Source organism: Urocampus carinirostris, chromosome 1 (genome assembly GCF_059441175.1).
Source record: "Urocampus carinirostris isolate Australia breed hairy pipefish chromosome 1, RoL_Ucar_1.0, whole genome shotgun sequence".
Lineage (NCBI taxonomy): Eukaryota > Metazoa > Chordata > Actinopteri > Syngnathiformes > Syngnathidae > Urocampus > Urocampus carinirostris.
Genome location: NC_142349.1, coordinates 41997010 through 42058122, shown reverse-complemented (window position 1 = coordinate 42058122; position 61113 = coordinate 41997010). Strand labels below are relative to the sequence as shown.

Sequence of the window (61113 nt, the reverse complement as noted above, 5' to 3'; positions counted from 1 at the left end):
ATGTAGATGAATAACAGTAAAATATTATACCAAAATCTTTACTGAAATGGGACAAAAATTGTTGAGGAAAATAGAATCTATTTGTAAATGGACATAATGGAAAATCCATCCATCTATTCGCTGCACCGCTTATCCTCAATAGGGACACGGGGGTGCTGGAGCCCATCCCAGCTATCCAATCACAGGGCATACAGAGACAGAGAACTCACTTGCTCATTCAGACTTTAGGGTTCGGGTTTGGACCAGCTAATTAACCTGACATGCATGTTTTGGAATGTGTGAGGAAACCGGAGTGCTTGGAGGAAACCTACGCGAGCACGGGGAGAATATGCAAACTCCACATAGGACAGTTTTATCCCACGACCTCAGAACTGTGCCAGACACGCACTAACCACTGCGCTGCTGTTTTTCCCTATGGAAAACTATAAATTTTTCAAGTATTGCATATTATAACAGCACTATAAATCAAAACAAAAGCAAACATATAAATTGAAACAAAATTAAATGAAAAATTAAGAAATGCAGTATAAAACATCAACACAAGAAGCAAATAAAACTACTAGTAGAATTCCAAAAATAATAATAATCAAATATATGAAATATGCCACCAAGTAATACATAACACTACACAAATGTAAGGCTACAAAAATGCCCCAAAAAGAAATGAAAATAAATCGCAAAACAACAACATACAGTCAACTGAAAAAAAAACTCGGTTAAAAAATATTAATTAAGAATTCTAAGGAAATACAAATACAAATGTGGTATTCGCTTTCTTTCGGATTTTGTTCTGTGTCTGTCGTGTCCAGCATGGTCACCGTGGTGACCGGCTGGCCCCGCCCCCTGGGCACGGTTGCAGTATATCAGCTAATTTGCGTATGTGCTACTTAATGGTGGGTTGTGGGTTTTGCGGGTGCTGGCTCATTGCATTTTCTGTTTTGCATTTTCTGTCTGCATCTCCCGTTCTGTTTTGCTCTGTCCTGTTTTGTTTGAGTCGGAAGAAACCTGTGTTTGCACGTTTTTAGTTAAAGCCTGTTTGTTCTGTCTTGTCCCTGAGTTTTGGACGACTTTTATTTTACTAAATAAAAGTTTTGATCGTCAACACAATTTAGTTCTCCCTTCCTGCCTCCTGCCTCCGTTCTGGTCCGGTCCCTCGTGACAGTGTCACTATGTTTTTATGGTCTTCCTTTTGTCTTCTTTTTGGTTTAGTTTGGAGCAAATGTGCAGAATGCTAGGCATACACAGACACAAGTTGAAAGAAGCCAGGGACGTCAGCGGGCTGCATGATACATATATTTTATTTCCAGATGCAGTGCTTCACTCTTTCTGGACTGAAACAATCGCTCCCAGGCTTTATTAAATGAAGAACCAAACAAAACAAAACTACCAAACATACTCGTGAATAAACCCATTTTATTTAAAAAAAGAATCCCAGCTGATTAGTATTGTATGCAGCTTAATTCCAACACAGAGAGGAAACACACATTTGCCCCAGGAATCATCACCGTCGTCATGGTCATCCATTGTAGGAGTAACAATTTGATTTTTTTCAGTGTTGATTATGTCATTCTGCGTCAAATTGACATCATTTGTGTTAATCAAAAAGCATGCAGACCTCCATCATAACCATTCACAACACAACAAAACAACCAGGGTAGGGTTTTCAAGATAGAGAAACGGCCACAATGAGTCATGAAACAGATGGGCAAGGAAGAGAGTTATGATCAAAACGAGGTGGCAGCACAGTGGGAAAGTCAGTATAAAAAGAGATGACAAAAGGAAATGAGAGGGGGCGTGTCATGGAGCCTTGGGACCTCAACATTCAGTATCTTATATTTTTACTTGGACAAAGCTGATTTGTCATCTACACGACACGCGACACACACACACTCTCACATCCGTGACATTTTCCAGTTGATAATTAAATCCGACTGCAACCTTTGTTGTTGCTGGTTTTTTGCCGTCACAGCACACTAAACAGCAAAGCACGACAGAGTTACACGACACCAGGAAATGCATGAGTGAGAAAGGTTCAACGACGTGGTGAGAAAAGAGCACTTTTAGACGGACTGCAAAATTGGTAAGAGGAGCAGTTTGTTTTTATGGGATTGAGGAAGTAAAATACAAGAAGTATTTTTCTTTCTACCTTAAATGGCAGAAAGAATATTGTAGATTGCAACTGTATGCCTGAAAAGTGGAATGTAGGTGGTCGATGATTTCTAGATGGTCACGATCAGGGAAATATTTGAGTTTTAGCTTACAATTGGAAACTTCTAGGTCCGCATCTTGATTAAGAATTAACTCCTAATACTTGTGCACTAAAAGGTATGCTCCAACAAAGGACTGTTGCTGAAATATACCCCAGCTCTCGCTGCCCATTGTCCCCTTGGAGGGCTCCCTTCCTTCCAACGATTATATGACGGATTGACACTATCATCTCACCAAGTTGCCCCCTTGACATAAAGTCGCTGATAACAAGTGACCTCAATTTAGACATCTTCTCTTTGCCAGAAAGCCCGACAAGTCCTAATTTGATGTGATTTACATTGGAAAATATTATTTGGGGGTTGGGAGTCCATACCCAAACCTAAAAAGCTTTCCCTAGGAAATATAAGTGGACACATCACCAGGTGGTAATTATCATATACAACAAGTGCCTTTCAACCAGCGTGGCGTGGAACACTAGTGTGCCGTGAGACCTTGTTTAGTGGACCACACATGCTAAAAACATTTGGATTACAAATAACCGTTGAATTGAAACCAACACAAAAATTGTGTAATGTTTTACATTTTTGTGCAAAACATATTGTTTTGTTTGCAAAAACAACAACCCTCGCATGGTGTAAATTCTATACTAAATAGTCTGTGTCCTTTTGTTCTGAACAACCCAAACGATCGGGTCGTTTGGCGTAAAATAACAAAGGGAAATGGGTCAAATGTATCTGTTTGGTTCTTATAGGGCAGGCAACATGATTATAATTTGTAATAAATAATAATGCAATTATTTCCTTAAGAGATTCTACTGATTAAATATTTAGGTATCTAGAAATTTTTTTGAAGACAACATTTGATCTCGCACGTCTAAGGCAATTTGGATGAAGTTTTAATTCTTGAAAACATGGAGACATTTTTAAACTTGATGTAGAAAAACAATTCAAACCTTAACCTCGACCCTAGCTCCAGAACCTAGCACTAACTTTAACCCAAAAACAGGTGAATAGTTAAAATAGTTTTCATCTGAACATTGAGTGGACCCACCTTGGTAGAGTTCAACTCTTAACTGCCCAACTTGCCTACTTACTTCACCTAAAGCAAAACAATAGTCCTAAACCAAAAACTACCCAAACTAAATGTCAGTGCAGATCGAGGTTGTATGGTTCTTGTTTTTGGTGAAGATACATTTTAAGTACATGATCACACCATAAGACCTGCCAATGAAAGAAACGTAGGGAAACATTTTTCTGGTGGAGTTGATTCAGTTACGTACTGCCCCAAACTCCAGCTCAGGTAATGACCTAACTTGTGTTTTTGATGATGTTGCAGTCTAAGCAAACGTAATGTTCTGCCGAATGGTAATCACACGACAACATGGCTCCTTGTGACGACATGGTACAGGATAGGAGGTTTGGCAGGCAAAGACAGACCAGAATGAGAATGGGGCGGGGCGGTGAGATTCAATGAGCACAGAACGTTACTTGGACACACAGGCGTACACAGCCACACACAAATAAATACAAAACAAACACACCCACGAATACAGAAACACGCAGTTAAAAGCGACACAGACGCGTGTCATGTGTAACTCAACGAATCCCTTGATGAAAAAAAGTCATTTTTCTTGTATTAGTGGGTTCACTCGCCAAGGAAATGTCACTTTTTTTGAGCGGCGCATCACATTCCTGGTACAAAACATTACAACGCTTCATACTGGGAATGATAAAAGCAGAAGCCGTGAGGACGACAGGACAGGTGAAGGAGACAGACACAAGTTAACATGCTCAGGCTACAGTCAATCCTGTCCTGGCTCCTCTGACATCAGTCAAGACCACGTCGGTCCTCATTCCCTAGGGGATCAGCCATTGTTGCATCAAAGGCTGGCGAGGCCAAGAGAATCCAACAGCTCCCCCGACCTTGCGTGATACAGTAAGTCTTCTTCACATAGTCTGTACAAGAGCTTTGGTCACACTCCAGGTGACCGCATAAAGATGGCTTTGTATTTTATTATTTTTTATTTATGTATTTTTCAAAACAATTGATCACGTCACACACCTCCTAGATCAGACTACATACTGTACCCTCTACGCATAAACAGCAAACTGACAGTGAGTTGGTTTATTTGTCTTTGCTGCTGCGTTTTATTTTCTGTCAACTCATCGAGCTGAAACTCAGAAATGTTGAGCGCATCTGTGACTCCCTTTGATGGGTATAGATGTATCCACAGATGAGAAAAGAGATAAAGGAAAAGTCTGGAAGGTGTATAGACAGCATAGACCTGTGGAAAGAACGGAAATGAAGAATAAGACAATTATAAGGACTAGCGGAAAGAAAATGCTTTGTGCCATTGCACAAGAACTTCATTATGTGCACACATCTGACAGAGAACAAAGTCATCATGTTTTGATTAAAAACGTCTCATCAAAAAAAAAAAAAATGTAACCCCGGTCTAACTTTGCGGAACACAGCATTGTAAACTACCATATTTTCACGACTATAAGGTGCACTGGGTTATCAAGCGCACCCCCCAAAAGAAGTTCTTTGTCCTACATTTTCCATACATAAGCCGCGCTGGACTATAAGGCGCTACAGCGAGAACGTCAACAAAACAGTCAGATAGTTCATTTAAACTTATTTACCCCTTAACATTCTGACAGCTCGCAAAGAAGTAGATACGTGTCTCAGACACGTACGGACACGGTGTCTGTACGATATCACCAATCACTCAAATGCGTCATTCCACATATCATTAGGAAGGTTAAACTCTTGGGATTCAAGAAATGCCAACCATTTCTTAATTTCCATTTTATTTTTCGTGGGCAAATGTGTGGACAGCAAAGTAAGAATTTCATTGTGCAGGGAAACATGGTTCTTTGCTGTGCATATGACAATAAACACTTTGAATTGAATGGAATTGTATTTAATAATTCACTCACCACAGAAACATCAGGACTGAAACAAGATACTGGGAAAATATAAAGCCGGGGTAGCGCACCAATAATAATACGCAACCATGGTCCTCTTACAACCGTACATACTCCAAAACACATAATAATGCCGACAAATAAAACAGAAAAAATCCGCAGGGAAGCATCTCTATATTGACGGACGTTGCTTGTTGCTCGCTGTCTGTTTAGCCCCATAATTCCTGTTTACAAATACAGACCACAGTAGTAAACAATGTTTTCACCAGGCCGTAGAGCAACCAAACATGTGATTCATATCTTTTTCAGCCAATGGCAGGCTTTGTTTTGCCCGCACTTTAGCCTGTGCAAGCCTGTAAATGCTAAAAAGGGCGGCCTCCTTTTCCTTTCGAATAACTTTAGCCAATAGTGACCGATTCAAATGATGATTGACAAATTGGTTAGGAAATGAAATGCCGGTATATTTATCCCATCATACAACGCGGACTACTTCGCCTAAAATAGAAAATCTAGTGGGGATTCAGTGTTGTTGACTTTAAATAAGTTGAGCATAAAACAGGTTTAAATTGCTTTGTATTTTATCTTCATTTGTGTATTTATAAATATTTAAATTGTATTTCCCGTGTTTTTCAGTGTTAATATTTTTATTTATGTATATAGATGGTAAGTTTATTTTTTTATTCTTTCATCTTCTTTTTCCTTTTGCTATGGTATATTTTTTTTTCCCACTTTTGTCTTTTTTCTTTATTTGCCCCCCTTTTTGAGTCATCCCGTGCACAATGCTACATAATAATTGGTAATGTATTTTAAAGGATTTATGTCACAAGCCAGAAACTGAGACAGGACCCAGTAGCGTTCGTTTACTCGGTTCTATTGATGAAGAGGGAGAGCGAGGCTTGCTTCCACGATCCGATGATCGACGGACACGGGTAGCAGGTGGCCGGAAAGCGGAAGTGGCACTTCCGTGTCGAGCGAGGATAATCGTAGACTGCAGGGATACTGGTCAGTAGCCAGGACGGGAGAGCAAGGGCGGTATCAAGTTCAGAAAAGTGGTCAGCAACAGGTATCAGGCAGGAAACAGGGCAAAACAGATCGGTGGTCGGGATGGCAGATCAGGGCAGAAACAGGTCCAGAAACAGGTCGGCAACAGGTATCAGGCAGGAAAATGTCGGACGGAATGAGCTTGCCTAGCTGGGAGCAAAGGTTCGCAAACAGTTCGCCGGTAACAGGGAGCCGGAGGGGTTTAAAGAGTGGGAGGGAGCCAATCAGCGACCAGGGCTGTTGGCGCCAATGCCGAATCAGTAATCATGGCGATTAAAGCAACAAAAAGAACAAGAAGAGATGCAATAATAGTCTGTGGTTTGCAAAAATATATGGTCTGTGCAGCCCTTTGAGACTCTTTGTATTTAAGGGCTATACAAATAAACATGACTTGACTGTTTGGTACCTAAAAGAGCTGAGACACACATTTGAAGTCAGAGGCTTAATAGTTTATAGTTGTGTCAGATCTATCAAGAACATTTTCATCTAAAAAGAAATACCTTTTCAGCATTTATTTTGTTTGACCCAACTTGATTTTCTGCAATCGTGGGAACAAAAATGGCAATAAATTGAATATTTCTCTGTCAGAGATGTACCCAATATTTTTTCTTTAAAACATCATATATCATGAAATATATATTTTTTAATATTGTTTAATCCTTGGTGCACTTTGACGTAACCTGAAGTTTGGCATTGGCTCCCAATTATGAACCAAAGCTAATCAAACCTAAAACCTTATAGGCATAAATGCTTTGATCCAAATCGTAATATTTACAAATCGGGCCGGCAGCACCAACCTACAACTAACAAAAAACATATTGATTGCAAAATACTGTCCAATGACTTCAGATCCAACTGCTTCATCTCACTATTCTAATACGACAAGCCTCTGAACAAAACCAAACCCAAGATCAGAAATTTAAACCCTTAATCTAGCAATATGACAGGATGTTATCTTGTCATTATTCTGCCAATATTCCAAGAGTCCACGCAGTAACACGGGAGCTCGAAATGGATGTAATATTTGTAGATATGCATGCGTCCGCCCGTGAACGGCCAGATGTGACGAGCCCTTCAATGGCACGATCGCTGTCAAGTTTAGATTTTACACACTTGACCCGTTTTTCTGCTCAAATTCAGTTCTGGAGTGCGCAGCCTGAGGAATTGCTGTCATACAGACAACAGTATTGAACAAAAAAAGGATGCTCAAAAAGGAGAATGACGACAATACCTGACCTGCTTAATCTGAGTGAGGACTGTCCACCACGATATGTGGCTTAGAAGTGGGTGATGTTTCGCCCTTCGTCGACACAAATGTCCCGATTGCTTTTTCCTGTCCAGAGGGAAGAAATATTAAAAACTCAGCAATGGGTAAGATGAGGGAGGCAGGGGGGGATTGTTAACACCGAGCTATTAACTTAGACTTTGAGATGCCATTCAACGACCGTTTTAAAAAACATATGCGTGTTACCTCCACTAGTTGATGCCAGTGCTCTATTGGTTTGCGGGGATTGGCCAACATGGCATTCCAGTGTTCCCTCCCTGGACCATCCGCATCGCTTCCGACACGGCACATTCCTATCACTTCGTTATGACCGATGCTAACGGGACAAGAAAAAATATATAGCCATCACTGCAGTTAGTGTTACGCGAGGCTGTCATGTCTGAGAGAAAGCTCACCAGTCGTAGTCCATCACGGCAATAACGATAGACACGCTTTCGATGTTCTCGTTGGGAATATCAAATACCAGAGCCTCGTTGTAGGTTGGATTTAATGTGTTCTTCTTTATGGAGGTCTTCCTCTTCTTCAGTCGGCGACCGTCACAGATCAGCGAGGCCTTTACATATGGGTCTAAGGCCAAAGTGCAGAGACGTTTAGGGAAAATCGTCAAGAATGCCTTGTGACGAAAGGTCACTTTTTGGTAGGCAACGGATGGAAAACAGCAGGTTGCCACTCTTTATTATTCACTCAGCATGCTGCCCTGGGAAACACACAACACTCCCACTCTGCCTTTTTTTTTTCACTGTTTGCCCGAGCGTCTGTCTCTCACTGTTAGGATGGCGCTGGTGGTAACAGCCGCTAAGGCTAACAATACTGTTGCCGTCACCGTCGCATCTCCCCGAGTGACATGCAATTAAGCAGTTTAGTGAATGACGGCAGCTAAAAATGTTACCGTATTTTCCGCACTATAGGGCGCACCGGGTTATAGGGCGCACCCCCAAAAAATAGTTTTTGGTCCTATATCTTCCATAGATAAGGCGCACCGGATTATAAGCCGCTACAATGGGAACGTCGACAAAACAGTCAGATGATTCAGTCAAACTGATTACCCCCTTAACTTTCCCAAAGCTTGCAAAGAAGCAAATACGTGTCGTAGACACGTGCGGATGCGGTGTCCGTACGATGTCACTTAAATGCGTCATTTCAAATATCATTCGGAAGGTTGAAGTCTTGGGATTCAAGAAATGCCAAACATTTCTATGTTTCTATTTTCTTTTTCGCTCACCACTTTACTGTGAATATGACAATGAACACTTGGAATTGAGTTGAATTCACTCAACTCATCACAGCAACATCAAGATCGTTCTAAAACAAGATACCGGGAAAATATAAAGCCGCATAACTCACCTAAGTTCTCACGTTCAATAATGATACGCAATCATGGTCTTCTTACAACCGTTAGTGAAGTTAATCCAGGAGAGTAAATTAGTTGCAAATACAGACTAATAAAACATGTTTCCTTATGGTGTACTTTAGCAAGCTTGCTAAGCTTGCTACGCCATTGCTAAACTCGGCCAATTGCAGGGTTTGTTTTGGCCATCTAGCCAATCTGAGGCTCCGAATAACTTCAGCCAATAGTGATCGATTCAAATGATGATTGACACATTGGTTAGCCAATGAAACGCCGGTATATAAATCCCAGCATACACCGCGGACTACTCCACATTCGCGGTAAAATCGAGTCGGCGGCTGTTGAGTAAGTTGCGAGACTTTGCGACTTAATATTGAGCCTTATATAAGGCGCACTGTGTTATAAGGCGCATGGTCAGCTTTTGAAAAAAATTAAGACTTTTAGGTGCGCCCTATAGTGCGGAAAATACGGTATATTTGCTTGATGAAAGCAAAACAGAGTGTTCCCGCGTCAAGCTGGTTCAAACAACAAAAAATAGATCTGACAATACTATCGTTATCTGCTTTGCTAAAGAAAACCACTCTGGCTTTGACGAGTCCTACAATTTAAGAGAAACCGAACAAGCTAGTGGAAGACCTTTGCCTGAGGAAAACTGGTGAAGCTCTTTGAGGTTGTGACTCCAGAAGACAGTCTTTCCAGAAACTGTAGTCTTTTACCGAAGAAACAAAAGTCGCTCTCGTTGCCTTATGGCAAGTGTGGCTAACCCGGTCCTGGAGAGCCGCACGTCCTGCATGTTTTAGAGGTTTCTCTCTTCCAACACAGGTGACGCCAAATTTCAGCTTGTTAGCAGGCTTTGTGAGTTCTTGATAACGATCGAGGTGATTGGAGTCACCTGTATTGGAGCAGAGAAACCTCCAAAACATGCAGGACATGCGGCTCTTCAGGACTGGGTTAGCCACCCATCCCTTATGGTATTTTCCTTGCCCTCATGTGGACTTAAGACCAGGACACATCGTTAGTATTTTGTGCAGCGCTTTGAGACTATGAAAGTGACTTGACTAAAAAAAGAGGATATGTTGGCTACCAGAGAAAACAGAGTAAATCCTTATGCTCTGATACCAAAAAACCCTCACAAACAATAAGGTACCTAACCCAAGGCACTGATTATATTCATATTTTTCCTTTAACCCCAAAACTAGAGTCCTATTAGGTCTGCATCATTCCCTAATAAAATGACATCCACGATTCCATCGACCAGCCCACCCAAGAAACCCCTCCCCCTTAACCCCCACCCCTCGTCTTCAAAAACAAAGTAGAAAACACACCTGTTCTGTGACACATTTACAATAGCAGATATCAATTTAAACTGTCTTGACAACATGTACCACCCGTTAAACGGCAACCTGACGTAATGATCCACAAAACAGCCATTACTTTAATTGACTGTACTATGTTAAAGGCTGACATTTTGGGGGAAACTCACAAGAGCAGAAGAGGGGGATTATCTTGTCAGAGGTGAAAAATGTAAGACCCATTTGTTTCATATTTTTATATACTCATTTTAATATATCTAGTCTTCAAAATGGGTGCGATGAAAAAAATTGAGATGAATGACTTTTTTTGTCTGTAGAAACAAGATATTGGTTCTTGATCAATCGGGCCATTTAAATGTAACGTATTTCTATTTATTTTACTTTTATAATAGACTATGATAACTTTCCCAAAATCTCCAGAACAATCACAATTAAAAAAAAACATTTCTTTAACCCTACATTGTTTCTTAATTAAAAAACCCCACAAAGGGCCACATTTTTTCTTTTAAAGACTTACTCTTACCTGAGAAACCAGTCAGGTCCATGGCCTTTAGGTTGGTGGCCTTGATGACAGTGGCTGTGAGCCTGCCAGCTGTGGGCAGGTAACACAGCGAGAAGTTGAGTTCCCCGAGATCGGCCTTCTCCTGTGGATGCAAATTAAAAAAAAAAGTCGAAAACGATTGTGCATGGGGAAGGTGTTTAGTAATTTTCAGCCAGTTTGTTTATTTGTCACTAAAAATAAATCAGGCCCCAATCTGTCGCTGCCAACTGGAGGCGACAACTCTTTTGTGTTTTTCACGCTTCGCATCTCTTTAGGATCGATACTTCCTCTGAGAGACCGAAGTTATTTAATATATCTGATGTCCATGAGTGGTCCCCTTGCATTAATATTTCATTTGTAATAGAGTCTGGCTGTCATTTTCTTCATTTGTCAGTTGGCCCTTCAGTGCACGCTGCTCATCAAAAGTTACTTTGAAGGAACACGCTTGGACAGCGCAATGTGGAAGGCTCAACAACTTTATGTAAGCTGATCAATATTCAATCCGTTAACGAGAAATGTGCTTATTTAAAAAAAATAGGAGAGTTAAAGATGAGGTGTAATCAAAAGGATTTTATTGATCGGGCCCTTTGAGTCAGCAGTGCTTGGGCTTAAACTAGTTTGTTGTTATGTTCTCACTCATCAAGTATTGACTTGAAACTTCTGCAGTGGTTGTTTTGCTTATGATGACTGCAGAATAAAATAAGTGAAAGTAATGCAATCTTAAGATATACAATAATCCCTTGCTGTTTCGCGGTTTACTTATTGCGGTTTTGCTACTTCGATTTTCATCGTGCATTGTGTTCTGCATTCTGATTGGCTAAACAGTGGTCCCGCCATTTTTCTTCTTGTGACTGCCTGCGCCTCAATAATGTTGTATGCAGAGATGTACACAAACAAAAACAGCTTGGCGAACCTATATTATGTAATCTTTTTAAACTTCAAGTTAAAGCCATCATGTCAACGAAACCTTCAAGTAACCACCGCTGGATGGGGCAAAAAGGCAAGGGGAAAATGCTTCTCCACCCACTTAACTTGCTCTGGAGCCACATGTGGTTCTTTGGTGCTCTATAATGGCTCTCTGTCGCTTTTTCAGGAATGTTTGAAAATGTAAAGATAAATGGTATCTGTAAAATGGAAATAGCACCGATTCTGAGCATTTTCCAATGAATATAAATAGAAAAAGTATGTGTCTCCTTTCGTATACTGCTTTTATAAGGTTTGGTCTGATAACACGAGGTTTGCCAACCAGAAAGTAAATACAGTTTTCCATAACGTACACATGACGGCGACAAAATACGATGTGAAATAAAATGGATCGTGTTTTTAATCAATACAGATGTGCATTATTGTGGCAAGACTTCTTTTTTTAATTTAATAATAATTGAATGGTACAGACGTTTTTTGTAAAACAACATTTATGAAGTACAGTACTTTTATTTGTAAACAAATACTTGAGCCTGTAAATTGGGTTTGTTCTTTGGTTTCAATTTAATATGAAGCATTTATTAAACAAATAAATAAAGGTGTTTACACACAGGACCTTTTCGAAAACAACCCTGGCGAAAAATGAGGGGTTACTGTAATGCTAATATGAGTCCTTTAAGTGATTTTTATGGCCTTAAAGGGGAATTGTGTATTATTTAGTGCCTCCCAGTGGCAAAAAACGCCTGCAACATTGATTAAAAAAACAAAAAAAAAAAAAATATTGATTTGAAAAATAAGAAAATGTACATGAACTATCACATTAACCTGCAATTTTTAAAAATACTCATTGGTCAAGAAACGTGTATTTATTTTACAAAATAGGTGGCTCTCCTAGAGGGAATTGACATGTGTGTCTGCCATCTTGTAACTGAGGGTAACCCCAATAACAAAAACCTTATGAAATGCTGGGCAAAGAAATGAGAGAGAAAATGGTGCGGTTTTGCCACTTTAAGTCTAGATTTTGTATTATTCCTTGCGTTATGCAGCACTACACAGTACATCCACATCTAGTGATTAAATACTACACAGCATCACTTTAAGTTTCAGGCCCATTTTTTAGACCAGAAAAAACAATCACCTACTTGTATACCTTTTAACGGAGAAACCAGTTTGTTATCCATTTTTAGTTTACAGTAATCGATTAGTCATTTAAGACTGATGTTAGCTTTAACATGAAGTAAGTAGTGGTGAGAGCACCATTACTCTACCACCAGATAAATAGTGGTATGGATGGCATATGAAAAGTCATTGGAGTTTATCCCATCATCACACTATTTTTATTAACAGTGCCAGCAACAATGATTTGCATAGTCTCATCTCATCTCATTAGCTGCACCGCTTATCCTCAGTAGGGTCACGGGGGTGCTGGAGCCCATCCCAGCAATCATCGGGCAGTAGGCAGGGGACACCCTGAACTAGTTGCCAGCCAATCGCAGGGCACACAGGGACAGACAACTCACTCGCTCATTCACACCTAGGGACAATTTGGACCGGCCAGTTCACCTGAAATGCATGTCTTTGGAATGTGGGAGGAAACCAGAGTGCCCGGAGGAAACCCACGCAAGCACGGGGAGAACATACAAACTCCGCACAGTAAGGCCGGTAGCTGGATTTGAACCCAAGCAGGAGGTTCCCACGACCTCAGAACTGAGCCGCACACGCGCTAAACACTGCCCCGCCGTGCTGCCCTGATTTGCATAGTGATTTCTTATAATTTCATTAGTTTCTCCACTTCGGTCAAATATACAGACTTACGAAAAACTGTAGATAGGAACATTTTTTGGGGGATGTCGAAAAATATCTGGACTTTGCTGCAAGTTATATTTTGTATTGTGTGAACCTTTTTCAGAGTACAGGACATAACTGCAGTGCTTCTTTTCGCCGGTACCGGTATGTGGCGCTGTGAGAGCTCACCCAGCATCCACCCCAAAGAAGAAATCTGCTTCCTCTTTCTTGTTCGTGTGTAAACATCCTATACTGTATCTCCAGCGCACTAAGAACTTTGACATTTTTATTGTTGAATATCTCTTGCATCCATTAGATATAGTTGGTGTAAAGTGCAAAGTAAAGGTGAGCAGTTTATTTTGAAATGACTGGAATAAGAAAGCTTGATGCGTTTGAGAAAATGCTTGGATTGCTTTTTTTCAGGCACTTTCTACCACGGAGGACCTCTTGAAGCCCATCTTCCAAAAGTAAGTTTATCTTAACTTGATTTATCTTTATAGAGCATATTATTTTATGGTACAAAAGAATACAGGTTACCTTTACAAGCCTTAAGTACACTTGTATAAACTTTTAACACACATTCCATACAAAATATAGCACTGGAGCAACTTCCGAACAAATTCAACTTACGAACAATCGTCTGGAATCTCGTTCGTAAGAAGGGCAACGTCTGTATATACGTACGTAAAAGAGTGTGTTTAGTATTTTGTTGAAATACTTTGTTTTTTCCATTCTCTAACTATCGTTGGTGAAAAAGTGAAGAGAACATTTAACTCTTCAGAATGCACTAGGCAGATTCGTGTTCCTGGTACTGTAAAAATAGTGTGATAATGATATATATAAGGTGCATCTGGTTATAAAGCGCACTTTCAAATTTCTCGCCAAATTGTGGTTTTTAATGCACCTCATAGTCAAGATAACATGGTATGTTTTCAGGTGAGGCAAAACTTTGATTTGGTAGAATAATACTGAACTTGTAATGATATTTTTTTCAATATTCAACCGGGCGGTGACTCACCGCCGTTCCTTCCACAATGTCCCTCCACACCGGTTTGTCTCCGCTGCCTTCACTGAAGTCCAGCAGATTGTCCACCACCACCTGACCAATCAGGTCGTGGCGGGAAAAGCGGTCAAAGTCATAGACCGAGAAATGGAGTTTGCGGGAGTGGAGTTCATTTAGAGGCACACCAAACTGGAAAGTCTCGTTGAATACAGGGTTGAGCGTCTTTCTGTGCACCTAAAGGGAAAAATGCAAAGCACAAGCCTGTCAAGTTTTTTCGTGTTGCGGCCTTTTCTATTCATCAGGTTCTCCAAACAAGTGACACTATACAGTATATACAAACCATCAGTTCTCTCCGACCTCGCATATTTTCACTATTTTTAGAATAGAATACAACAGAATTGTCTTTATTGTCATTGATTACATCGGCGTGAAACATTGTATGCAACGAGATTAGACATGACACTCCAGGGTAAACATGTACCTGATAATCAAAAAATTAAAGAGAAGAAATAAGTCAAAAATTACAACAAAGTTCTTAGAGACTGGCCCAGGTAATAAAAAGTGCAATGAAAAGTAGTGGAATGATATTTGCAGCAAGAAAAAAATCCCAAATAAGTCGCTATGTTATGGATGTATATATTCACAGTTTCGCATGCTTGTTTAGGTTGGTGATGCCCTGGGGAAGATAGTCTCTCTGAACCTGTTGGTTCCTGTTTTAAAGGACCCATAGTGCTTTCCAGAGGGCAACAGGTCAAAGAGGTAGTGTCAGCGTGAAAAGAGTCCCTCATAATGTTGACGCAGGCAGGCAATGTCGTCCAGACTGAGCAGAGAGCAGTCAATGATTTTCTGGGCTGTGTTGATTACTCTACTGCGGTACTCCAACCATACCACACTGTGACAATGTATGCAGAAATGCTGCTTTTTACGGGACGTCCCATCAATTGGGCCATTTTGTGCTCTTTACAGTAATCTGATCCAATGTATTTATAACATGGATCTTTTTCCTTTAGTTTTACCTTTTTGCCCACTTACATTTTTTGGCCCCTCAACCACTTACTATCATAATTTATTTAGTCTTTTATTGCTTGTTGCACTCTGTTTTATCACTTGGCTCACCAACCAGTTTCCAACAAGTGTTCCGATAGTTGGTTGCATTTACATTTTATGATGCAATTGGATGCAGTTAATCGCAAAATCTTAAACACGATAAAAAACTTGAAATCGTTCCCCAGCCCAGATTATATATCTTGGACGGCAAAACGCCTGGGTGGTTAGTGCGCAGCTCTTAGGTGTGCAGAGGTTTTCTGGTAATGCTGTTGATGGTGTCCCCTGCCCACTGAGCATAAGCACTGCAGATAATGGAAGGATTTATACAGTGAAGAAATTAAGTATGCGTTTTTCCTATTCCTCCCACTTAGAAATCATGGATGGGGATGAAATATTCATCGTACGTGCATGTCCACTGTGAGAGATAAACTTCAAAGAAAAATCCAGAAATCACACTGCATGATTTCTTAACAATTTATTTGTTAATACTGTTGCAAAAAAGTATTTGAACACTTGTGTATCATCTTGAATTCTGACCCTGAAAGACCTGTTAGTTCACCCATTAGAAGTCCACCTGCACTCAATTTATCATTCTGAATCAGATTCTCCTGTTTGAGGTCCTTAGCCACATAAAGACACCCGTCCAACCCATACAATAGGAACACTTTAACTCGTAATATGGTGAAGACAAAAGAGCTGTCCAAAGACATCAGAGACAACATTGTACACCTCCACAAGGCTGGAAAGGGGCTACAAAGCAATTGCCAAGCAGCTTGGTGAAAAAAGGTCCACTGTTGGAGCAATCATTAGAAAATGGAAGAAGCTAAACATGACGGTCTATCTCAATCAGAGTGGAGCCCCATGCAACATATCATGCTGGTTTAAGATCAGGTAATTGTGCAATTGTGTATGTGTAATCCTGTGCAGTCCTTTGAGACATTTTTGTGATTAAAGGCTATATAAATAAATGTGACTTGACTTGACTTGACTCACCTTGTGGAGTCTCAATAATTCCAATAAAGGTGAGAAATCAGCCCTGAACTACAGGACAGGAGTCGGTCTGAGGACCCCCGTTTCCAAGGTTACTGTTGGTAATACACTAAGGTGCCATGGTTTAAAATCATGCATGGCACAAAAGGTTCCCCTGCTTAAACCACCACATGTCAGGGCCAGTCTTAAGTTTACATATGACCATTTGGATGATACAGAGGAGTCATGGAAGGAGGTTTTTTGGTCAGACGCGACCAAAATATAACTTTTTGGTCATAATTCCACTAAGCGTGTTTGGACAAAGAATAATAATAAGTACCATCCGAAGAACACTATTCCTACTGTGAAGAATGTGGGTGGTAACATCATGGTTTCGGGTGTTTTTCTGCACATGGGACAGGACGAGTGCACTGCATTGAATAGAGGATGACTGGGGCCGTTAAAACCAAGGAGTGGCTTCGTAAGAAGCATATCAAGGTTCTAGCATGGCCCAGTCATTCCAGACCTGAACCCAATCAAAAATCTTTGGAGGGAGCTCAAACTCTGTGTTTCTCAGCTACAGCCCAGAAACCTGACTGTTCTAAATAAGATCTGTATGGAGGAGCGGGCCAAGATTACTGCTGCAGTGTGTGCAAACCTGCTAAAAAAACTACAGGAAATGTTTGACCTGTGTAATAGCAAATAAAGGCTATTGTACTAAATATTAACATTCATTTTCTTGGGTGTTCTCTAATATTTTTTCAGCTATATAACACAAATGAATCATCAAAAAAAATCATGCATTGTGAATTCTGGATTTTTCTTTTAGTTTATCTCTCTCACAGTGGACATGCACCTATGATAAAAATTTCAGACCCCTCCATGATTTGTAAGTGGGAGGAATAGCAAAATAGTAGGGTGTTCAAATACTTATTTTCCTTAGTCGTGTTACTGCTTTTTGTATTCTCTTTCCTCCTTGTTTAGCAACCACTTTATCAGGCCAAGTTGTAGAAGCTGTCACTGATGCTGCTGTTTTTATCCGTGGACATTTTGTTCTCTTTTTTCCATGTCTGTTCCTCTTCAAACCTTGTGCCATCTATCCTTGGGCATGAAAAATAGGATAGGCACAAACACTCTCACGCATGCGTGCACACACACGCAATTGCCTAGTTACTACAGAAGCTATTAATTCCCATCACACCTACCCTGATTCTCGCTTCAGATATTGTGGCCTCTCCCACTGCTTATCCTATCATCACCGCTTAACGCCACGCAACGTTTCATTCTCACATTTCCACCTCACAGAACGCCACTTTAAGTAAACGGCCAAAAATAGGGGTCTCACACACGCTAACTATCTGCGCTCCGCTTGAATAGTTGTAAAGTTGTAGCCACTAAAACGTCCTTGAAAAAGACAACTAACCTTTCTGCTCAGCGGTAGTGCACACAATTAAATATCTCCCCTTTTTCAGCAAAGGACAGAGAATGTAATTGACCTTAGCCAAAAACGCCATATTCTTTCTCACAAAGTATGTAACTCTCCATTTGCACAGCAAACATCAAAGAAGCTTAAATGACCACGTTGACTTGGTCCTTATGTGCAGTTTGCTGATTCACTGCAGGAACTGAAGCGTTTGATGAAATGAACAAAGACGACGAAGATGCGTTCGTCTCTGAAGCGCTCAGTCGTTTGAATCCAACCTGAGTGGATCTGTCATTCTTGCTTATTTTTAGCGCCCCATCATCTCCTGTTAGCGGTGTGAGCTAGCAGGAAGCGGCTAGAGCGGACGGCAATGAGGCTTCGAGCTAAATGAGAGTTTCTATTAGACTGGGCTGCTCCAACACATCCAGGAGCAAATACACAAAACCACCTACATTCATAATGACAAATCTGTTCATTTTCAGTGCCCAATAGACCAGCAATTTAGATGAGCTTTTTTTTTTTCTTTCTTTCAATTTTCAGGCAAGGTTAACAGACACCGTTGACAGCAACAATTTAGGCGGAGGGAGATTAAAGACATGTTGACAATATACAAGACAAAACGCATTTCACTAGGGCTGCAACTAACGATTAATTTAATAAGAGATTAATCGGTCGATTATTTTTTGCGATGAATCGGATTTCTATTTTACCTCCTATTTATTCAAATATTGATGTTTTGGACAGATAGACGATAATCAACATAACAAACGATTCTGTGATATAAAACAAAAAAAAATCATGAGTGTTTGTCAAGCAACTTGATCATTTGAAAGAAATGCAGAGAAATGTATGCTTTTCACCTGCAAATATGATACGATGCTCTTTTCCTACCACCATATCCACGGATCATATTAAATTTGGACTTATCATACAAAACAAAAAAGAAAAACCAATAAATTTCAATTTGTGTAGTTTTTTTTTATCCATTAAAAAAAATTAAAACAAACCCACTTTTCAAAATGTTGTCAACAAATTTGTTTTTGGGGGTTAAATATGATAAACATTGCCCATATGAAAATGATATGTGCTCAAGAATTTGCCCCTTGGGTAAAGTTGAAACATGTCATGATTATGTTTCTTTTTACTTTATTTATTTTATACATATTTTCTGATTGTTTTTCTCTGTATTTCTGTCTGTTCCCTTGAAAATGGTTAACTTTGTTTCATGACAAAACAGTCAAACAGTAGAAAGTTAAAAATTCCATGTCAATTTTGTTTGTAAATGATGCAATTTTCAAAATGTAGTATATAAAAAATTTAACATAGCTTTTTAATAAAAACTGTCTTAGCGCTCTCTGCCAGACCAAAGCGGTACTACAATTCCCAGGGTCACAACGAAATGGTGTGCACTCTAATTTGCATTTATTTAACATTCTCGGTGGCTCATAAATCACGTGGTACAAGCAATTAAATATCTAATTGGTTGCCAACGCTTTTATTAAATCGATTTTAATGGATTTTCTCGATTGGTTGTTGCAGCACTACATTTCACGTTACAAATTCACAGTGGCGTACGTATACATTGCAGTAACGGGGAGTGCTCGCCCGAATGGCCATTTCCTTATCAACGTGTAGGTATACTGTATAAACAGTTTTAATATGTATATAATATAAATGCAATTTCACTTCTCTGAACTATTAACTGTTAGGTGTACACTGGTTCCAAAATTTCTGGGTTCCAATAACAATGCTTCCTTAAAAAAAAGAACCGGTAGGTTTCACATGTCATGCCTCCAAACTGATCAAGCTGCTATAATTTAGAGAAGACAGCGAAGTGTAAAGAATTTAACAATTTTTCACACAACGCCGGGAAAAAAAGCTCACCTCTGGGTTATTTTTAATGTTTTTTCTTTGATGGAAACAAAATTATTGGTAAAACTGTACACAGTCTGCACACTGTCATTCTTAAAGACGTGGTACAAGAAAGCTTAACCTAAATTCGGTCCGGTAGAATTCCTACAGCAAAGTCTACTGCACTTGTGTCATACATGTGGCCTGCGGGTAAAATGTGGCCCACCACATCATTTTATTTAGCTCGCAAGACAATGCTGAGAGAAGCACAAAAGAAAAATGAGCTGCATTGTGTCCCTTGTCCACTGGAATCGCTGAAGCAAGGCACCACCGATAAAGCACCCACAAAGCCATGGATGTGCCATTTAAGGCAGTACAAAAAAATACAAAATTCAAAGAAAAAGAGCACCTGATGATATTTGCAGTGGTTTCAATAAACTTAAACTCTCCTCTACATTGTATATGATATCTAACAGCAAAGTTCCCATATTCAACTTAAAAAAACAGTTTTAATGACTTTGAAAAAATTTAAATTGGTGTTTGTATGCTATTTTTGTCACTTTCTCGTCTGCCCGTGTTTCCCAGGGTTAAATACACTGTAGTGGCTTTTTTTTTTTTTACAAATTCACAGTTGATAAACACTACAAGAGAATACATTTTAGTTGAAATAATTATTGAGGAGGAAAAAAAATCCTCAACAATGGTTTTATAATCAAATTTTACATCCCTGAATCATAATCTGATTTTGAGCCGCCGAAAAGACCACAGGCCCTCCAGCTGAGGCACACTTTTTATGCCATTAATTTACTAATCCAGCTCCCTGGAGAATGTTTTTTCTATGATGGCCCCCAGCCAAAATGAGTTTGACAATCGTAGTCTACAGCAGGCTATTCTAATTAGAAGGTCAAAATCAAGCATGCAAAATTGTTTCAAAATGCTAACTAAAAAAACATATCATTGCTCTTGCTAACTAATTCCACAAGACAACATTCCTGTTATGATCATTAACTCCAGCTCATGGAGGCAGCAAACCTCAGTCAGGTCAGTTTACCTTTGTCTGAAACTTTTTTTTGCGGTCGGGCAGCAGGTAGATCTTGACGTAAGGGTCGGAAAATCCGTTAGCGTCCTTAGCGGGCAAATCCAACGCCTTGAGGATCTTCACCACCAGCTGCTCCGTGCTGGTGCACAAAAACATATCCATTCAGGTTACGATGCCAAACATGCTCAGCCTACACCAAACTGGACTGGCTGTGTACACAAATAACATGGTGGTAGGTTGTACTGTATGTCTCTGGAGCAATGGTGGATCAGAATAGCATGACAACCCCAATATATGTGTGTGCGTGCATGTGATTGTCCCTACATGATGTATTTAATTAGCTGGCGGACACTAATCAGACCTTATTACACCTATTGGTTAGCGGGGCGCCTCTTCATTAGCCATTTACCGTGAACTTTTGGCTGCAAATTCAACACGCTAACTTGTCAACAAGGTGATTAAGCAGCCGATGGGCAGAGGGAATCATATTTGTGAAGACATTTACGAGCAATCACATGCAATCACAGATCAGCCTTGATTGATATAAAGCAGATGGTGTCAGTTCAGCATGAGTGTGAAAATCCTGGATTATTATTTTTTCTTTAACTCATTCAATACCAGTTGTTTCACTCAAATGGGAAGGCTCGGTTCCAGCCAATTTTCCAACTCATTTTTGAAGGCCTGCAAAAAATTTCGTTCTTTAACTACTGTATAGGCATAGGACTTATATATAAAGCTTAAACCCTAGCTTTTACCATTGTTTAGAAAATACAATGAACAACGTTTAGTTTCTTAAAAAAAATTCTCGCTTTCAAGAACACTTCTGCGAGAAACGGCTTTTAGTAAAAGGATGCCTTTCAAAGCAGAACTCTGAGTTACAGTACATGGAAGTCCTCTCAGTTTGATGTAGTGCCAATGAGAAAGTGATTGTTTTTATTAAAACTAGCTTGCCTTCCTGATTTGTGTATTTATTTATTTTTTGCTCTGCAGGATAAGTGAAGCCGTTAGCTGGCAGTGGCGGTTGCGACGCCACGCTGAAGCATTGCAATGGCACCATAAACTGCAGATGGTCAGAAAGGTAAAAGGCGGCACATGAATTATAAATGCTGATACACATGAAAGTGCAACAACACACGCAAAAAAGAAAACATGCATGTCGGGAATTAGCTTTGCGATGGTATGCTCGCCTGATGAAAAGCATTCATGTGGCCCATTTAATTGGTTCGGGCGCAAGACGATTTATTTTATGAAGTGCCGCACTCTTGAGGCTCATTACTGGAGCCAAAGCAAAATGTGAAACTGTAGGTGTGCAGTGTGCATGCGTGCATTTGTCAGTGTTAGCATGTTGAGAGTGTGTGATAACGCTGCCGGGCAGTACGACGACAACAGAGTCAATTTTCTTCGTGTTTCTTCCAAGAACAAAGATTCAATCGGCAGGCCCATTAAAAGCTGATACATGGGCGACAGGGGAATAGCCAATAGACTGTCAGTGACTATGACGCCACCTCCTGCCCACTTTGTGGTGATCACATTATTAGTGAAACCTGGTTAAGGCACACTAATAAAATAAGGTTTTATTTGTTTTTCTTTTAAAAAGCCATTTTAGAATTGTCCCTTTTTAAAAGATAATGTGCGTAAAACGTTTAGCCTTGGCAGGTTTGATTCCTAACCACTTCTGGCCCTGAATCAGTCACAAACGTCTCCAGACGATGACCGGCTTGATGAAACCAACAAAACTGATCATCCCCAACTAGCAGGGATTTAATACTGTCGTCATTCAGACCAGAATTTATGAATTTGTTTCATGAAGGTAATGAACAGAATCTGGTCAAATTAAAAGTTATGAACAGATTCACAGACAAATTGCAGACTTATAGGGGTAAGATCGACGCCAAAAACCTCAAAAAACAGTCATACAGCAATCGAGCAGCCTCTAAAAAGGTGTCCGGAGTTCCGTCCGCAAGGTATCTAGAGGTACAAAAGCCATTACCGAGTCTATAAAGCAAATGTAGGCGGGTGACCCAAGCACTGGAAGTAGAAAGCCTGCCACAGAAACCTCAAATTCTGCTTGCTCACAGGAAGCTATATGTGGGTGGAACTGATGTCCTTAAAGTGTTTTCGCTTCACCGAATCACTGCGTCTAGTGTCAAGGTCAGTGGTTCCCTATTTCTACTGTGTTCATAAAGCACGTGTGAATCAGAATTTCTCCAATGCTTTTAAAAATCGTTTTCCATGGCCTTGCCAAACTCCCCCTCGCCACCTCCCGTACGTGGGCAGAGATGTGCTGGAAGCAGGAGCTAATTTTCCTTCTCAAACATTTTACCTATTTTTCTAATAAAAGCACTTTTAGCAATCTTTTCAAGATTAGAACAAAGGATAGCAAGTTCCCAATCCAGGAATCAAGACAGGTGTCGGTAATGTATGACTCGTGAGGAAAGTATGGATCGTTTAATGAGTACATCTGGGTGAGAAATAAAAAAAGATCATTAATAGTCTTTCCTGTGTCATTCCGAGTGAAGTATATGCATACCCAAAGTGACACAATAAGTACCTAGTTGGTTTAAGGCTATATAGGGCAGAGTCCCAGCTAAAGTTTACAGTCACAGTGTTACAACAACCGACGCCGTTTTGGCTGTACATCACTACGGAATCCTCTATTAAAAAAAAGGCTCATTAAACAAGTCCACTGTTGAGACACTTTATGGTGAAAGCCCACGAAACAAACTAAACACCCAAAAGCGCCAGCCAAGCACCCATAGCAATATGATTGGGTGAGTGGTAGAGGTTGGCAGATCTCTACCCGGATAGAGCAACCTCCTTTCTCTCTTGCCCAGCGCCCTCTGTGCTGAAGGTCAACACATCCGTTTCCTTCACTTTGCAGTACTTTGTGACATTATTACGAAAGAACTCTGCGCATACCTTGTTTTGAAACTATTATTTACAACAAAAATGACAGTCAAAATTAGCCTCACTGATCTCGAGTAACTCTTAGAGGGAAACCAATTTTAGGGTGCATATTTGATTATTCGGACAGGCTGTAGCATTAATATAACATCATTTGATTGTATTGAATCATCAAAGGTCACACAGTGAAATAAAATATGCTGAATTATCTTGGTCTGGGGAGTGCGTTTGGTGGTTTTGTTGAATTTCTTCTCTAAGTATATGATGTGGCTCTCCCCCCCCAAAAAAATTCTAAATATTTTGCTTTATTGGTCTTTAAGTCAAAAAGTTTCCCAACCCCTGCACTAGGACATACAGTACATAATTTATAGCTGCCTGCTGTAGGTTATTTGTTAGTTTTTAAATGCCAACTTGTTTGTGTGTGCATGTGTCTTTGTGGGTTTGTGCGTTTCTGTGTGTGTGCGTGTATTTGTTTTTTCTCCACATAATAAACTCTGGGTGACGTCGGAGACATTTTGGGAGAATTTCAGGCTATTCTGAAGGCAGTGGCCAGCGAGCATGCAGTCAAAAAGGCTCAGCACAGACACTGACTCAGCACCTTCCCACCAACTCGACGTGCTTGTGCATGCTCACTTGAAGGCGTAGCGGAGCAGGAAGCTGATCTTTCCGCACGCTTCGCCCTGCTTGCCGTCACCCTGGTCACCTTTGGGCCGATACAGCTCGGGTTTGATCTGGCCGATGCTGGTCACCTGTTCCTTTTCCTCACCGTGGAAATCTGGACTGGACAGCTGGTGAGTCATTGGCTTGGGCCTGAATGTAAGCGCACCCCCCAAGCACAAATAACGGAATATCAAGGAATGTCGCTTCTCTCAAAAGACTTGTTTCTCATTACTCTTCAAGTTTCAATTGGCAAAATTAAATATGGGTATAGGTGTACTCTGTCTATTTAAAGTTAGGTTGTGAATTAGATCATTAAAATGAATAAAAAAAGGTTTTCAGATTTTTTTCTCCGAGAAGAACTTTATATCCTAATCTAGAAATCCTAATGTTTTGATTGCCCAATTTGTTGTGGATGCTGACTGAGTAATTATCTTTACGATGTCATGTCATAATGTATTATAGTCAATGTCATGACTGATTTAATTGATGTTTCTGTGTGAGAGGAGACAAACTGACCGGGCAGTGACCTGCTGCTGCGAGACAGCATTGGGCAAGTCTTTGAGGGGATGCGCGCCCCCTTCCGAGTTGGGTACATCTGGAGATGTCTGGCTCAGCTTCAGTGTACCTGAACCAAGTAAAAAGCAACAATATTCATTGTTTTTTTTCCTTCAGAATTGAATTAGATATATCTTTTTTTTTTTTCAAGACAGAATTAATCTGTGTCTGTCTGACTCCCAACATTACTCAATTTTTTTGCAATATCGGCTGGAGCTGACGGATACTGATCAATTGAGTGGGCACAGAACTTGCCCTAGAACTTTTTGGCCCCAACAGCTCTGAGGTCTTCAATGGTGAAAGGCCATGGATGAAGCATGTTGTTCATGGGAAAAGGTGTCCCTCTTCTCAACGACCACAACCTTGCAACCCAGCAAGGCTAACTCAACGGCTGTCCGCAGACACAAAAGTCCACCTAGTTCCTTGACAAGCTTGACAGCGAAACCGTTAATATAAAGGCTTAGTATAATTGGGGACAGGTGTGGAGTGATTCAGCTCAGGTGTGTCCAGTTCCAAACCCTTGAGTAGCCCATAGACCGGTTCTAAAAATAACTTTTAAGTGCTGGGTCAGTGTAATTTAAAAAAATATATTTTTAGTAGTTGACTGAGTTGGTTTACCCTACTTCCAATAATCAACCTGGTAATACCATGGTAACAGTATAGTAAAAACGTGATAAGATTATCTTAGAAATGGACATGAAATTGGTAGCCCTTTGCACCAATTTGTAACAATTAGTAGATCTCAGCCTCAAAAATGTAAAAATGAATAAAGTTTAAAGTTTTAGTTTTTCAAATTTAGAGTTACAGATATCAAAATTAAGAGAGAGGAATTCAATGACTTTTGAGTCTGCAAGGAGAACAGGAAAGGAATGTATAAAATCTTCAAGATGTTTGAGATGTTACCTGTTGTGGTTTGTAAAATATTGGATATTTTATAACTGAAAATGTAGTCCTTGATGACATTTAATAATCACTGTCACAAACACCAATCACATAAAAAAGACAACTCAAGAACCTAGCACCAATGGCATTTTACACAAGGTTACAAACAGGCAAAGATGCCCTGGTGATACGAAAATGTCCTAAATGCTCATATTTGATTAGGGGGACCAGGCTAAGCTCTTGTGTGGCTCCCTACCCCCACAAAAAAGACGACTGTGCAGAAAGGACTATTAATAGCACATTTTACGTAGCACTGTACTGTATATTCACAGGCCCCTCGTGAGCGAAGCATACGAACAGCTCACTTTTTTTTCTCCTTTTGTTTTATTTGTTTTGAGTGTTTTTTGCTCCATCTAAATGGTGAAAAGAAACAAAATAGAACCTATAAAACAGATCTCCATTAGCAGTACAATTATTTACGATAACATTTTGAAAAAAACGAGTTGTAATTGACTCAAAAAAGGATGAAACTTAATATATTTTTCAAATAGGAGATTACTAAAAAAACGATATCGTTTAGGATGATTTTCTAAGGAAGAGAAATTGTGTTTATTTTTAAATTCGTTTTTTAACTAATGAACAACAACAAAATATTCCTAAGGGGAAAAAAAACCCTTAGTTCTTAGTTGTAAATAATCATAATAACATTTATGTGTATTTTTAAAGAACACAATTTCAGGAAATATACAACTATTCACCTAGGTTAAATGCTTCTTGAATGAATGTTGAAGCCTTATTAGTGAAGCTCTTAAATAACAAAAATGAATAAGGCAAACGCAGGTCTCACCAGCATTATTAGGGTATGAGTCCATATCCAGGTAGGCGTGTTCCTGGGTCTCTTGTGGGCCGCCCACCAGATTGCCACAGCCATCGCCCCTCTCCAGACCCACCAAGTCAGAAAAGTGTGGGTGGTGTTGCCCCTGCTGGCCGAGGGAGGGGTAGAGCGAAGATGACGATTGGCCCTCTTTGCGCTGCAACAACGGCGGCAGGAAAGAAGAACCGGGGGCACCGCCAATCCCGGCGCTCCCCGGAAGCAGTCCCGAAGTCAGGCTCAGGCCACCGCCATCCTTGTCTCGCCACGGCAGCCAGCACAGCTTCCATGACACAAAGAGTGACACTGACAGCAGCACAATGCCACAGAAGGTAACTATCACTGAGAGCAGGCTGACAGAGATCTCTGCGAACACAACACCCACAGACCACACATGTTAGACAAGTTTGATCCCAAAGTTGAAAGACTGAATGGCAGGTGGATTAAAAAGAACCCTGACCACAGATAAACTACTAACTAGGTAACTGAGTACTTGAAGTTTATGTAGTACAAATGCTAACCCAATTGAACAACTGAACTTCAACTGAATAATAAAACAACAAACTACTGGTACTCTATTTTCCCGGCCATGATGCACACCTAAAAATTCCAATTTGGACAGAAATACTGGTGGATGAAATTGGAAATGCAAACAGTATTATTTCATATGCATTAATACATGAAGTTTCATGATATACAGTATTACCGTACTTTTGCAGTGATTGAGCAATCGAAATATACAGCTGATCAAATTCACAAAACATTGTAAAAGTGCATGGAAAATAAATACACAAAGATTCCTGGTGTATGATACAATAATGATTTAAGATCATCTCAGGGGCAGAAGGTGACCTTATCGGGGGTCGGATGTGTCCCGCGGGACTTGACTTTGATATCGGTGGTTTAGAAGATTGTATTATTTTAGTGCTGGGATATTGCAACGATTGGAAACCACTCTCCAGGGTATGAAGAAATAAGTCCAATAAACTGACTAAAAAATCAACTAATTTAATACACAGATGCACTGACCAAGTGCTTGAAAAACAAGCAAGCAAGCAAAATAATCAGGCAGGTAGACGAACTAAAAAAACAAATGATACCCAAATTTAAAACAGAAACAGTCATATTGGATCAAGACAAGCATTCGTTTTGCTCTTTGGCACACAAGTGTTAACGACCGTCACACAAGTCTACCCTTCACTTTGTTTCAAAGTGAAGCTCCTGCTGATGTGCTCTCTTGTAAACAACGAGTCGGCACTGGCTCGTGTGACAAATTGAGTTGTTCTTCTCCTCTTAAAACACAACAACCTTGTCACACCTTTTCTTGGTGAGCGAGAGTAGAAATGTATATCAATGATGTGCAGCGTCATCATGAATTGCCTCTTCCTTGCATGACTTGGAGGACCAAGCACACTTCAGTTGGATTGAGATGAGAAAACTTTAATATACATTGCTTGCGGGCTGCAAATAGACTCTGATTACTTTGAAAAGTATATATGTTTACAACACTGTATGTAACATCCCACATGCCGACATTTCTTGTGTAAATACCATGTAAATTATAACTATAGCCTTATCCCCCTTGTTTTATAACCTTATCTTCTCTGTTCCTTTATCTTCTTGGCTCATACCTCACTGTGAATGTATAAAACTGGAGTGTCATGCCCAATTTCGTTGTCACAATATGTTAACCCATTTTGTAACAATGACAATAAAGGTATATTCTATTCTATTCTATTCTATGTTTAGTTTTGACACTAATCCTATCACATCCGAAGAACATTGCCATCAACATTATACAAGACTCTTCCCACTACGGCCACCACGAAACAATAATCAGGGGTTAACACAAATCAACAATGACAAAATACATATTCACAAACCCAAATAATTGTAAAAAAACAAGAAACATTAAAAATATTCTAATGAAATATCAATTTAAAACAAAAGCCATCACAAAAAGAGGAATCAGTAAGCACTACAGTCTTAAAATGGCTCTGTGCTGTGTTCATATTATTTATAAACTAACGCAAGGCGGCAAATTTATCAATAATTGTTACATTTCTAATAAAAAAATATTGAGATCAGATCAGCACCGATCGATACTGCCCTGTATCTACTTGGATCGTATTGATGCCAAAATTCCCAGTATCACCCCCCCCCCAGTCAATCAACAACTGGCTCCATTCAAAGTGTTTACAACAGCTTCTCTAGAATTGTCATGTTTTCTATTTTTGGGGATTACTAGTAAATGCCAAGAGTCATTGGCGTAACCAGCCCAGTTTGGGGCCTGCTCAAGCTCAAAGTTATAGCATTTTTAAAAATCTCTTTTATTACAGGTCAGGATAAGCTTGAATATGATGAAAATGCTGGATAAAAAATTATAATTATTTTTAAATTATTTTCTAATATTGTGAACAACGCTACTGCTACACTTTGGGTGCCTAGCACCCCCAAGCTCTGAAGCAAAAATCGCCCCTGGTCGCAACATTTGTTTTTAATTGCTTGTATTTGTAATGGTCTTTAATTCCTTCAGTATACGACAGCAGTACCCTTTGAAAAAAGAAATCAAACAAATCTGAAAGCAAGCTTTCCATTTGGACTCAGTTCATCAAACAAATAAGAAAGTGGTCCCTTCTCAAGGTCATCTTCTCTCGGGCCAAGTCTTTCAATCACTCAACGGCTGATTTTTGAAAAGCGTTAGGAAAACGCTGGCTGCTTACTGGCAGTTTTCCCATGATGCCCTCTGCCCGCCTCCAGTGAATTATTCATCAGTCTGTGTATGTCATTAATCAGCACTTGTTCTCAGCAATATGACTGCAAAGACGTGGTGAGGTGGGGTCCGGAGGAGCTTTTTCATATTGCACTTTCCTCGTTTAGCCTGACCAGAGGGACAAAAAAATTAAGCTGGCCCCTGGGGAAAATAATAGACGGGGAGAGACTGCTGATGCCCAGCGTGACTGTTCCTGCATTACATTTGTCCTGTGGAAGTCGATGAAAATGAGCACATGTGAAGGAGATGTGGGAGAAAACAAGCTGGCGGTGATTTAGGGCTGAAGCCAGAGAGGGCCATGAGAAATGTTCATGTATCGATTGGACAGGGAAAAATAGCCGGAGAAAGAGCAAAGCAAAGCAGGTCTTGAAAAAGGCTCAAGATGTACCATACGTTGTGCCTTGAGAGGAAGAAATGATGACAGATAGATAGATAGATAGATAGATAGATAGATAGATAGATAGATAGATAGATAGATAGATAGATAGATAGATAGATAGATAGATAGATAGATAGATAGATAGATAGATAGATAGATAGATAGATAGATAGATAGATAGATAGATAGATAGATAGATAGATAGAAAAGTAAGTAGGTAGGTAGGTTTTTATTTTATTATATTATAAAATTATGAGGACAAAAATAGCCGTCAAAGACTGAATGGAAAACTAAAAGGCAAATACAAATCTAAAACTTTCCAAGACCGAAACCAGCAAAGACAAAATTATTGACAGCTTAACTAAGCATACCTGTCAACCTCCAACGGCTCCATGCCCTTACAAAATGTTGTAAATGTTTTCCCTTACAAAATACAAAATAATCTTACACCATATTTTTTTCAAACGTGTTTATTTATGTAGTTTAACATGTTTGTACATGTGTTTCGTTATATCATATATATTGTTAAGTAACATTTTGTTGTGAGATACTGAGTTGCTCGACATGAATGAGGTTTATTATAAAAAAAGTTCAAATATGAAGTAGCTTGGACGTTCACTGTGGAAGGAAAAAATACATGCAAATATAATAAAGTAGAATAGTACATTTTCTTATTCAAATTATTAATTCATTTTCTGCATTGATTTATTGTTGGTAATATACCGATTAAAGGGATAACCACAAACAATTTTTTAATTTCTCCTTCCATACTTCCTTTTTTTTCTTAACTTCTTTATACAACAATAATGATTCGTAATATAATGCATCAAAGCAAGTGAGCGGTTTGAGAGCCGGCTCTCTTTAATGAGTTGAGCCGAAAAAGCCAGTTCTCTAAAAAGAGACGGACTTCCTTTCACTACATAACCACCACATGAAATCCAAGGTGGCAGATCCATGCGCACAGTAGCATCAAACCGCTCGCTTCGTTTGCAACGAAAAAAAACGATACCAAGATAGAGGCTACCACGGCAAACTCGTTTGACTTGATTGATAGATATAGATAGATAGATAGATAGATACTTTATTCATCCCCAAAGGGAAATTCACATTTCCAGCAGCATCCCTTCGCTGAGAACAATACAATAATAAAGCCAAAAGAATACAATATACAAATACCCAATGTGACGTGCAAATGCCCACTGTAGCGTGTTATATAGAGTAACTAAATAGTGCTACACAGAATACATATTGCAGTAAGATTCGGTAATATCCAATGTAGGTGGTGTGGTTTAATGTGGGCCTTTACTCTGCCGGTTGGAGTTAAAGAGCCTCATGGCATGAGGAAGAAAAGATCTCTTCAGTCTGTCCGTAGTACAAGACAGTGACAGCAGTCTGTCGCTGAAACTGGTCTTCTGTCTGGAGATAATGCTGTGTAGTGGATGCGATGGATTGTCCATGATTGACCTCAGCTTTTTCAGTGCTCGTCTCTCAGCTACTGTTGTTAGGCTGTCCAGCTCTTTGCCCACAACAGAGCTCGCTTTCCTAGCCAGTTTATTGAGACGAGAGGCATCCTTCTTCTTGACGCTGCCTCCCCAACACGCTGCCGCATAGAAGAGGGCGCTTGCCACTACTGTCTCGTAGAATATTTTCAGGAGCTTTTTGCAGATGTTGAAGGAGGCCAGCCTTCTGAGGAAGTAAAGTCGGCTTTGCCCTTTCCTACATAGAGCTTCTGTGTTGGCAGTCCAGTCCAGTTTGTTGTCCAGCTGCACACCCAGGTATTTGTAGGTCTGGACAAAATTGATTTGCCGTTTCGTCATAGTTGGTGTATACCGGATGGTACCCATAATTGGCAAATTTGCGTTTTTCCGTACAGATTTTCTTGTACGTCGTACACGTCTTAAAATGCATAATAAACATACTTTGTACGGCAAAAACATGCAGGTTGACAGGTAAGACTAATACCTATTCAGCGATTCAATTCAACAATTCCACACTCAAAGCACTGTCAAAGCAGTATTTTCCTCCAATCTCCTGTGTGTAAAAATTCCAGCACACTCTCCTAGAGCAACCAACGATTCATATTTGTTCTACTTTACATAGTTTGTGACAATTTAGTAAGTTTGTTGTCATACTCGCAATACAGTGTGACAATTACTATTTATCAAGTGAAGTGTTATTTGATCAACTTAATTGTAAAGAACTACATCCATGTCAAACATATGGACTTCAACTAGAAAGTAAACAAATATTTGGATGGCAAAGAGAGAGTTCAAACTGCATGTGGGGTCTTTGAATACAACCAATGCAAATACAAGTGGTTCTTTGCCTCAGAGATGTGTAGTTTTTCTCAACTAAGCATCTTAGATGATACTCATCCCCACCAAAATTGATTTTGTGAGAAAAAATATCACCATTGCATCAAAGGTTTTCAGCCAACGTGTCACTTGGCATACTGTTGAGTTGGTATGCTTTGTGTGATGGCAGCACGGTGGTGAGTCAAGTGTGGGCTTTGCCTCTTGTTCGACACTTCCTGTCAATCACGCAGTTCTGTGGAAGCGTGCGGGCGTTGAAGCTGGTCGTTGCGCTTACAAAGTTTTTTATTCTCACCAGCTCTTATCTGCCATTCCTGTTCCTCAAGGGCCCTCACGGACTACCAACAAAATCGCCCCGGGTTGCGACGGGATGTTTTCTGTGGAACTCTCTGGACCAACCCGAGCTAATCTGGCAGCACTAATTTGCATGAACGCATAGACTCCGGATGGCAAGTCCATCAAAGCGCTACGCCATTGAGACTCTTTTGGGGCTCATAAAACAAATGAGATGTATTCATGAATATTTCATGCGTCCGCATTTTTATGAATCTTCTTAACTTGATCATAACAAGCATAGGTTCTATGGCAAACATACTCAATGTTAGTCATTGCATTAATGTCCTGACCCAACTAGACTGCAATTGTTGAATCTTTGTCTGATTTGTTGGGATAACAGACACATAATACAGCAGTACATCTTTATGCGAGCACCTCTAAACCTGAGAATTTCGGTATATGAGTTTTTATAACGAAAATCCTACTCGCTGTACCTAGGAAAATCCAGTTCAAGAGCAGTCCCAGAGTCTACCACTAGAGACCGTTCAAGAATACTTACTGCTTACCACAAGCAACAGCTCGTCAATATCGTGCTTGCAAACTACGAAAAAAAAACAATGAAACATTGCGCAGAAAAACTTTTTTGTATGTATGTTCATTCAATGTTACCGTAACCTCAATTTTGAGTGTACAGTAAGTGCTTATGTATCATCATAAGCCTTTCAATCTTATACCTATCAACCTCTGCCAATTGCTTCCCTTATTAATGATTACATCAAGCAATAATAAACCGAAATTGGGGCTGGGTTCGGGTTTGGGTTCGGGCCCTTTTTTTACTCTCCTCCGAGTAGTTTTTGTATAGTGCCATTTTTTTAACGGGCAAAAACTTTCAATATCTTACTGCTGTTTCCTGGTGAAAGTGATAATTTTCACAGATATGTGTATTTTTATGGTATGCTTGAGTCGAAATTGCTAACCTGCATCCAGCTGTCTGTTGCGTCCCCGGAGTAGGTAGCTGAACTCCTGACAGAGTTCACTTTGGCTGTGCCCGCTGGGCGAGTTGAAACAAAGCTCCTCCACAAGCATCAGTGCCTTCTTGCACAGGTCTTCATCCCAGTCGCCCGACATCCTCCAATCTGCATCGCACTCTCGCCCGCACTCGGCCAATCACAGCGCAGAACCACAGCCCGTCGCCCAAGAGAAGATGCTTGGCCCGAGAATGTCGGGCCGGATCACATGGACGGGAATGACGGGCCCATGAAAGACTGACCGACCCCACCAACTCACTTCAACTGGGGAAACAAATCAACAATAGTTCCCTTGAAATTCAAAATTGTATGTTTTTATTTGGACGATCGACTTCAAAACTAGTTTCAACTGAAGTTCTATTGGAATGCTGCATCCCTTGGATCATGATCTTCAGACTTTATGAGAAAGCTATTAAGATCACGACTTAAGAGAAATGCTACTGCAATTAAATAGTCAGACTATTTTATACACTTTATAAGGATATTCTGTGTAACTACAAGCAATGACTCACATTAAATGAAGCAAGATAAGTGGTAGTCATGTTGTGTGCAATCCAGTGTTAATTCCTAGAGTGTGTTTGAGTAACCTTTAACATGTTGTCGCGTTGCTAAAGAGCAAAACAAGCCGTTTGCTTTTTAGTCCTCCCGGCTGTAAGGGATCAGCCAATGAGCACAAACCTTCTAGAAGGACTCTCCAAGAAATATGGCATCACCTGAAAGAACACAAATGAAGAAATGAATCCATGTCTAAAACTGAGGGGGGTAAATGTGTTAAGAAGCATGTTAGTTCTTGGAGAAAGTTGTTTTATCATTTTGCAAGCGAGAGCCAAAAACTGTAACTTTGTCAAAGCAGGAACACCTTCTGGGTTAAGTGACGCTCGAGCACAGTTATTTGTGCTCCTTTTGCAGTTCACACGCACATTCTACAATAGAAACCCTCTCACTGTTAATAAAGATGACTTTTATTCAGAATGTCGCAAATAATTAAAGCATGTTTTTACTATGTACAATAGTTTAGTTTCACATAAAGGCATGATAGATTTTTTTTTTTTGCCTTATAGCTCCCACTTGCACTTGCACTGTGTATGCTTACTTCCATTGAATACTACTCTATCCTAACCCTGCAAAGGTTTTGGAAAAGCCCTTAAACTTAACGGATAGTAACATGTAAACCTTCTTGTATTCCCTATGATCCAACCTTTTTGAAAGTTCCGAGGATCTATCAATTCACTTCAAACCAGAGATGATTGTTTTTTAACTTGTGAAATCTGTTACCACGAGAGCTACAATTGTGTTGAGTCTGAAGACTGCGGCCAGCAATCATTCACCATGATTTTTTTCGACACGAATACAGAACATAGTTCTGGTCTGCTCCAGAAAAAAACAAAATATTTAATGTGAAAAACATTGAAAAAATTACCATTTAGTTGCTTTGTTGTAAAAAAATCACAACAAGATACAAACTACAGTTGACATTCATGCAAGCATTTATTGGATCCACAAAAAGTGGGACCAAACAATAGGGCTGGTAAAATCTGTTGGGACTTGGGACATAAAACTCAAAGCTGGGCCTCTCCCATTCTAGTCACTAAAAACTAACATACTCCATTTTCGCACCATTAAAACAAATAACGCAAAGCTTTGTGCCAATCAAATAGTAAGGTTGTACTGGCGGTACTGTGTGGCAAGGCACGGTAAATGCTTGATTCCAATATTTTAAAAATAAACCTAATATGGTGTCCGATGGTTCAGTGGTAGCCAATTCATCACAATCAAAAAGTAGTTGGAGGTCAGCTTGAGAAGCTAGTTCTTTGAGTGCGTTAAACCGAATCGGAATTATCAATCGATCGGTCACTTGATGTCATTGAGGCAATTTATGTCTTTTTGAGTGGCAGCTGGCAGACAGAGTGCTCCTCAATTCTTCAGTCAATCAATCCCTGACTCAATCCATCAGCCAGTCAGAAGCAGAGGAATTAAAATGGTCTCAGTCTGTCAAGTCACGGTAGTCTGTCATTTTGGAGAAGAAGCACTTAACTCTATTTATCTGGATGTGACACTGTGCTTCAGAATCCAAAATTGGCCAAACAACAAAAGATCCAATATTGCTAACATGGAGCACCGCTCCAGTAAATCTGTCTGAGTGACTTTTAAACAAGGACATCTCACAATGAGCAATATCTGTTTGGCAGAGAAGACGCTGCCTCAAATGACAACCTGAACTGGGTTGGCGGGGTAGAAGGCTGGGCGGGTAAATACCTTGTTTACATGATTACATCCAATGCAGCACGGTCCACATTGTAATTCGATCTCAATAGCACATTTTCATTGGCTATCAGCAATTCAGTCATTAAAATGGCCAATATTCTGATAAGTAAGGTTTAATTTGATACAGGATATTTTAAAGTAATATTAGTTGAAATTTTTTTTAAAAAAATGCTGATTAAGTTACACTCGACACTATGTTTGCCATTTTAATATGAATGTTTTATTGCAAATGTTTTTAAGTCTTCAAAAACATTTCTAAATCATATAGTGTCACACATCGAAACAGTGATTTTATACCGATTAATTAACTCATTTTTGATCACAGTAAAAAAATCCTGTATTTTCCAAACTAACAAATGTATTATTTCACAATATACCTCCATAGTCATGCCAAGATATACAGTAGATTATACAATCTACCAATGCTCACTGCAGTCCGTCTGTGTACATAGAAGAATTACATAGGTTTTGACCTCGAGTATTTTTCAAAAAAACCCGTCAAGGTTTCATTCTTCTTTAAACGTACAGCATACCAGCAGGTCGATCAGTAACCAGAGGGTCGCCTGTTCAATTCCAGCTCCTCCCTGGTCATGTGCTGTTATGTTCTTAGGCAAGACACCCCACACACTTTGACTCCATTGCCAGTGTCCAAGAAAGCGCTATATAAATGTAGAAATTGCTGACGCAAATAAATATATTTCCTTAAAAGTCAACAAAGGTAGACAAGTACAATACTTTTTTAAAATTGAACAAATCAGGCATTTCATGTAAATACAAACTTACTGCATGACTTTTGATAATCTTATCAATCGAAATAAGTTAAATCATTTTAAATATTGATACTTTTCAAGATTAAAAAATCTCAAATGATCCGCTGATCTAAACTTTTTAAATCTTTATTTGTGTGTGTGTGTGTGTGTGTGTGTGTGTGTGTGTGTGTGTGTGTGTGTGTGTGTGTATGCAACTTAAAGGGTGTCAGTACTGCCTGAATCGAATTTCGTGAAAATTTACAGTTGTACTTTAAGCCTCTGCGAGTGTCTTTAGCTAGGTTCCGTACAAAAGCAACCCTAATAAATACCAGCGAAACTGATGAACATCTGCTTCCGTGTGGTCTGCTTTCAGGGGTGTCTCCAATGCCTTCTTAGTAAATCCAAAGTGGTATAATTTATCTCAGTTTGGCAGGGGTGATTGTTTTCCTGAATTCTTCTTTTAGCTGCTGATTGGCTGTTAGAAGTCTTACCGTTCCCAATAAAAGGGCTAACCAACCCTGCCACAGTATGTTTCAGAAGTCGAGCATTTCCGTGACTGCGGGATAAGTGAGAATTTTGTGTAGAGGCAGCAACACAAAACCTCCCAAAGACGCTCCATTGACTGGCGCGCAGCTCTGGATTGATACTCTCAGCGGGATTTCTAGTCACAACCGTGCCACTCCACAAGGTCTTAGCTTCTCATCAGGGCTAAAACATTTTTTGGGAAGGATGACAGTCAAACTAAAAGTTCAGCTGACGTCCTGCAATTAATCATGAACGAGCTCCGACTTTCATTTTAATGACTCCATCCTGCCATTACTTGGTCTGCTCAGGAAGTCTTTAAGAACAAGAGCTGTTTATGTAGCATCATTTTAAGCAGCGGACTTGAATTCCCACAGAGAAGTTTAGGAAAGATGCTTGAACCTCAACAGACCGCAAATTGCACGGTGCATCATCCCTAAGGAAAACTCCTAACGACGGATAAAGGTTTAGTTAATTTTAGGAATATACAGTAGATGTAAATGTATATTTCAATAAATGTTATTCCTAAAAATGTTTAATTAAAAAATTGTCTGCTTGCAACTGGTCATTAGAAATAACAACATGAACCTCCCTCCAAAAAATCAGGAGGTATCTGAGTGATTTTCACCTTAACCCACAAAAGTAAAATTTTCATTTTCCCTGACCTGGATTAGGGAATGACTGAAAATAAAATAAAATACAAATAACAAGGGAGAAAATGAAGGCAATGTACTGATTATGAATATAAAATCTGGTTAAAACAAAGAGAAAAAACAATCAAATCATACATTACGATGGAATACTATCAAAGTGGCGGGATTATGCAATCTCATCTGGATTACTTATCTTGGAAAGGATGAAAACATGGATGACAAGAATGATGGGTTTCCCTGGCTCAGGGATTCCCACTAACAAATCCCAACCCACGCAAAGGATTAGAGCCAAAGCGGTGGGTATGTCAATTATCTTAATCCGATGTAAATAATACACCTCAGCTATATTTAGATATAGCAAACAGGTAAAAGAAGATGATAAAGATGGAAGTCCTCCACTCTGAGATTTGCAACTAATGCATTCAGAAAAATTCCTGTTAAAGAAAACATTTCACTTGGATTATTTACACAGTGATGTGATTGTGTCTATCATATGCTTCCCACACCTCGACTGGATTTGCAGATGACTGGATTACAAAATGTGTATGGATAGCAGCAAAGAAGATGAGTAGGATGAGATTCACTAACTCGAACTTTGAGGGGAGGATGATTGATAAGGGCTTATTTCAAAAGCAACGAAGCCATTTATTTTTGTTCTTCTTCTTACACATTGTTTAAATTCAGCAATAATTGGATAAGGGCCTGAGGGAAAATACAAATTATTCACTCACTTGGGCATTCAGATGAATATTTATAAAGAGGAATACATCTCAAGATTGAGGGGATTGTTGGATGAAATCCAAATTGGCAATTCTAATTGCTAACAGCAGCAAGGCCGCTGAGTGGTTAGCGCGTCTGCTGCACAATTCCGAGGGCATAGGTACGAGTCCAGCTACCAGCCTTCCTGTGCGGGTTTGCATGTTCTTCCTGTGCACTCTGGTTTCCTAGCACATTCCAAAAATATGCATGTCGGGTTAATTGGCCGGTCTAAATTTTCCCTAGGTGTGTATGGGTGAATGAGTTGTCTGTCTCTGTGTGCCCTGAGACTGGCTGGCAACCAGTTCCGGGTGTCTCCTGCCCGGAGATGGCTAGGATGGGCTCCAGCACCTTGCGACCCTACTAGGGATAAGCGGTGCAGATAATGGATGGATGGATGGATGGATGGATGGATGGATGGATGGATGGATGGAAGGACGGACGGACGGACGGACGGACGGACGGATCATCATCACATCATCAGAATTTGGAAATGGCTTGATTAAAAACAGACAGTCAAAATCTCATACAAATTCTGATGCGGACCCACAAACACAAGAATTATTTTGAAAGGTGAAGTAAGAGGGTGGAAGGCTGTGAATTATGATATCATAAAATTGCTTGTCATAGTTAGAGGGATAGTTTGAGGCAAGAAAAAACTCAAGCAGGAATCATATTATACATTTTTCCATACTGTGCCTGACAAACGTATTTTATATTGAATACATGCAGTCGGAAGAACAAACGTCTGTTGTTGAAATCATTTGATTTCAAACTGTCAAGAATCGTTAAGTACTTATTCTAAAGACTTTGTTGTTGACCACAAAACATACTTGCAGCATATTTGATTTATTTACTGTTCTACTGTTGCCAATGTGTCACTTATTGGTTATTCTCAAATAGTGGGGCATGCGCCCTAGTAGTGTGCGAGCCTCCATTAAGGGGGCGTATGTAGCATTGGGTACCATGTTTTGTTTTGTGGGATTTTTTAATAACAAATTGCAGTTGCACCTTTACTATGCTAGGGGGGGGGGGGGGGGGGGGGTGATGGTCCCTTTACCAAAGTGTGAGCATGGAGAATTGTTTTCATTTGCACTGAGCATGGGATGGACAGAAAATAATCTAATGCACTGGTTTACAGGGATAAACATTTTTGAATTTGTTTATTAGTTTTTTGCCTGTCCCTAAAAAAGGACACAGGTATATTTATGGATTTACTACTGACCGAGCACAGAGCCCTAATTTGTTTCATTCTGTTTTATTTACTTTTTGTATGAAGCTGGAGTATGTTCAATAAAATATGTATTTTTCTTGTGTTTAAGTATCATTTGCCACACAATTAAATCAACATCATGCTAAATTCAAGGAACCCAATGAACTAAATACTCTCCTTGTTTAAATAGTCTATGACTAGTGGATTATTAAAATAGTCATTAGTTGCAGTTCTAATATATGTCGGACAAGGGGGTGAATCAATCAGTCTGTCCATCTGGGATGTTTTTACTTTTGATTGCTTCTGTCTGGTTTCCTCCCTCTGGCGTTTTATTTGTTCACAAGGCCAAATTCACAATTTGAAATTTAGAGGTCACGACTTACATCACAACGGACCGCAGACGGTCTTTGCACCTTGTTGTACTGTATGTTGACGGGATCCTAATCAATAGCTGTTCCAGGTCATGTATCTCTGTGTAAACACATTGAAGGTCCATGCTACACACAGGTTTCCATGGGCTGCTGAAAGAGAAACCGTGTTTTGAGCTGCCTACTGCACGTGAACGCGCACCGCCTGCAATTTGCAAATCACTTTCGGTGGTCAAGGTAAAGGGGCGTGGCCCAACGGGAACGCCAAGACGGTGCTTGAGTGCGCGTCTGAATAGATCGTATTTTGCTAACACTGGACATTTTCCCTAAAGAGTAAAACACGGACATCACGTATAAAAACATAATAAAGCGACATATACGCACAGCATGCAAAGTGCTCTTGGGCGCGTGCACGTCACGGGATGTATGCATGTGATGGTGCGCGCCTGCCTACCGTGGAATGTGAACAAATCTCGTTGGTTGCTGCCGTCACATCAGGTAAAAATGCAGGAAGGAAACCGAGAAAATAGCAAGCCTTTCCATTTCGTCTTCCCCTCCCTTCCACCTCTTTCGATTTCTTTTTGCTTACTCTGACACGCGCGTGGATGAGCTGAAGAGTACAGAAAGAAATGGAGCAAATGATGACAGCCCTTCCTGTTCGCTCAAATATCCCTGAGCATCCTACTCCTCCTCCTCTTCGTCGTCCTCTTTCCTTGCTGGATGCTCGCTCTCAGCTTCCCGTCTTGTGCGCGGAATACTAATTCTCTTCCCCTCTCTCTCTGTCTCTCTGTCTCTCTCTTTCTTCGTCTCTCTCTCTCTTTCTCTCCCTCTCTCTCTCTGTCTCTCTCTCTCTCTGTCTCTCTCTCTCTTTCTCCCCCCCTCTCTCTCACGCTCCCTCTCGTTCTCTTTCTCTCCCTTGTTCTCCCTCTCTCTCCCTCTGTCTTTCTCTATCCCCCTTCTTTCTCGCTCTCCTTTGTAAAGACACACTGATGTGTGAGACGTGCGTGCACGCCATTGCCAGTGTGTTATCTGCTCTTAGCATGATATCTGTGCTATCACAGCCGTGATTGGGTCACAAATATAGTAACAAAAGCGTTACTGGATTGGTCCCTTGAGATGGTATAGTGGTGTGTGTTCATGGCTACTGGAATTATGAGTATCTTGACACAGGTGGTGTCAAGAGTGTGGATGATACAGCAGTATCTTTATGATACAACTGGTGTTACAATTGAACAGTTATCCCAATATAGCTATGAGCAGATAATGTCATCATGATCCTAGTAAGCATGATAGCATAATGCTGTAAAATGCATCATCAGGTCCCATTTATTTGTTTAGGCCTTAATTGCAAAAAGTCTCAAAGGACTGCAAGGGCCATAATTACAACATCCTCTGTTCTCAAACCTGCATGCGGGCAAGGAAAAACTCAAAAACCTCAGCATGAGAAAAATAAAAACCTTGAGAAGGGGCCACACAAAAAGTAATCCCCTTTCCTGGAGCCTATATATATTGCTAAGTTAACGATACACAAAACATAGTCAACATCAACAATAAACATAAGTAATACTGTGACTGCAATTGTTCTAGACGTTGACCACATGCATATATTTTGACTTTCTCAAAGAATACAGGAGTGCTGGGACAAATTATGGTTTGATTTAAAGACAATTGTGGTAAATGGGATACCCAAAACTTTCAAGGTGCTCATTTGGGGAATCTAACAGAAAAAAATTACACAGAAAAAAGATGAGTATCTGGTAAATACTCTTCTGACAGCTAGCAAAAAGCAATATCAAGATTATGGTACAGAGAACAGCTCCCTAACGTGGAGCAGTAGATCTGCACTGTGGAGGAAATATTAGTAATAGAGAGGACGACAATCAGAATGAGAATACAGGCAAGCCAATTCATGGACAAATGGGCAAAATGGATGGAAAACTAAGGACAATACTTTCGAACAATGCATGACGGGTATTCTCTCATACAGCAATGTTTTTATTTTCCCTTTTCTTGTTTTTTCCTTTTGTTTGGTTTTCTTTTATGCCTGATCAAAAAAAACCTGCATAATACACATCAAGTTAGTCAGTGACAGCTTCCTATATCAGCCAGCTGGTAAATGCAGATGATGCCATGTCTTTGGTCCATGTGCTGGTTCGATGACTCATCCAATGTCAATGGCAAAAGAGTCGAGCAGGTGGAACATTTCAAACTTCTCGGGACTTTTATTTCAGAAGATCTAAGCTGGGCACTGAACTCGGAGAAAATTCTAAAGAAGGCACGCCAAAGAACTTTCTTCCTAAGGAAGTTGAACTCCTACGATGTTCATCAGGAAGTACTAGTCAATTTTTGTCGTGCGATTATTGAAAGTGTTTTAGCAAATTCTATTATTGTTTGGTTTGGTCGAATCACAAAGAAAGATCTGTCGAAGTTCAATTCTGTAATCCGCACAGCGGAAAAGATTGTGGGCACCGGTCTGCCATCCCTGGAATCTATATATAATGATAGAGTTTTGAAACGTACCTCAAATATTCTTAAGGATGAGAGTCATCCTGGTAATGATCATTTTCATCTGTTACGGAGCGGTAGACGCTTGAAGTCATTCAAGGGTACTAAAAGGTTAACAAACAGTTTTTACCCAAGTGCTGTCCGAATTTTTAATAATTGTAAATTGTAATTTCTGTTTTTCGTTTTATATTCGGAATGTTGTATGTTGTTAAATTTTAAAATTCTCACTGAGCCGAGACAACGAGACGATTTCCGATGATTTTTATGTGAAGATTATTGGTTGAATAAACTAACTACTATTACAAGTTTGTCCTTCTCCCTCACTCTGCCACCAGCCGGGCAGCCAGAAAGGACAGAAAAACAAAAGTATAAGGTCGGCATCAATCATAAGCTATAGAACGAAAGTATGTGTTGAGTTCTGACTGAAGTTGCAGATCTTTCAGAGGGCAGAGCATTCCACAGCATCAGGGCCTGCAAATTTCTTCTTGGCTCCTGGAGTTACCAGTAGACCAACATTTTCCGAGCAGGGGCTCCAAGCAGGCACACAGAGGCACAACTAAATCAGAATAATAAGAAGGGTGTGTAATATTTAATGCCTCCCAGTGGTACAAGATAGGGAGCCATTGCAAGTCAGCTAAAACTGGGTTGATATGATCAAGGTTTTTGTCCTAGTAGTCAAAAAATATTCTTGCCACATTTCGAACCGGCTGCAAACTTTTGAGGCTAGACATCGAGAGTTTACAGAGTAATACATTAAAATAATTGAGCCAAGAAGTAACAAACGTTTGCATTACAATATCAGTATCTGATTTCGACTGCATCAGGCGAATATTACGAAGGTAAAGAAAATACTATATAAAATGCACCAAGATACACTTACTAAAATACATCTATTTTTATGATCCTGGCAGTAGCATGACAGCAACAATTTCAGGGCTAGGCAAACTATGGCCCAAGGGCCCTTTCATCCTGATAACCAATTGAAGATGTTAAAAATATAAATATAATATGTATAAAACGGTGTAAAAAGTGCTATTAATGCCATGTATTGATTTGGTGCCATGTTTTCCCCAATTTTTGTAATGTAGTTATGTAATTCATCAAGATTTTTCATTGTAATATTCTAAAACCTAGGTTAGTCTCCAAGCCTTCACGCTTCACAATTCATAGATCCCTTAACCGCACGGGTCGTCGGGGCACCAATGAAGACGCAACTCTGGACACCTTTCTCCACTGTAGACAGTTCCTGGCCTGTTTTTCAGTCATGGCAAAGTTGGCACCAGTCCATTCCTTAATGTTGGTAGCCCAGTTCTTTTTTTTTCGTCTTCTTCCTCCTGCCCCCTTGGACTGTGTCACGGAGAATGATCTTCGCCGCTCCTGATGATCTTGTGAGGTGACCAAGCATTACCTTCTAAATATTTCATTTACTATTTATTCTGACATTCTTTTATCCCATTTTTATTTTTTGTTTTTATCCTTGAGTGCCTCATTTGATATTGTTGCAAACAATCTTCGCAACGTTGTATTCAATAAAGATATTTCAATTCAATATTTATCAACTTTAATGAAAGGAAGCAAATTTCTGAGCTCGGCTAGATGTATGGATTTTGAGTTTTTCAATGTATATTTTAAACAGTAATGATTTTTTAAGGCGGCCAGCATGGGGGGCACAGTGGTTAGCGCGTGTGCGGCACAGTTCTGAGGTCATGAGATCGAACCTCCTGTGAGGAGTTTGCATGTTCTCCTCCTGCTTGCGTGGGTTTCCTCCGGGCACTCAGGTTTCCTCCCACATTTCAAAAACATGCTTGTCAGGTTAATTTGTCGGTCCAAATTGTCCTTAGGTGTGAATGAGCGAGTAAGTTGTCTGTATCTGTGTGCTCTGCGACTGGCTGGCAACCAGTTCAAGGTGTCCCCTGCCCACTGCCCGAAGATAGCTGGGACGGGCTCCAGCACCCCCACGACCCTACTGAGGATAAGCGGTGCAGATATTGGATGGATGGATGGATTTGTAAAGGCACATAATTCATTACTTTGCTTTTGTTTAGCTCCTGCCTTTCAGACAAGACATAATGAGTTAACTACGGCAATCTAAACTTTGAACATTTTCATGTCACTTGTGCCATTTCACAATGCTCTTCACTGGCCCCCCTTTTTTTTACTAATCATATCATTCTGTTTGGCCATATTATGCGTAAGTATCATATTAGTTTACATTACTATGCAGATGACACTCAACTGTATCTGCCACTGGAGACAGCTGCTCTGTTAAGTTGAGGAACTTTTGAGGCCCGCCTTACTGAGATACAAAGATGGATGTCACTTAATTTATTGTGCCTGAACCCAAAAAAAGACAAGATGTTGATTGTTGGTCCAGCTCATAGTCGTGACTTGTTCTCAAACACTGCTCTGAACCTTGACAAATGTAATATCACTTAAAGTCACTCAGTCAAAAATCTAAGTGTAATGTTGTTGTCTTTTATCCTGAATATGCATTACAAGTATTGCAAGGCTTACTGAGTATTGTCAAACAATTTCTCAAAACAAAAACATGTAAAATAGAAAAACAAATGGGGAAGCTACATCAACCAGAAATATGCTCCTAGATACAAAGATAAAATAAGAAATATCCATTGAAAATACTCTTTTTTTATATATCTATATTTCTAAACAATTGTTTATACTGTTGATATTCTTAGCTCTTGTCTTATTGCTGTAACAAAATAAATGACCCCATTATGGGACGAATAAAGAAATATCTTATCTTTTTTTACTAGATCTCTCTGCCTTTCGTTACTGTGCCATATTAATACAAAAATTAAACTCACCATTAATTATTCATGGTCATTCTCCTTTGTACCCACTAAGCAACATATATTTGTACCTTTCCTTGAACTGATGGTTATTTTGACTTTGCTTCAGGTCCTCGTTGAGATTATTCCGTAATTTTAGACCGGTTCTAGATACACAAAATAATGTTTGATCCTAATCCTTTGTTTCAGTTGCATGTGCAAAAATTACTAGAATAGCTTCCTTCCAGCTTCGTAAAATTGCGAAGATGTGCCCGAAGAACCGAAACCTGACAGCCAGACAGTGACAGAGTGGTCCCATCTCAAGATTTCTTAGTTTCCTCATGTTGAGATTTTTGAGTTTTTCCTTGCATGTCGGTTTCAGATCAGGGGATGGGGTAATTGTAGACTGCTGTCCTCTGAGAGTCTTTGTGATTAAGGGCTATACCAATACATATGACTTGACTTTAATTCCGAACATTTCCAAACCAATTTGATCGAATGGTTTATTTACAGACAAAACAAAAAGAAATATAACATATAGGCTACTTGTAAATGTTTGTTTATTCATAAATGCATATTCCCGCTGCTTTTCTAAAAAGACATCTTAATGTTTTTGTCATCTTATTTTTTTCCTTTCTGTCTCTTAGAAAGAAAAAAATGAGTGGAGAGGTGTTGTGAAAGGATAGTGGGATGTTTGCCCGCGATCTAAGGGATGGGCAGGGCACCTGTATGATAAGGCAGGGGAAAACCAATGAAAGCTGTCGAGCCCTGCTTTTGAACAGAAGAGTGTGTTGTGTCTCCCTAACCCGAGTCACATGGCAGCTTTCCTGTGTCCCGTTTCATCTAGAGGGACGAAAGCATGACCAACTTGGATGCCGAGGTGCTTAATTTGTTGGGGTGTTTGGGCATTTGGGTTGGCCATGGTCAATTTGGGTTTTTTTTTTGTGGTTTTTGCTACTTTTTCCCTTTTCTTTGTTTTTGTGTATGTGTTGGTCTTGCTGTCGGTTACCCCTCTCGATGGATATGACCAGGGTGGATAGATAGATTTTTTTGCTGAATGTAATGTGCAAAAATGCAAAAACATTTTTTTTGCCTCCCCAAAAATGTAGGTCTGCATTATACTGTTCCCTCGTGTATTGCTGAGGTATCGGATTCCAAACTCTATCAGTGGTTGAAAAAATAAAATCTATACTTTTTTTTCCTTTCTGCATTCTTTGCAAAATTTTCAACCCATTGAGTCAAGTCATGTCAAGTCATGTTTATTTGTATAGCCCTTAATCACAAATAGTCATAAAGGGCTGCACAGATCAAAGACTACTGCAAACTATTACTACACACTATCCCCTGATATTGTCAACATAAAATATAGGGGTTTCATATGCTATAGAATAGAAGCCTGTTTTAAGCTTAGATTTAAACATTTCCACTGAAGTTGCAGATCGAATCTCAGGGGGAAGAGCATTCCACAGCACCAAGGTCCGGATGGAGAATGCTCTCGAACCTGCGGATCTCTTCTTGGCTCTTGGGATCACTAGTAGACCAGCGTTTTTAGAGCGCAGGCTCCGGACCAGAACATAGGGCGAAATTAAATCTGAAAGATATGAGGGAGCAAGTCCATGCATGATTTTGTATACTACCAACAGAACCTTAAAATCACATCTTAAGCTAACAGTGAGCCAATGCAAGTTAGTTAAAATCGGGCTAATGTGATCAAACTTTCTTGTCTTTGTTAATACAATCTGTGACTCATGAAGTTTTCCTGCTTCGGCACTATACCAATAAAACAACCAGTGTTATGACATTACCTGTGTCATGATACAGTACAGTAGAACTGGCCCGAAACACACAGTAGTTCAAAATCATTAGATTCTGGTGTTATTATATAGTGCTATGATTTTTTTCACGATTTTGCGCAATTGTGTTTGACACACAAGTTGAGCACTATGATAAGCAAGACGGCGAAGTGCAACACGGGTCATCATGTTTCACTCCGTTTAGCCCCTAAGTCGCTAACATCTTGCTGAGACAAACAAGGCCCAGAAGGCATGTTTGTTTCCCAAAACAGTGTTGCCCTCGCTGGGCGCCTTTCAGTCTGCTTTCCTGGAGAGAACCTGATTTGATTTGTTGATCAGGCAGTGAGGAAAATGTAATTGGAATGTCAGCGAGATGTCCGTCTCCGTAACATATGGCATCCATCAGGAGAAATCTCATCAGACTTATCAGACAAAGTGATTAGATGGTTGGCGGGGGGTGTGGTGAGATGGGGTATGTAATCCTTCCCTACAGAGAATGTGCGCAAAGGGGAGCATCAGCCTGGGGTTTGGGCTTGACGCCAGCTTGCTGTGTGGTTATGTAAGCGGCAGAAAAGTGGCGCGTTTGCTCCTGAAGACGGCCCACAGCCATCATCCTCGCATCTAAGGGGTGGGCACGATGCCATGATGAAGACGACAAGGGGGACACAGGAAAAAACAAGGGCAACTGTTCTCAGCATTTGATGGACACATCATTAGGGACACTTGTGCTGTCTCTGTCAAGAAATATGTGTTACCAAAGCATGAAAAACACCCTGTAAACACGCTAACATTTGCATTTTTCTAATTTGCTATCACCCATCCTAAAGTGTTTCGACAGATTCCCGACGCTCCCCCAAAAATATGTGTTTTTTTTTCTATCAATTATATTTTTAAAAATACCGTAGTTTCTAGTCTTCCGGTTTATTTAGTGACTCCTAGTAGTACAAAAGCCTGTCGTTGGTAAAAAAAAAAACAAAAAAACATTGTTTTGAATACTAGGGACAAATACATGAACGACCATACCAATGTTCAATTTTATTAAAAATAAATAAATAAATAAAAAATTTTTGAAAAGATATGTCAAGACATTTGCATTTCTTTTACAAAGTGGAATCCCTACCTCAAAGTTGCCACCATGTTTGTCTGACATCTTATTGCATTTGGCAGTGGTTTTCATTCACATTAGACAATACAGTGCCATGTAGTGGTCGAATATTACACACTGAGGCTTTAACGGAGCTGTATGGAATTTGGAACTCTGTTGCTCCCTGAGACAATCTCGTGGCTTTTGTCATCATGGCAGTTGCTGTCAGCTCGTTCATGATGCATGTGCAAGTACGTGCATTTATTAGAAACGTTCAAATAAACTCTCATTGTTTCATCTTTCTTGGGGTTTGCATTGGCGTTTCGACTTTACTTTGAAGCAGCCCTTTTCTTACTTTCGCCATTTTCATGATACACCTACAAATAGAATAAAGTAAAACGTGCTGGGATGAGCATGATTTCACTATCCATTAATCCCCCAGCACACGTTCCTCAAACAAAATGTGTTCTGTCCCGAACAGCTCTGATAAAAGTAAGATAAAAGCAGATAGGTGTTGTGGAAAAAAAGTAAATAGCCTCTTTAAGCTCAGTTGTTATTAACACACTCTTAATAGAGAAAATAACAACCCTTCAAGGGCACCTCGAACGAGGCACCCCACCTTTAATGAACAGCGGGACATGGTCTGGTTTATTGTAAAACACCTTTGTCTAAACAAATAGTAGATAGAACAAGATGTTTTTAAGATGTAGCACAACAATGTCATTTGCACTTTGTTTTGTGTCACGTGAAATTTAAAAAAAGGACATAATCAAACCCTGAATACTCGAGAACAGTTGTGCAATCGTTCATAATAGCAATTAACTGGGTTTAATATTAGAGGAGGTGTGGACCTTTTTCAACTGCATTCTCATCTCTCGCTCTTTGAAAAGGGTGAGTGTAGCCGGTAGCAACTATCAACAATCATTTCAGTTAGGGTCAGTTTAAGTTAATTGCAAAACCATCTTTATTATTTGAAACTTTGTCTCACTTCTGTTATGCACATGGAAGAGTTACGTTCACTGTGGAGCATTTTGTCGTGACAGTGGCAGGCCTCGAGTAAAGGGTTTTTACTCTGACACCACCACTAACACATCAAGGTTATAAAATCCATCCTAAGTAACGAAAACTGCAATGCAACTGCAATGTGCATGTGTTCATAATAACAATTAGTGAAATAAATGATATATGGGTTTTTGTGTGTAAAATTGTTTTCAGATAATCGTTAAACTTTAATTTAATACATTTTGCTTTGACTAACTTTTCCCAAAACAAAAAAAGGAAATGCTTTCAAGGTTAAAGATCATGCTCCTGAATTTCAAATTGTCTCACTCTTGGTCTGTCATGATTACTGATGTGACTCATCTGTGCCCGCTCTTTTGGCGCCAACTGCCACGGGTTCTGATTGGCTCCCTCTCAGTATTTGAACCCAGTCCTGTCAGTCCCCTGTTGTCATTCCGTCTGCAAACCTCAGTTAACACTAGGGAAGCCTTTTTCGACCCTGACTCCCACCTGTTTTTTTGCTCCCGTCTGTCCCCCGGCTTCGACCGGTTTTTGCCATCTAGCTCAGATCACAATATCACTCATATCAAAACTGCTCACAAATTGCAAAATTATTGAGTAAAATATTTTTCACAATGACACAGAAAGAATGACATTAGTGAACAGAACATTTTTGTTCTGGGGGGAGCAATAACAATACTACTACTACTACTAATAATAATAATATTAATAATAATAATCATCATCATCATAATCATAATACACATTTAGTGCATGAAACCATGATCATAATATGCTTATCTTGATCAACTCAGTCAATAAAAGTCACACTTGCAAGCCTAGCCTAATTTTAGCATGTGCACGCAGATAAAATGACCCCTGGCAATGGTTGTCATCTCAGCACCTTCTCGCATGTAGCGTTCTTCTTCATAATGACTGATGGACGCCATTTCACTAACAAGTTATCGGGAGGATTTGTCAACATATCACTCACCTACGCATTGACAGGAAGTGGCCACACCAGCCTGCAGTTTTAGAGAATGAGCCGCTAGCACCAGGGTCCTAGGCAACCAAGTTTACAGAGCACCATCCTATATTATTTTGTCCCAACTCAGTTTTGTAGGCGTGTGCATCATGAGTAGACTAGTAGATAGTTTACTGTTTGTTGGCCTTTCAGTGAAGGTCCATGATTGTCTGCTAATTGTGGTTAAACCATGACCTTTTCTGAGTGTCACAACACACATTGAGTCTCCACAGAGACAGCAGGAGAGTAATACAAGGCTAGTGATGATAACGAGAAAGACACTTCAATTGTCGACACAAAAAATAGAAAGCTCGCTTGAATCCTCTTGCACGCTCATTCACACAGGCACACACACACACGCAGGATAATGATAACGATAAGACCGTTTATGATACCACTAGCATCACAACAAGGCTCAAATTCTGCTAAAAAAATATTATACCTAACATGCATTTACTCACTCATTACTTTTACTTTGGGACTTCTGACTACTTCGAGGGGCCTCATCCGGTTTGGCCTGTTCTTGTTTTAAAATATGTGCAAGAGATGGTTTAAAATGTGGGAAAGGTGTGGGCATCGGTGTTTACAGCAATTTTTTTTGTATTTTCTGTTTCGTGATGTTGCTTGTATGTGCTAGTCAAGGTCATAAAAATATTGCTTCCAGTTAAACATCTGCCAGGTTGGATGTGATGTCTGTCTGTAAATGTGATCAAAAATTTGCTAAGAAACTCTACAAAGGCTGCAAATAGGATGAGAGAATGTGGAGAGCATGAGGTTGATACTTCTGCATGTGTAAATCTAGCTTGAGCATCTATTGTCTTTGTTGTTCTGCATTAAACAAGGCCCAAGAACAAGGGTTTGGCTGCCTGTCTTTCTCTGCATTGCTGTTTTTCGATCCCCGAGCGCAGGGGCTGGCAAACCAAAATGTTGAACCAACGTTGGACCCCCAAAAAAAACCCCAATAACATATGTTAGGAGACGCAAACATTTAAAATCTTTATTTAATCCTTATAAAAAAGGCAACATAATATTGTATACTGTATACTGTACAGTGCCTTGCAAAAGTATTGGGCCCTAAGAACTTTCTGACATTTGCCATATTTACAGCTTTGAAATATTCATATATATATATATATATATATATATATATATATATATATATATATATATATATATATATATATATATATATATATATATATATATATATATTCAGGTTTTTTTTTCTTGAAAAAGTTGTCAGCAACCTGGGCGGAGACGTTGTGTAAGTTGTATGCGCAAATTGTCCCTGGGTTTGAATGGGAAAGTGTTGTGTGTATATATATATATATATATATATATATATATATTTATATATATATATATATATATATATATATATATGTATATATATATATATATATATATATATATATATATATATATGTATATATATATATATATATATATATATATATATATATATATATATATATATATATATATATATATATATATATATATATATATATATATATATATATATATATATATATGTATATATATATATAATATATATATGTATATAAGATGCAAATAAGATTATTATTAAGATTATAAAGTACCCTTTACAGTGCATTTCAGCAAATTCCCACAATAAACTTTCAAGCACTGGTAAATTAAATGGGAAAAAAATAAATTTTGAAAAAAATGCAAAATAATGGGAAGGGGGGGGTCAAGGAGAATAAAATCCTTCGGATATTTTCACTGCTGCCCTTTTTAAAGTCTAATAGTCCTCAGAACTGGTCATTTGATGTATCCACACGATAGGTCAGGTGTTGCCGAACAGACGGATGACAATGCCAGCATCATCAATAACCTGTCTCCTGTACATCACCGGCACCCTATCTTCTCGCTTTCGCCAGAAGGAAAATGGATGCAGCCGGGAAACCAGCGCGTCTGCTACAGCACAAACCCAGAAACTGCTAGCACATGATTATAGTTGTCTCCGGTGTCTTGCGAACTGGAAAGTAATGCTGCAGGTAAAAAAAAAAACATTCTTATACTGCTAATGTGATCATATGGCTTGCAATCATTTCATATAGACAGTGACAAACCTCCCCCTCGGATGGGTCTGGCCTTGATGCGGCGAGGGGGCTTGCGTGTTCCAGTGACCCTGGAGAGCGATACCGTCGGGAGCTTGCTCCTGGTAGGGTCACCCATGTCGGGCCGGTCTCCGGGGTAGGTTCCAGACAAACAAAGACCCCAGCGTGTCGGTACGCTGTGAGGTGGCAGCCCCACCAACCGACTATCCTGCGGAGGGCTAACAACTCACCCAGGAGAAACCCCCTTTGTTATGAAACTGACCAGAGAAAGAAGCCGGACTGACCAACACGGTAACGGACCCCAGCCTGCCCCCGACCAACGAGTACGGATCGACCTTCGTCGTAAGACCCGTGTCGCCACCTGGAATGTCCAGACACTCCTTCGCCTCGGAGCTGCCACCTTGCTGTCCCAAGAGCTCTGTCGCTATAACATCACCCTGGCAGGGCTCTGTGAAGTACGATGGCAAGGCAATGGTGAAACAACAGCTGGCAACCATTGCTACATCTGGAGTGGCCCCAAGAGTCGGACCGGCCTTTACGGTGTGGCTCTCGCCATTCCAAAAGCCCTCCGGAGGTCCCTCATCAGCTGGACACCAATAAGCGACAGACTACTGTCTGCTCGCTTCCTCCACCATCACGGCAAGATGACAGTGATCGTCGCCTACGCCCCCACCGATGTCGCTGATGCGAAGGACGCGTTCTTTGACCAACTCCACCAGGCTGTCGACCAAGCCCCACCACACGACGTCACCATCATCCTCACTAATGCCAACGCCACTCTATCCGTCAATGATCGGTCCCCCGGCTCACCTGTCGGCACCACCTACGTTGACAGCACAACAAACGACAATGGCAACCGCCTCCTCCTCCTCTGCCACCAAAACAAACTTTGTGTTGCTGACACCTGGTTTATCAGAGAGGACACTAAACATCATAGACCAGCGGCGTGAGGCCCGGCTCCAAGGCGACCTCACGGAGTATCGGAGACTGAACCGCCTGCGCAATGTGGCCATTGCTGAAGATAGGGAGTGGTTTTGGCAGGCAGAAGCCCAACAGCTTGAGTCAGCGGCCAACAACAACAACATGAGCGGCGTATTCAGTCTACTACGCCAAGCCCGTAGCGGCCCACACATAAAGACAGCCCTGGTAAAAGACTCAGACGGCAACCTCATCATGACAGAAGCCAACTGTCTCGCGCGCTGGAAGGAGCACTTTAGCCTCCTCTCGCAGCACAGCACCATCCCGGCTGATCCCACCCTCCTAGTGGCTGCAAACACAGCACCTCCTAGCGATGCCTGCTGCACAGACCCTGTAACACCCGAGGAAGTGAGAGCTGCTCTGAAGAAGCTGTACACCAAGAAAGCCCCCGGCATCTGTGCCATTACCGGCAAGATGCTCAAGGCCGGCGGTGATGGCATGGTGGAGTGGCTAACCTCCCTATTCAACCAGGTGTGGGAATCGGAGCAGCTGCCCACCGACTGGACCAGAGGAGTCATTATGCCCTTCTGGAAAAGCAAGGGTGACAGGCTTGTCTGTGGAAACCACAGAGGTATAACCTTACTCTCCATCCCGGGCAAGGTCTTTGCCAGGATCTTGCTCAGCCGTGCCCTTCCAGCAATCAGAAGCTGCCGCCGTCCCCAGCAAGCTGGCTTTATGCCCAACCGCTCCACAACGGACCACATCTCTTCCGTCCGTTTGCTGATAGAGAAGACCCGTGAATTCCGTAAAGATCGCCATCTATATATCGGATTCATTGATCTGAAGGCCGCCTTTGACACCGTCTGCCACTCTTCACTGTGGAACATCCTCCAAGCTCTCGGAGCACCACCCAAGGTCATAGCCCTGTTCAAGCTGCTCTACAGCAACGCAGAGAGCTGTGTCCGTATCAACGGCATTGACTCCGACTGGTTTACTATCTCCAGCGGTGTTCGTCAAGGCTGCGTGGCTGCTCACGACCTTTTTAATTGCATCATCGACCACCTGATGTTCAGGGTTAGTGAGCGCATCCCCGGAGTGTCTTTCGGCAACTACCACCTGACTGACCTGGAGTATGCTGACGACACCATCATGCTCAGCACTTCCTACAGCCAGCTGAGAGACGCTCTGAGCATTTACAGCGAAGAGGCAGCACGGCTTGGCCTCCAAGTGAGTTGGACGAAAACCAAGTTCATGTATGTCGGTGATGGACCAGATCCACCTCCCATCCAAATTGGTAGCGACATCGTAGAGCCTGTCAAGAGCTTTGTGTATCTGGGGTCCATGGTGACACACAATGGGGACCTAAAACCAGAGATTCTCCGCAGAAGAGCCCTGCAGCATCTGCTCTGCAGTCTCTCTGGAAACCACTCTGGCGGCACCAGACCATCGCACGCAAGACGAAGCTCCGCATTTACAACTTCGCCGTACTCTCTATCCTGCTTTATGGCTCAGAAACATGGCCCCTGAACGACACCCTGGCCACAAGAATTGACGGTTTTGATAGCAGGGCTCTCAGAACCATCTAGAACATCAGGTGGCCCCAGCGAGTCTCCAATAAAGAGCTCAGAGCCCGCACGTGCCAGCCCTGAGCATCTTCCTTGGTCGCACAACGCCGCACCCGCTGGTTTGGCCATGTCCTTCGTCTACCACCAGACCATCCGACACGAGCCATTCTCCAGTTTGACCCAAAGGCCGCAGGCTGGAGACGACCACGAGGGAAACCCCACACTCGATGGCTCGACGTCGTTGCGGGCGACCTCCAACAACACGAAGTTGCTGTAGAGGATGCAGAACAGCTGGCACAAGACCGCCAGCATTGGAAAAACCTGGTTCATCTGGTCGGCTCAACGCACAGGGACGGGACCCCCCAACCTTCGCTGGAGCAATAATCAATCAATCAGTGACAAACCCTAGTTGGTGTTACTATCAAGATATCACCTGTGTCTGACAAAAGTTAGTAGTTGGAAACCAAAAGTTTTAAGAGAATACCAGTACCATGGTACTGCTGGAGTTAGAATGCAGCTTGTATTGCAGATTGTCGTGACCTGGATGACTTAAAATGTAATCGAACAAATAGTACTACAACATGGACAGTTACTTGATACTGGTAGTACCACAAGACAGATCATGTCATGCCTCCTAAACTGGTTATTATGATACAGATAGTGTCACATCACTTTTATCACACTTGACCACACTGAAAGCAGGAAGTAAAGTTGGAGACTATTAATCAGTGTGGGGAAAAGGTTCAAAGTAAAAGACTGTTGACCTTTTTGGTGATTGTTAGCACTTAAGTGGTATGTGCGTGCTAAAGGTCTCTGAATGATTAATAGCCACCACGGCTAACAGCTTCTACAAAATGATTCTCTTTGGGCTTAAACTGGTGACATTGAAAAGCTTTTTTGAGTGCCACAGACATTCATATGCTGTAAAATTTGATAAAAATGTTTTTTGTAATTTCCCTTGGTGCGGAAATCTAAGGTTCAATTCCAGTGACCGCAACTATGCCATGCAGAGATTGCATGTTCTCCTTGTGCCTGTGTGGATTTCTTCCAGGTAAGAACTGCGGTTTCCTCCCACATTCCGTGTCAGGTTAATCGCCGATCCCAATTGACCCTAGATGTGAATGAGTGAGTGAGTTTCCTGTGTCTGTGTGCCCTTCGCCTGGCCGGCAACCAGTTAAGGGTGTCCCCTGCCCACTGCCCGAAAACAGCTGGGCTCCAGCAACCCCGAGACCATACTGAGGATAAGCAGTGCTGACAATGCACGTATGGATGGGTTACTTGTAACTACTATACATACTCAAACAATTAATTGCTTAAAAGGATTTAACAAATATTTGTATCACAATTGATATTTTCAATATCATAGTTAGCAACAACATATTTGTTGCATTACGACACCACCACCAGAAAACAGATAATGCTGCAACATACTGAAACAGATTGGTGAGTTTTTCTTTTACCAACCGATATGGCAGTATCACAGTTTTCCCAATATGCTTATACCATGATTACGCTACTGCTGTTAGCAAAACAAATGTAGTCGGACAACTGTCTTCGGTCCACAAGCGCCGCAACACCTTGAGAATGGCGACATAACGCTGATATCGAAACAATGCCTCAATTCATAATGATAATAGACTGAAGATTGGAGCCAGGTATTCATCTTGTGTCATGAATTCATCATACAACCAGGATGTAGCATTAGCGTACATAAATACATCACACTTGCCCCTCTGCTGATTTGCAAAAAGGGTACTTTGGACTTTTTTCTTTACAGTAGTAACAAATTCAATTATGCAAGTCATAACATAAATAAATGCAACATGGTGCCCCCCTTTTATTTATTTTCACTGAGTAGAAGAAGCATATGGTTGGGTGGTGAAAGTCCTTGATTTGCCCTTTTTTTCAATTTTCAATTAATTACATGACAACATACAGTCTTACATTTGGTCAGTTTTTTTATGAGTTGGTCTTTTTACTGTTTTTTACATTATGCCCACAAAACGAAGGCTAGTAAAGGAAGGAGAATCACCTCCCCGCACTCTTGTTTGGGTGAAAACAAAGTCTAATGAAATATATACATATAAATATCATTTGTATTTTCACTTTTAAGGGGTAGTCCATATGTGTAAAACCACCCTGTTACTTCAAGCATTTGTACCTCCAATTTCTTCGTTTGCTAGCAGATGACATACAGTTAACTTGCCAAAGAATGAGCGCACGTGCCGAATCGAGCTTTTGCTTCCTTATTCTTTTGTGCATCAATGAAGAGCAAATCCCCAAAATTGTGCCCTGTGTTTTCATCTTTTAAGGTGACCTTAATTTACCCCTTGCCGCCTTACTTTCTTCCCCCTTTTATGGATCCCTGACAGTGTAGAACTCCTGAGCCAGCGAAAGACCTTAAGTACACTTGCTGGCTAAGGCCTCTCTTCTCTTAAGAGCCGCCTTGATACCCCCTCCCCAGCCAAGCTGATCCCCTTTTTTTGGCGTCGGCATATTACGTCTGCCGCCCTCTTTTTCTGCTTGTGATCACTCGTTGCTGTGACAACCTACCCTCCTCTTATCGCCCACTGCTTCCGTTCACTGTGGAGCATCTTGTCGTGACTCCTCTGTCACTCATATTTCATTCCTTTTTATACCCCGCTAGTTTCAGCCTCGGGGAAAGAAACGCCAGTGCCGGTTTTTGAGTGTATTCCTTGAAAGAGAGCAAAAAGTAACTATCACAAACGTAACTGCTTCCGGTAGATATACATAACGTTTTTAAAAAGTATTAAGACATCAGCTGTAACTATCGTATTTTTGCCTAGTATAAGACCTGCCTCCAAAATGTTGTCTTTTGTGATATTTTTATCACACCAAATAACATTACTCTAAGAGTTGGGGTTGCAATAAAAAGTGCTGTATTTATCACTGATCAAAACTGCATATAATTATAAGTTTTGATGCAACAGGAGTCGAACCCTCAAGACCCTTACGGCTAGACCTCTAAAGACAGCTCCTATCTCATCATCACGGTATTTTTAGTCTAGGTACAAAGTTGTTGATGTTAAAAGTGGGACAGGCCGCAAGAATATTGTCAGACATTAAACTAGTTTGTGGTACCCCTTAAATACCGTACTCCATTGCCAACTTCATCTTTACAAAGCACAAAGCATTGTGGGGAGTAATTTGGTCGCTCTGAACTGAATGAAGAGAACGGCCTTGAGGGAAGCATTTTGGTCATTTTGAAAGATATAAATAAACGCATCTCTGCACATATTAAAAAAGCTTCTCACTTACAATTTCTAGTTTGGATTGAGTCCAACATATCAGGTACTGTGACTAAAAATAGTGCGATAATAAGATGAGTCCTAATACCTCTGAATATGTTAACACTTTTGCTAGTGGTGTAGTGCGGGCATGTCAAACATCTGGGCTGCGGGCCAGACTAACCCCTGGATGATATAATTTGGACCACCTTAAATTTCTGAGGATTTCAAAAAAGGAAACAAGCCTCTAGTTTGTTTCCAACAATAGTTATAATCTGCTAGACAGCAGTGTTAAGTCTATATAGCATGGTGAGTTGGTTCAGGGGAAAATGAAGTAATTAACACAATCAATGACAAACATGAAAATGTTTTTCCCTTTGGTTTGTGAATAAATGTGTTGTAATCAAAAAAGATCTTTGAAAATCCTTCCAATCTTCAGCATATTTTCTTTATCATCAAAAACACCTTCAAGAAATGTAACAATTTTACAAAACTACGAATCCAAATGGTTTGTTTTACTATGTGTGAAGTTTTGTAGGCTAAAGAAAGATTTAACATTAGCGGGTTAAGGGGGATTTTAAACGCACTCTTTGACGGATGTTTGCCTTCTGCGCCACGATATTTATCGATGGCTACGCTGGCCCCGTGTCATCGTTATTCTCTGCGGGCTGCGGTAAACAGAGCCCAATGTCGAAACGCGAGGCTGCACGCTACAGCGTTAATCAGTGCTTGAGCACATCTATGTGCCTGTGACTGCTTGTGTGTGTTTGTTTTTCTAGTACTGTACATGGCGTAGTATTAGTTGGTGGTTTGGTACTTCCTTTAGCTGGACTTCTTGTTTTTTCCCAAGCTTGTTTCTATTACATCGTTTTGTTCTGTTACATTAGTTTGGTGATGGTTCTACTTTTGTCAAAGATGTACTTGTTTTGCCATTTGTTTTTGTTTTTATTGTAGCTGTTTTTTTCGTGCTTTTTTTCTAGTAACCGGTTCCTTTTTTGTTCTTGTTGTTCCTCCCGGTCTTAATGTTTTTTTGAAATAACTGTCACTGGTCTTCTTTTTGCTGCTGTGGTTCTTCTCCCTTATTTTCATGTTTGTGCTTCTCTTTTTGTTGATGTCCTGGGTGACATCGTCCTCCTTATTCTTGTTCAGTCTAGCGTTAGTGTTACTGTTGGTTGTTTTTGTTTCGTTTTTGTTACGCAGGTGCTTTTCATGAGGTACATTTATATGCAGGGATTAGTTCGACTGGCATCAGGATTTTGGATTATTGTATTTATCGGAATAAGTCATTTACATGACTAGTGAGGAGCAACAAATGAACAACCACATCCACAATGAGTTGCCCAGTAAATATATTGCAGGTTAAAACTTAAATAGATGTTGACTGTCCATTCAGCTTTGACATTCAATAAACAGTTACTTCATCCATGTCACCCACCAAAATGAACAAATTACCGTACTTGATTCCCGCTCGCTCCAAAGAGTACTTAATTGCTGCGTGTCGGATGTTTATTTTAAGATTATTGCCCGCATGCAGTGGCGGGCCATGACTTTCAAACCTAGGCTTCTAGTGACGGCCTTGAGTATGGTGTCGTCACAAATGAATCAGCTCCACTCTTGAAAGTGAATCAATCAAAGGTGGGTTCAAGACGCTTTTTTTTTTCTCTTGCGACTGGTCGATATGCATGTTTTTTTTTTCAGGGATTCTGTGTTTTTGACTTCAAATGTTTTCAGTGTTAAAAATGGAATTGTTTTATACTTTACTTTTTGTTTATCTGTCAATATTTTCATTTACCTTTCGTGTTTTTCGGGGCTAAAGTGTTTTACTTAACAAATTTAACATTTATTTTTGTATTTCATAGTTCATTTGTTGTTGCACTAAAAAGTGAAGAGTTTCCTTGCATAAAAAGTTCAACTTTTAAATTAGTTGAAAGTTCAATGTAGAGCAAAAAAAATGTTATTTGGTAGAATAATAGATTTCAGACTTTGCTTTAATACCACCCCCTAGCAGATGTTGCGTTACACCTTCCAAATGGCTTTGATGTTGCCAACTCGAAATCCGATTGGCTTGAATTTTATCGAACACTGATGTTGTACTACAAAGGCCTTCAGATCTGCTTTTGAAGGCCTTTGGGCAGATTTCTGAGCCTGGCACGAGTAATAGCTGAAATGTGATCAGTTAAATGCTTAAAAAATCAAATCACACATGTGAAAGCAGTGCAACAAGGGGGGAAAAGGGAGCTGACAGTCATTTCGGAAGTACTGATTAAAAAAATATACAGTAATTACATCACATGATTCAGATATTTTTCAAGCAAACAGCTTCTCTGCAGGCCCCGGCGGCCCACAAGTGCCTGCATGTAAATATAACATGTTGTTTCTAATTCTGGTGATCCTATTTTTCTGTTGCTCACAACAAACTGATATTCTGACTTTTTTTCTGTCCCAATTGTGATTTCCTTATGTTGTTGTTCCAAATGTTCAGTTTTCTGCTTTGTTGGTCCTGTTGGTTTTCATAGTGCACTTGGTTCAGTGTGTGATTTTTCTGTTTCCTGTTATTATCATCTATGTTTTTATGTTTGCTTGTGTTTATGTTTGTACATTTCTGTGTGTCCCACTCCTGTTATTGTTGTAATTTAGATTGTTATTCTCGTCGTCGTTGTTGTTGTCATTAGGCGACACATCAGGTAACATAATTATGCAGAGAGAAGACAAGCAATTAAAAAAAATTGCCCTTTTCTGTCGCTTGATGGTCAAGCCACGCAAGCAAAGTACTTCGCCTTGAGAGCAATGAATTCCGCCAGGTTCCTCCCTAACAGATTAAATTGAGACTGGGGAAGGGGTGGAGAGATCCGAGAAAGCCTGGCTCATGATAAAAAAGTGGGGTGGGTGTGCCGTTGTATTTTCTGAACATAGCGTTGCAGGGAGATACTTAAGAACGTACCTGAAGAAAGCACATAACCAAAACGTCGCCCGATTGGCTGGGTGCAGCTTACGAGCCGCGGTTACATAGATAGATTACCTGTGGCAGCCAATTAACTCTGAGCATTAGACTGAGACCAGGAAATGAAAAGAATGTAAACGGCTTGGGAATGGCACTCAATGTTGTTAACACGCTGCCATGCCGATGTGGCCTATGTGTGTGTTTGCGTGTGTTTGTGTGTGACTGCGTGTCGCTCTAATAAGCACGCCATGTTACCATCTGGCAGACGAATAGAGTGTTGGTTAACCTTT

At 40.4% G+C, this 61113-nt stretch overlaps 1 protein-coding gene across 6 annotated transcripts; it reads right to left on the bottom strand.

Annotated features, from left to right (window-relative positions):
- Positions 1-1396: 1396 nt before the first annotated feature.
- syt3 (synaptotagmin III) lies at positions 1397-40776 on the bottom strand. 6 transcript variants are annotated; one of them, XM_088339819.1, is made up of 14 exons: positions 40328-40776; positions 39889-40026; positions 33935-34060; positions 33297-33611; positions 26556-26945; positions 24788-24896; positions 24245-24421; positions 20720-20846; positions 14394-14612; positions 10649-10769; positions 7860-8031; positions 7651-7780; positions 7416-7512; positions 1397-4492 (listed from the first exon to the last, which is right to left on the bottom strand). In XM_088339819.1, the coding sequence occupies exons 4-13, from the start codon at positions 33445-33447 to the stop codon at positions 7420-7422; spliced, it is 1689 nt and encodes a 562-aa protein (XP_088195945.1). In that variant the 5' UTR covers positions 33448-33611; positions 33935-34060; positions 39889-40026; positions 40328-40776; the 3' UTR covers positions 1397-4492; positions 7416-7419. The 6 variants fall into 6 exon arrangements, with proteins under 6 accessions (XP_088195945.1, XP_088195981.1, XP_088195954.1 ...); XM_088339855.1 differs by having other exon boundaries at positions 34026-34060; XM_088339828.1 differs by having other exon boundaries at positions 39889-40023.
- Positions 40777-61113: the final 20337 nt, after the last annotated feature.

Excerpts from the sequence above, each read along its gene's own strand:
- syt3 (XM_088339819.1), bottom strand. The coding sequence starts at position 33,447 with ATGTCGGGCGACTGGGATGAAGACCTGTGCAAGAAGGCACTGATGCTT. Across the intron at positions 14,613-20,719 it reads AAAAAAAGTTTCAGACAAAG|GTGCACAGAAAGACGCTCAA; the intron begins GTAAACTGACCT and ends TTTTCCCTTTAG. Across the intron at positions 7,513-7,650 it reads ACTGGCATCAACTAGTGGAG|GAAAAAGCAATCGGGACATT; the intron begins GTAACACGCATA and ends CCCTCTGGACAG.